This window comes from Nomascus leucogenys, chromosome 19 (genome assembly GCF_006542625.1).
Source record: "Nomascus leucogenys isolate Asia chromosome 19, Asia_NLE_v1, whole genome shotgun sequence".
In the NCBI taxonomy this organism is placed as follows: Eukaryota; Metazoa; Chordata; class Mammalia; order Primates; family Hylobatidae; genus Nomascus; species Nomascus leucogenys.
In genome coordinates, this window is record NC_044399.1 from 21,996,504 (window position 1) to 22,068,592 (window position 72,089).

The window sequence follows — 72,089 nt, forward strand, 5'->3', positions numbered from 1 at the left end:
AAAATAAATCATCAATTTATTTTCATCACTACCCATTCCCGAAGTATAATCATTCTGTCGATTTACATAAGTAACAGTCTATAAAGAAATCTGAGCCACATTTACATTTTCTTTAACACTTGGTGGGATTTGTTTCCAGTCTGTAGAATACTGCACTCCAAATGCACGTGTAAGGCCTTCTAAAATCTCCAACTGCTGTCCAAAGGCTGATCTGAAGGCAGGTCCAGAGGCAGAGTTGCCTATCTCTGGAATTTCGTATGTGCTGAAGCATAGTGCTGGCCACTCGGGTTTATTATAGAAGGGCCTCCTTATGACTTGGGACTTGGTCTATGGCCTTTTATGATCAGGTGTATCTTAGGGAGAAATGTGTACTTCTTGGTGCTCTTGATCTTGATCTTCCAGGAGATGTTCAGGTTGAAGCATTAAACAAACAATTTCCGAGAAATATGAAAATGCCCAAATGTCACAGAGCAAAGAATCTATATGTCAGCTTACAAAAGTAGTTCAACACTTTTAGAAATTTCATTAAATTCATCTTTTAGTTTGATCCACTTATATTGCTCATTGGGAGTAATTTCCCTGACATTAGAGTAAATGCATAGGTTCTTTAAATTGTCAAAACCTCACCTTCTTTTTCTGCAAAAGGGATTCAGACTTCCCACCTATTATAGTTGCTGTGGGTACCAATGTTATAATGAAATGTACATGAAAGTGTTTTGCTAATGGGAAAAATTAAATGTGAAGAGGGGTATCAGTTCCTCCACACCAATCGTAACACGATGTAAGCAAAATACATAATAAGTGTCTTTACTCCAAACAGACCAAAATTCAGAAAGAAGGTGAACAAATAAAATGGTAAAGTTACATATTTATGATGTAGTTGAAATAGTTTATAAAGGCAAATTATATCTAATTACATAAGTAAATGAATGGGAAAAATAGGTATTCAGACTATGTCTTTTGGGACAAAATAAATGAGATGATGTAATCTCAACAAAGACAGTTTTCCTGGTGAAAGGATCAGCTTGACAAGATCTATTAATCTATTCCATTAATCCAGTCCTCTATTCCTCAACATTCTATTAATATATTAATTAATCTATTCCTTTCTTAATCTATTAATCTCTTCCTCTTCATTATGATTTTCAAAGTCTGCATGCTGTAGTCCATCATCTATGATTCCAGCCAATTTTCCAAAAACCCCTGTATGAACTCCCTCACACTTAGTTTTCCAAATAGTCTGGCACATGTGAACAACCAGAATGAATATTCAGCAATCAAGCGCTCAACATTAAAAAAACACTGGCCACATGGTAGGTGTCTTAGAGTTTTAAGAGAGTATGTAGAAATGAACAAGACACACAAGACTTCTGTCCTCACTAGAGTCCAGATAGTCTATCTTACACATACACTAAAAAACCTCATCAGGATTATACTCTATTTCAAATCCTTCAACAACTCTCCGTTGCTTAAAGAACAAATGCCAATTTTCTTTCTATGACATTCCAGCTCCTCCTTTTACACTTTCAGCTTCATCTTTCACCAGTCTTCTGTATGCATCCCAATCTAGGAGCCACATTCAATTATTCACTGTTCCCCATGCCCATCATGTAATTTTATTGCTCTAGGTCTTTGCACAGGGTGCCCCTTCTGTCTGAAATGCCAGTCACCAGTCACTTCATCTCTTTCTGGCAAACACATAATCATTATTCAAAATTTCTGAATGAATAAAAAAGAAAGAAGTTGAAAAGGAGTAAAGGGAAATACATACATTCTCTTTCCAGTACATTATTCTTCAGAATTCTGGTTGTCACCTAGACAATAGGTTTTTCCACTGCTCACTCACTCATTCAATCAATGAATATATTTTAAAAACTATGAATTCCCTCAAAGATGACCATCAACACTTCTTCCCATCCTAGAACTGGTTGACCACTCCTTCCTTCCAGAGGTGGACTTTATTTCACTTCCACTCGAATCTAGGCTGGCTTTGACAAACGGAATGCAGCGAACATGACACCATGCCAGTTCTGGGCCCAACCTGTAAAAGGCTTGGCAGCTTGAGCTTCCCTCTCTTGGAACCCAGCCTCCATACACTAGGGAAGTCTATCTAAGCTAATGGAAGAAGAGGTAGACCATGTGGAGAACTGATGTGCAGCCAACAGCCGACACTGTCTGACAGTATATGAAGGAGACCATCTTGGACTTCCCAGACCCGGCTCAGCTTCCAGCTCAGTGCACGACTGCTTATCAACTCACAGAATCACGAGAAACAAGAAAACGTTGTTGTTTTAAGCTACTAAATTTGGAGGTATTTTGTTATGTAGCAACAGATAATTGAAACATTATGCCAGTCACAAAAGATAAAAGGTAGAAGTATATATTCTAGAATAACTCACTAACTAGCAGAAGATATGAGTGTATAAATATTTAATAACATATTGCAAACACAGGTATAAGTACGACAGAAACTGCCTTATTACTAACCTATTTTTTGGTGGAAAATATTAAGACATATCTTTCTTTACAGTGGTGAGAAATTAAAAACAAACAAATAAACAAGTAGTGAGATGGCCCATAGACCAGTAAAGAGGTTTAAGAATCCTATAGGTTTTCAGATCCATCTTCTTTCATTATTAAATAACCATGATAGCATGAGTCTGAAAATTCCTTGTTAATTTTCATTTGGTAATGTGAGAAGGCAAAAAGAATTGTGAGATAATTTCTCATTTTCTGTCTTGCAGTTTTTCCAGAGTCCTCCAAATTAGTTTTTTATTAAATGATTATTAATATTTCCAGTCAAGTCCTCTGGTGCCATATGGAAGTTTTTCTTTTTATTCAGTACACATGTGAAAGTCCGGACCGCACAGAGTAGGAAAAAATCATTTCTCAGCTGGCATTGTCATCTCCAGAGAATGTGTTGTTCTCAAAGCTAGTGCATCAAGTTAAGTATCATCTTTTTGCTCAGTATTGTGCTGGTCATGAAGACAGAAGAAGAGGGGAGTTAAATATTCTAGAAAAACACATCTGCAAAACTATCAGCAGATTTATCTGCCAGAAAGGGCTTTACCATGCACCTTTCCATACCATTCCATGAATGGTAAGGCACAGGATGGAATAAGAGAAGGAATTCAAAGTATGTCAAGGTTCTTTTATGGATTCTTTGTTGTTGTTGTAGCCAGGATTAAATGACCTGTTATTACTATTAAAAAAAAAAATCCAAAGAAGCAGGCTGTCAAAGACATATTTAAGTTGCAAGGTATCAACATGTTCCTTCCCTACTTGTCTCATATTGCTTTTTTTCTCTCTCTCTTTACTATTAAAAGCCTTCAAAATTTAAACTTACTACTTACTCAGAAGGAATTAAAATCTGTTTTTGCCAAACACTAAGTTTCAAAGGCTTTTAGATCTTGTGAGGGTGTTTAATAGATTTAATTAAATTAGAATTTTACACGTTAAACCATAATTTTTAAAAAGACTATGTTGAATAGGAGTGGTGAGAGAGGGCATCCCTGTCTTGTGCCAGTTTTCAAAGGGAATGCTTCCAGTTTTTGCCCATTCAGTATGATATTGGCTGTGGGTTTGTCATAGATAGCTCTTATTATTTTGAGATACGTCCCATCAATACCTAATTTATTGAGAGTTTTTAGCATGAAGGGTTGTTGAATTTTGTCAAAGGCCTTTTCTGCTTCTGTTGAGATAATCATGTGGTTTTTGTCTTTGGTTCTGTTTATATGCTGGATTACATTTATTGATTTGCATATGTTGAACCAGCCTTGCATCCCAGGGATGAAGCCCACTTGATCATGGTGGATAAGCTTTTTGATGTGCTGCTGGATTTGGTTTGCCAGTATTTTATTGAGGATTTTTGCATCAATGTTCATCAAGGATATTGGTCTAAAATTCTCTTTTTTGGTTGTGTCTCTGCCCGGCTTTGGTATCAGGATGATGCTGGCCTCATAAAATGAGTTAGGGAGGATTCCCTCTTTTTCTATTGATTGGAATAGTTTCAGAAGGAATGGTACCAGTTCCTCCTTGTACCTCTGGTAGAATTCGGCTGTGAATCCATCAGGTCCTGGACTCTTTTTTGTTGGTAAGCTATTGATTATTGCCACAATTTCAGAGCCTGTTATTGGTCTATTCAGAGATTCAACTTCTTCCTGGTTTAGTCTTGGGAGGGTGTAAGTGTCAAGGAATTTATCCATTTCTTCTAGATTTTCTAGTTTATTTGTGTAGAGGTGTTCGTAGACATCTATGCAGCCAAAAAACACATGAAAAAATGCTCATCATCACTGGCCATCAGAGAAATGCAAATCAAAACCACAATGAGATACCATCTCACACCAGTTAGAATGGTGATCATTAAAAAGTCAGGAAAGCCTGCCTGCCTGCCTGCCTGCCTGCCTGCCTGCCTGCCTGCCTGCCTGCCTGCCTGCCTGCCTTCCTTCCTTCCTTCCTTCCTTCCTTCCTTCCTTCCTTCCTTCCTTCCCTCCCTCCCTCCTTCCTTCCTTCCTCTTTCTTTCCTTTCTTCCCTCTGTTGCCCAGGCTGCAGTGAACTCGGCTCGTGGCAGACTCCCTGCCTCCGGCTCCGCTGATTCTCCTGCCTTGGCCTCTGGCCTGCCTGGGATTGCGGGCACGTGCCACCACCCCTCCCTTGTTTTTCTCCTTTGGCTGGAGGCGCAGTTTCGCTATGTTGGCCAGGCTGGTTTCCAGCTCCTAACCTCGAGTGGTCTGCCCGCCTCGGCCTCCTGAGGTGCTGGGACTGCAGACGGGGTCTCGCTCACTCGGCGCTCGGTGTTGCCCGGGCTGGAGTGCAGTGGCATGGTCTTGGCTCGCTGCAGCCTCCGCCTCCCAGCCGCATGCCTTGGCCTCCCAGGGTGCTGGGATTGCAGCTTCTGCCCGGCCGCCGCCCCATCAGGGAGGTGGGGAGCGTCTCTGCCCGGCCGCCCATCGTCTGGGAAGTGAGGAGCGCCTCTGCCAGGCTGCCGCCCCATCTGGGAAGTGAGGAGCGCCTCTGTCCCGCCTCCCCGTCTGGGAAGTGGGGGGTGCCTCTGCCCAGCTGCCCATCGTCTGGGATGTGAGGAGGGCCTCTGCCCGGCCGCCCCGTCAGGGAAGTGAGGAGCGCCTCTGCCTGGCTGCCCCATCTGGGATGTGGGGAGCGCCTCTGCCCGGCCGCCCCGTCTGGGAGGTCTACCATGGAGGCCAGACGCAGTGTGGGGGCTCGACATGGTGGCTCACACCTGTAGTCCCAGCACTCTGGGAGGCCGAGGCGGGTTGATCACTTGAGGCTGGGAGTTCGACACCAGCCTGGCCAACATGGCGAAACATATGAAAAATACAACAGACAAACCAACCAACCAACCAAGCGACAACAAAACAGGTCTACCCTGGAGTCATACTCTAATTTTTTCTATTTTCCTCCCTTTCTGATCCTTTATCCCATTTTCTTTTTCTTCCTCTTCCTTCTCCTTCTTCTTTGTCAAATAGAGGACTGAGTTATTATCATTGATCCATACAAAGTCCCTCTCTCATTTGTTTTCTTTAATTCCCACCCCCCATTTCTATTCCCCATCTTCCCATGTGCAACCTTCCTAATATGTTTGATATGCACCTTTTTGTTTGTATGTATTTTTAGAAAATGTTTATTGTTTTGTGTGCAAAAAAAAAATTAATTAAAAAAGAAAAAAAAGTCAAGAAACAACAGGTGCTGGAGAGGATGTGGAGAAATAGGAACACTTTTACACTGTTGGTGGGACTGTAAACTAGTTCAACCATTGTGGAAGTCAGTGTGGCAATTCCTCAGGGATCTAGAACTAGAAATACCATTTGATCCATCCATCCCATTACTGGGTATACACCCAAAGGACTATAAATCATGCTGCTATAAACACACATGCACACGTATGTTTATTGCGGCACTATTCACAATAGCAAAGACTTGGAACCAACCCAAATGTCCAACAACGATAGACTGGATTAAGAAAATGTGGCACATATACACCATGGAATACTATGCAGCCATAAAAAAGGGTGAGTTCATGTCCTTTGTAGGGACATGGATGAAACTGGAAATCATCATTCTCAGTAAACTATCACAATGACAAAAAACCAAACACCGCATGTTCTCACTCATAGGTGGGAATCGAACAATGAGAACTCATGGACACAGGAAGGGGAACATCACACTCCAGGGACTGTTGTGGGGTGGGGGGAGCAGGGAGGGATAGCATTAGGAGATATACCTAATGCTAAATGACGAGTTAATGGGTGCAGCACACCAACACGGCACATGGATACATATGTAACAAACCTGCACATTGTGCACATGTACCCTAAAACTTAAAGTATAATAATAATAATAAAAAGACTAATAAAGACAAGACTTTTTTCATATCGGGAAAAAGAAATCATCTCCTGTAGCACAGCTACAGGAGAATAGTGTGTCTCCATAGTATCAGTGGCTTTGCTGCATAACAAACTCTCCTAACATTTGGTAGCTTAAAGCAACAGTTCTTTAGGCCAGGCATGGTGGCTCACAGCTATAATCCCAGCACTTTGGGAGGCTGAGTCAGGGGGGCCCAGGAGTTCAAGTCTAGCCTAGGCAATATAGTAAAACCACATCTCTATTAAAAAATACAAAAATTAGCCAGGCATGGTGGTACATGCCTATAGTTCCAGGTACTAGGGAGGCCGAGGTAGGAGGATTGCTTAAGCCTGGGAGGTCAAGGCTGCAGTGAGCCGTGATTGTGCCACTGCATACCAGCCTGTGTAACAGAAAGGGATCCTGTCTCAAAAAACAAAAAAACAAAAACAGAAAACAGTTATTTAAGAGTTGAGTTATGTGGATCAGCAAGTTGAACTGGGCTCAGCTGGGCAGTCCTTCTTGCCCAGGCTTACTTTATTTATACAGTTGCATTCAGATGATGGGTTCTCGAAGGGCTAGTTGGTCTTGGATGGGCTCACGCACATCTCTGGCATTCGGTAAGTTGTTGATATGTAGTAGTGTTTCTCCCCTGTGACTGTGACTGATGGTTGGCTTTGTGTCAACTGGGGTAATACCTATATATATTTTTCATTATCCAACAGTTGTTTCATGATCGAAAGCAAAACAAAAAACACCTTTTCAAACTTTTGCTTGTATCATGTTTTCTAATTTCCCACTGGCCAAAGAAATTCATAAGGCCAGACCAATAGTCAATATTATATGGGTAGAGAAAGAGGTTTTTTTGTTCTTTTTTTAAACACAGTCTCGCTCACTCCTCACTCACTCTGTCACCAAGGCTGGAGTGCAGTGACGCAATCTCGGCTCACTGCAACCTCTGCCTCCTGGGTTCAGGTAATTCTCCTGCCCCAACCTCCAAAGTAGCTGGGGATTACAGGTGTGTGCCACCATGCCTAGGTAATTTTTGTATTTTTAGTGGAGACAGGGTTTCACCATGTTGGCCAGGCTGATCTTGAACTCCTGACCTCAAGTGATCTGCTCGCCTGGGCCTCCCAAAGTGTTGGGATTACAGGTGTGAGCCACCGTCAGAAGGAACTTCTTTGATGAGAGGAACATCAAAGAATTTGCGGTCACTTTCTATATTTGCACAAATACTTACTACTTTCCTCCATATTTTCAAATCTAATTATAAAACATAAATACCTAGCATTTGTTTTACACCCAGAATGTTTCTTATTATGTGACAAACAATTCTCTGTGTATTACCCTATGTAATTTTCACAGTGTCATTCGGTATTAAATGGTGAAACTAAATGACAGAAAGTAAGTTGCCTAATATCGGTGAAGTCAGTATCCTAAATCGTGAAGTCCAAATCTAAAGTTCATTTTCTTAACCAGGACTCTATAGGGAGGATGAATTATTTCTCTTTTTAGTAAGATACAAATTAGACACTACTAATATCACAAGAGTATTGGAGGTAACTATTTAGTTAATTCTAAGATGCATATTTTCACACTTTAATGTGTCCAAACTTAATCTTTTATATGCTGGCATGTCATCATGTAGTCAGTAGTGGTACTTTTTTGTTTCTTAATCGTACATAAAATAATGGTGCATCTTGCAATCTATACTATCTTGCATTCAATAAACATGATAGCATTATCATATGCTACTTAGTTAATTTATAGCATTGATATATTCAGCAACAAAGAGACATTTAGCAAAGTAAGCTCAGTATAAGCCCAGTGGCTTAGACATTGCTTAGTTTACACTAAATTATGAATAAAATTTATTATATGCCCAAGTATTGGCATTTCTTTGCATTTTATAATAAATGACATCATTACTGAATGAAAATATTAGTTTTAGTAATATGTTGTTATATAAAGCCAAGCAAGTTTCCAGAAAAGGCACTTTTACGAACATATCATAGGTTATCTGTCTCTTTTATACACATCAGTGGTTTATCCACTAAACATTTTGTTCATTTAAAATATTTAATGAAAACTCAATACATAAAACTAATGAACTAAAAACTGCACTATTTAGTTAGAGTTTGGAGATTATTTGGGAGGGTATGAACAACACACTACCTGCAATTCAAAGAGGAAAATGATTAGGATTGGGATATCTGAAGTTCAATTTTCATTTGAAATCTTCTTAGCTTGGACAAATGACTTTACTGTTATGCTGTGATCTCTTCATATGTAACATCTGTGGCTAATGGTATCTAACCCTTAGTTTCAATGTCTGGTAAACAATCAGCAAGTATTAACTATTTTTATTATTATTGGCAACTACCTTCTTCTTTATAAGAGCTGCTAGGAGTGTCTGAAGGTAGAGTTTATAAACTATGGAGTGACATCTTTTAAAGTTAAGATTTTTGAATCACAGTACCACAACCAAGCCAACAATATCAGTAAGATTATTAAGTGGATGCTATATACTAAGCAGATAATGACTGTGCAATGTAGAGGAAAAATAAGTAAAACATAGACATTGCCTCAAGAGGCTTACAGTAGCTTAAGTTGTAGGCACAATGTCTTTGAAGTAATGATCTGATAACCATAAAGCAGGTGATGTGGTTGGGCTCTGTGTCCCCAGCCAAATCTCATCTTGTAGTTCCCATAATTCCCGCATGTGGTGGGAAGGACCTGGTGGAAGATGTTTGAATTATGAGGGCGGGTCTTTCCTGTACTGTTCTCATGGCAGTGAATAAGTCTCATGAGATATGATGATTTGATAAGGGGAAACCCGTTTCGCTTGGCACCCATTCTGTCTTTGCTTGCTGTCATCCATGTAAGACATGACTTGCTCTTCCTTGCCTTCCTCCATGATTGTGAGGCTTCCCCAGCCACGTGGAACTGTAAGTCCAATTAAAACTCTTTCTTTGGTAAACTGCCCAGTCTCAGGTATATTTTTATCAGGAGCATGAAAATGGATTAATACAGTAAACTGGTACCAGTACAGTGGGGCGTTGCTGAAAAGATACCAGAAAATGTGGAAACGACTTTGGAACTGGGAAACAGGCAGAGGTTGGAACTGTTTAGAGGGCTCAAAAGAAGACAGGAAAATGTGGGAAAGTTTGGAACTTCCTAGAGACTTGTTGAATGGCCTCGACCAAAAGCCTGATAGCGATATGCACAATAAGGTCCACGCTGAGGTCGTCTCAGATGGAGATGAGGAACTTGTTGGGAACTGGAGCAAAGGTGGCTCTTGTTATGTTTTAGCAAAGAGACTGCTGGCATTTTATCCCTGCCCTAGAGATCTGTGGAACTTTGAACTTCAGAGAGATAATTTAGGGCATCTGGCAGAAGAAATTTCTAAGCACCAAAGCAGTCAAGAGATGACTTGGGTGCTATAAAGGCATTCAGCTTTAAAAGGGAAGCAGAGTATAAAAGTTCAGAAAATTTTCAGCCTAACCATGTGATAGAAGAAAAAAAAACCCAGGCCGGGTGCGGTGGCTCACACCTGTAATCCCAGCACTTTGGGAGGCCAAGGCAGGCAGACCACGAGGTCAGGAGATCGAGACCATCCTAGCTAACACAGTGAAACCAATCTCTACTAAAAATACAAAAAATTAGCCAGGCGTGGTGGCGGGTGCCTATAGTCCCAGCTACTTGGGAGGCTGAGGCAGGAGAATCACTTGAACCCAGGAGGTGGAGATTGCAGCAAGCCGATATTACACCACTGAACTCCAATCTGGGCAACAGAGCAAGACTCCATCTCAAAAAAAAAAACAAAAACCCATTTTCTAAGGAGAAATTCTAGCCAGCTGCAGATATTTGCATAAGCAACAAGTGGTCGAATGTTAACCCCCAGGCCAACCCAGGCCAACGGGGAAAATGTCTCCAGGGCATGACAGAGGTCTTCACAGAAGCCCCTCCCATCACAGGCCCAGAGGCCTAGGAAAAGATGGTTTTGTGGGCCAGGCCTAGTGTCCCTGTGCTATGTGCAGCATAGGGACTTCATGTCCTACATCCCAGCCACTGTAGCCATGGCTGAAAGGGGCCAACATAGAGATCAGTCTGTGGCTTCAGAGGGTGCAAGCCTCAAGCCTTGGCAGTTTCCATGTGGTATTGAGCGAGCGCACAGAAGTCAAGAATTGAGGTTTGGGAATCTCCACCTAGATTTCAGAAGACGTATGGAAATGCCTGGATGCCGCGGCAGGAGTTTGCTGCAAGGGCGGGGCCCTCATGTAGAACCTTTGCTAGGGCAGTGTGGAAGGGAAATGTGGGGTTGGAGTCCCCACATAGAGTCCCTACTGGGGCATTGCCTAGTATAGTTGTGAGAAGAGGGCTACCATCTTCCAGACACCAGAATGGTAGATCCACTGAGAGCTTGCACTGTGCACCTGGAAAAGCCATAGACCCTCAATATCAGCCCATGAAAGCAGCCAGAGGGGAAGTTATACCCTGCAAAGCCACAGGGGCAGAGCTTCTCAAGACCATGGGAACCCACCTCTTGCATCAACATGACCTGGATGTGAGACATGGAGTCAAAGGAGATCATTTTGGAGCTTTAATATTTGACTGCCCTGCTGGATTTCAGACTTGTGTAGGGCCTGCAGCCCCTTTGTTTTGGCCAATTTCTCCCATTTGGAATGGATGTATTTACCCAATACCTGTACCCCCATTGTACCTAGGAAGTAACTAACTTGCTTTTGATTTTACAGGCTCATAGGTAGAAGGGAATTGCCTTGTCTCCGATGAAACTTTGGAGTGTGGACTTTTGAGTTAATGCTGAAATGAGTTAAGACTTTGGGGGACTTTTGAGAAGGCATGATTGATTTTGAAATGTGAAGATATGAGGTTCAAGAGGGGCCAGGGGTGGAATGATGTGGTTTGGCTTTGTGTCTCTATCCAAATCTCATCTTGTAGCTCCCATAATTCCCACGTGTTATGGGAGGGACCCAGTGGGAGATGTTTGAATTATGGGGGCAAGTCATTCCTGTACTGTTCTCATGGTAGTGAATAAATCTCAGGAGGTATAATGGTTTGATAAGGGGAAACCCGTTTCTCTTGGTGCTCATTCTGTCTTTGCTTGCTGCCATCCATATAAGACGTGACTTGCTCTTCCTTGCCTTCCTCCATGATTGTGAGGCTTCCCCAGCCACGTGGAACTGTAAGTCCAATTAAACCTCTTTCTTTTGTAAATTGCCCAATCTCAGGTATGTCTCCATCAGCAGCATGAAAACGGACTAATACAGCCAGACTCACACATTCAAAATGATCACTTGGGGGCAAATTATAGTGGTAGTGGTAGTGATAGGGGTAAGGGTGTGAGAGTCAGCCCACTTGATGTCATTTTCCCTTTATCTATACATTTTCCCCTTTGCTGCACAAATTGCAATTTTGACTTTTTCTATTTGTGTTTCTTGGTAGAAAAAAAAAGGTAACATAATTGACTTCTTCCTGTTGCAACTTTCAATCTGAAAGTCAAACATTGTTTCAGGGAAAAATAATCCTCACCAGTTTTACACAATATATTCATCAGAAAGGTCCTGGCCACATCAATTAACAGCAGGGGATGAGATCAGGACTTTGGGGTTGATTCCGGAAAATGGTCCTTCATAAAATGTTATGTTGTTCTTAGTGACAATTAACTTAGCAGAGCACTTTAATGAAAGTGCAAACAAGGTCAATCTGCAGTTGGTTCTTTCTCCTCCATTAAATGACACATGGTACCTATATTTTAAAATTATGCATAGGAAGTAGCAGGCTCTTGAATGCATTCCAATTATATCACAGACCAGGTGTTAAAGCACATTGCTATTAAGCTCAAACCATGAGCTAAAATCACAGTACATAAAAGTCAGAGACTTTCCTATAGATATGTAATACATGGCATAATCTTTTTTTCTTGTATTATACAGATAAAAGCAACCATCCTTCCAAGGCAATCTGTTAGTGATAGCTGATGAAAATAGCAAATAAAAGTAAGACAACTTCTGTAAGTGTAGAGGGTATGAAACCTACAAACCCATAGTGAAAGACATTGGAAAGAGTGACCTTTGAGGAACCAGGAAGCTGAGAAAGCACCTTTCTTGGTTTAATTACTGTGCACCATGCAGGCATCTATTAGAGCAGTACTTCCCAAAAAAAGATGTGTGGTCCAGGTCATCAGAATCCCTGGAAAAGAGTGTTTTTGTTTGCGGTGGCAGGTGCCTGTTATCCCAGCTACTCGGGAGGCTGAGGCAGGAGAATCACTTGAACCCGGGAGGTGGAGGTTGCAGTGAGCCAAGATTGTGTCACTGAACTCCAGCCTGGGTGGCAGAGCGAGACTGTCTCAAAAAAAAAAAAAAAAAGAATGTTTTTGTTTTTAATGCAGGATTCTGAGTCCTACCCTAGAAGATTCTCTTTCAATATATCTGGGGGAGGCCAAGAGATCTGGATTTATATCAAATATCTTGCATAAACCTAATTCAGGGACAAGTTTAGAAACCAATATCATCACATTTCATTATAGTTGGACAATATATTTTATATACTTCCCTAGACTGAGTCTTGAAGTTCAAGACCTAAGATTTTCTACTCTTGAGACTGTCACAGTACCTAACACAGAATAGGTACTTGGTGAGTATCTGCTGAGTGAAGGAAGCTATACATAAAGCGAGTCATGTCTTTTCCCTTATGCTCTCTAAAGGCTTATTTTCTCCATTCCTTGTTTAATGTCCTCCTAAGTTTTTGGGTTAGGGATTAAATATCAGTGGCAAGTCTGAGAGAAGTGTAGGGTAGAGAGGACAAAGTACAGTAAGGAGGCCATAACTAGCAGCTAGAAGAACACAGGAAGGACCTTGGCCAAGGGTCTGCAGATTTGGTCTACTTGGAGGACGTACACTTAGAGGACCCTTAAGACAGACCCTGAGTATGCAGAGAAAGGTGATGGGCAATGTAACTGAAGAATCCACTCCCCTTTCTTTGCTTGGCTAGAGCTCTGCATGACGTGGCCTCATTTGGATAGCACCTGATTGTCAGCCCAGTGTATTCCTCCTCTCAGATGTTTAAAAAGCCTCTACAATGGAACATTATCCAAGTTCAAGTGTATTCAATCTGATTATTATATTCTTCATTCATATTTATAGCCTCCTGCTTTAAGATTCCATTTTAAGACAGAATCCTGTGTCTTACTCAAGCCACTGACTTCAGAATTTCTTTTACACTTTTCCCACCTCCAAAGGGGTTAAAGTCTCTTTGGAAAATAGATCTGAGAAAAATGATCAGTGCTCAATTTCCTGTTTTATCCATGGCTACATGCTGGATTTACATAACTGAAAACATCAATAAACTGTCAATTATGGTAAATGAATATTAGCTTTTCACTACACAATAATCCAAGACCTATAAGTTTAAGAGTATTAGGAAATCAGAAAGTTTAAGAGTATTAGGAAATCAGAGCTTGAGTTTTGGATCTTCCCCATGAGCTCATCTTCAGTTTAGGTTAAATATATGCCCAGGGATTAGGGGTAGCCTGGACAAATGGGCACATTGATATTGCAGGCAATCTCTCATCTGCAAACCAGGTATTGAGCTGGGTAGAAGTGTCTGCACATAGCCAGCCTTGTGCTTACTTTATTGTACCCTCATCTCTAGGAAAATAAGGACTTCAATAAAATAAGTACATTTTATTCATTGCTTTATGCTACTGCCCTATTTCTCAATTTCAGAGACAGTTGTTTTACGAATATGGCCTTTTTCCATTGTAACCCTTCTAAGTTAACTTCCTTCAAGTTTACCACATCCCCCTACTACAATATCAGCCAGTCCTTAATCATTATTAGCTGAATACGCAAATGAAGAAGGAAAATGTTACAGTGCAAGCAATGAATCAGTCAGTACCCAAATACTTACTAAATATCTATTAATTAAAAAACCATCTCTACCCTCATGGGACCTGGAGACTTAGAAAGAGGCAGGCAGGCACAGTGGTGGGAAGAGGCAGAAGGCAAGAAGAGATAAGTAAACAACATAAGTTTATCAAGTGATAAATGATACAAGAAAATGAATTTTGATGCCGTTACAGAGTGTGACAAGGGAGCTGGGGTACTTCTTTACATAGGATGATCAAAGAACTCCTCTTTTAACCCTAAGATGATCTGAGAAAGAATATTTCAACCAAAGGGTCAGGATGTAAAAGACCTCAAAGAATGAGTGAGCTTAACAGTATGTATTAATGAAAGACACAGTCTTTAGCCTCCAAGAGCTTATAAGCTTCTCCTCATTCCCACAAACTGGATTCCCTTTTCTACATGGCTACAGCAATTAGATTTTGCCTTGCTGCTCGGCTTACTGGATTTCTGATCCATTCTTACTAATCATCTAGAGAAACTGCATCAGATGAACAACAGTCTGATTTTCTCTGTCCCTGGTAGTGGGGAGACGGCATAACAAACGGCATTTCTAATGGCAGTTCAGGGTGGAGAGCCATTGTGAAAGGCATTTCAGTTATTTCAACGGAACTTCTTCTGTCTATCCTCCTAAGACAGGTCTGAAAATCAAAACCATGCTGGGCTTGCTATTAGCCAAAGTTGAATTTAACTGATGGGATGTTTTTCATTTATTCATTGATTCACACGTGTTTTCATCAGGCATTTATTTAGTGTACCAAACATAATTCTGGAAAGTTGAAATACACAGATAAGTGGAATATTGCTCTTTCCTTGTAGAGGTGCACAAACAAGTCTAGGGATAGATAGAAAACACAAATCACAGCAATGTTATTTGTGCTCTGAGAGGTTTGCAGCAGTTGAAGAGATTTGCACAGAAGCATAAGTATTTAATTCAGCCTGGGGAGGTTAAGACAGTTTCCTGAAGGAGGTGATGCTTGACTTGAGACTTGAAGGTTGAAGAGAAGTTCGTTAAGTGGGTAAAGATGTGGGAAGGGATAGAGATACTACAGAAAAATAATGTCATTAGGAATGCTGGTGTGAGCATGCATAGTGTGTTCAGGGAGCTGAAAGCCTATCTACAAGAAGCAAGAAAACTTGGTGAAATAGGAGGAGGCCATGGCCTCAAAGGCCAGTTTTCTGTAGCCACCATTTTTTTCACTAATTTGCTCTAACAGTTTGATGTATTTAAGACAGTCATTTCATTAATGTTCTAGTCTTGCCTGAGTTTGGCAGAAAGTCTCTTTATCATTGAGTCTAACAGTCTCTTGTCCTCTCTGCTGTCCCAAAAGACAGAATGTGCCTCCAGTTGCCAGGGAACATAGAACGTGCTCACCAGCCATTATCTCATATTCTGACTTTGCAAAGTGGTTGCCATTCTGAGAATGGAGGTGAGGAAACTGAGGCTCAAGGGTGAAACTGCCTTGCCTAAGGTCACACACCTAGGAACTGATGTGGTTATGATTCAATTTCAAACCTGGTGCTCATCCTATAACACTGGGACAAAGCTGGTTATAAATCACGCTGGCAGTCTATTGAGCCTGTGGTTTTGGCAGGTGTGAAGATGTTGAAGGAAGGTTTGTATTAAGATACTCTGTGATTTTGGCACAAGAGCTATGGAAGCATATGGGCCCCTGGAGAGGTTAGCAATATGAGCAAGAAATAACAGGATGAGATTCAACTGGAAAAATGCTAACGAATACATCTGGAGACAAACAAATGGAAACACACATGGTTAATGGGAAGTAGAGCAGCAGGGACCATGAGGGTTTGGAGAAAGTGGACATTTTATCATAAAGACATTGCCAAGAGGAAACGGGAGCAGGCGAGAAGAAATCACTTGGGCTGTGGACAAAAAGCCCTCATCGAACCAAGGAGAGAAAGAAAAGGCCTTTGGCATGCTCGATGTTTTGGATCTGCAGTGCCATTTTCACTTCGGGTCCTCATATTTTAAACAGAAGCCAACCAATGCTGGGGAATTCAGAAAAGAGAATCACACACATAATTTAATACCAGAGGGGATGAACTCAAGAGGAACAAACAAACAAGCAAATAAGATCATCTTACATCTCTACAATTCTGAAAAAGGCAGCAGCAAAAAAGGGCTGAAGTGAAAATGCTCAAAAATGGAGGAGTGGGCAGGTAACATGGCTCATAGCAGTATAACTTACAGCACTAGCTACCCGCAGTTACTTGATCTTCTGCTAAAGTCCTCTCATTGGGAACACTGTCTCCTAAAATGTGGAGGCTCCAAGCCTGAAGTCCAGAACTAACACTGTGAAGACTGATTTCATGCTGTCAGAGGACAGGGGCCCTGGACCTCAGAGGGCAGCCTGTTGCATTGCTCTCAGTCTTATTTGATAATCACTCATGAATGATATCTATGGATACCTTGTGGTGGTTATTCTAGATGTAAAACAACAGACCTTAATTCCTGAGCTAAATTCATGGGGCAGGAAAATGACACCATTTCTCAGTTTTCACGCCATTTTTTTCTCATTTTTGTCATCAGACACTGGGTGGATTATAAATGACCTGAGTGTGCTGTCTTAGTAATTCCTCAACCAAATGTTGTTTCCCAATAACCCTCTATCTTCGAAAGTATCTCTCCCATTATCTTTTTCCTAACTGTTTGAAACAGATGGTACTTTATACTTTAAATTCATGTCCAAGTCATTTCAACTAACACTGCCCTGTGATTTGGGACTCTCTACCATAGCGGAAAAAGCACATTCAAACTGTGAAGTGTGCAAAAATGTGTTTGATTTTGTAGAGGAACAGAAGGTTCTAGAAATTTTGGTGCATTGTGGCATGTGCCTCTGAGTAAACGAGGGTAATGTTCTTGGTGGAAATTCCCTGAGTGAACCCTACCAGTACTATGTTAAAATATGAGATTCCCAAATGGAATGCTGGCATAGACCAATGTATCCTGTAACTGACATGAAATGAATTAAATCACCACCTGCTATAAGCATTCAGCATCTTCTCATTCATTTGAGGCTCTCAAAGGCAAGTGTCGCCCATTGAACATAAGAAGTACTTAATAAACATTTGCTGACTGAATAGATGAGTAACCTCAATGGTAAAGCACAGTTATTACTTTGTTAGTTTGGTACAATGAAAAGACCCAAGTTTGGACTTCAAGTCAGACAGACTACATTTAAATCTCCCCTTGTTATCTAACAAGTGTGTGATTTCAGAATAGTAACTTCAATTTTATGTCCTTGATTTTTCTCATTTTTTTAAAAAAGGAATGATTTTAGTTAACTCCTGGGACTCTTGTGAAGATTAAATGCAAAATAACGCATTAGATGACTACTCTAATTCCTGGGGTACAGGAAAGATGTACCAAAAGTTATTTTGCTCCTGCTTTGGGACCACACCAGTGACATTTTTCTGGCTAACATCTCATGCCCTTAATTCATATCCATGGCCCAGAGCCCCAGAGCAACTTTCTTGAGAAAGTTTTTCTATATGGCTTTCCTAGAGCTTTCTCCAAGCTCTTTTGGCACTTTCTATCTGTACAACTCAGTCGGACACCATGCATGTCTAACTTGTCATACCATAGTATTTATTGAATTGTTATTTCACAGATGGTGTGAATCAGTCATGTGTCCCAGGGTGAGAATTTGAGAACAGGGTTTGCAATAGGCTCATTCTATCACAATGCCAACTCCATGGGAGGTGCATGTAGATAAGCCCCACTGAACACAATATGCCACTCTTAATCCTTTTGAGTTGGAGAATCTTCATTTTAAAATAAGGATATCATATGCAATCTATCCACTTTTTAGTCTGGTTATAAGAATCAAATGAGATAACACATATGGAAAAACTTTGTAATTCTTAAAGCTTTTATGGATGAATAGAATTCTTCTCTTGTGATTATTTCATCTTATTTGTTATTTAACTACAATCTTAGGAGGCAAAAAGAAAAGATGCTTTCATACTTAGTTTTGAAGAACTAAGCTTAGTTAGGTAGGCATCAGACCAAGAAAGCATAATTACATAGGCAGTATCAAATTCCCTATATCCAAACATCTAGCTTCCTTATAACCAAACATCTTTGTGCTGTCCATGCTTCTAGTGACCATGTTATTGGAACAATACATCAAAGTATGGGGTATTTTCTTAAAGACTGTGTCAGTGCAAAAAAGAGATATATATTGCATACTCCTTCCTTCTCTTCAGCAACCAATGCATATCTCTATTAACAGACTTGTTATATTTTATTGAAAAGATCCGTGAAGGCCTCTCAGCTGTGGCCCTGATATAATATTTATGAAAACATACACAAACAAACGTTACCAAGTTAAAAAAAAAAAGTGGAAACTTGAGATTTCTCAATGCTCTGCCTAAACCCTGGAGAAATTTTTAGTAACCAAAGCTCAGATAAAGCTTTGAGGGAACAAAAATGATCGGATGAAAGGGTCCAATGTGAAGATCTAGGAAAATGATCAACTTTCTGAGTTGTAGTTTTGATTTCTGCTTGATAGCAAGAGAATAACTACAGAAAGCACCTAATTATTCAGAAATAAATATCCCCCTGTGCCATCAGTTGATCAAACAGCAGAAGCAAGATTTAATTCTCAATAGAGTCCATGCATAGAAGTAAAATAGACCTAGATTTGCATGCCAGCACCACTACTTAGTAGTGGTGGGCTTTGATAAATTTACTTCGTATTTCTAAAATTCAGATTTTTAATCTGTAAAATGAGAATGATACTAGTGGCCCTTTTATGTAGCACCTATGAGAATACATGTGAAGTCCCTAACATAGTGAATAGAATAAGGGGAAGTTCAATACATGATAGTCGTTACTATTTATATTATTATTATTTTTATTACTGTTATTATTAAATGCTGGAGATTGTTGGTACTCAGCATCCCCAAACCCTAACCCCACAAAACATATTCTCGGGCATGTGCATGTGACCACATGCACGCGCGCGCACACACACACACATGCACACACACACACTTACTTTTGAACCTCACAAGGTCTGGAAGCCTAGAAAGTAATTTTCTCAGAATTCCTGGAGTTCTGACTTAGATCCTATCAATAAAAGCCGCCTACATACAATTAGGAAGACAAGAAAGAGAAGCCAAGAAAAAGTGGGGTTTAGAGAACTTTCTAGACCTGCTCCTGTGAGTCACTGTCTCTGGTGCTGTGGGTCTTTGACATTATGTGCAGAAATTCCTATAATTCCTGCATTTCCTAATTTCCACAAAGCCAGCTACTTGAACTGACCTTGACTCTTGGCTTTCCCAGCTGTCTCAATGGTTTTGTAAGCAGCTAACTTCCTATATTAAATTCTTCCTGCTTTAAATATCCAGAGTGGCTTCTGTCCTCTAGGCCACATCTTGTCTACTATGTATTACACCCTATATAAGCACAATTGCTGTTTGACACAGCAGAGTCTACTAGGTAATTGATGGGCAGGTATGGACAATTTGCCTGTGGGCCACGCACTTGAGCCAGCACTCCCTCTCAATCACGGAATGAGAAGGCATCACTGGAAATGGAGGCTTATTTCTCCCTAGACAGAGAACAGTAAAATTATAAAGATCTGTCCTCATTAATGGAGGAGTAGAAGCAAAACAAGCACCACCACCACAATATCAACAACTTTGGCTTATGGAAGCTGTACCAACCTGCAACCAAGAGGCAGAGGAGAAGAATATTGTTCTGATTTTTACAAAATCTTTTTCCGGTAAGCTCTATTACCTATGCAAATAAAAGATAACATATTTCAAAATTAAATAATACCTCAGAAAACATAAAGTGAAGGAAATTTAGCTAATAAGTTTCTTTCCTTTTCTTCAATGCTCTGAGCAATGTAAGAAGGAAAAATCATGTTTAATTTTTACTTGTATCCCAAGCACCTAGCATGGATTCTGGTGCACACACATTTTTCGAACTGAAGGGAAGTGGAAAATCAGGATTAACCTGTAGCTTCAGGAGACAGAGAGGCCAGGGTGATCCTGTTAGTTCCAGACAGGTTCCAGAGCTAGGTTTCCTCTTGCCCCCCACCGCTTGCTTCTCCAGCCCACATTCCCCGAAGTTCACCTTTTAAAGTGCCTCTTAGCTTGTCCAGTCGCACCAGCCCTAGGCTTACTCATAAGACCAAGCCGAGTGGAACTGCCTTTCCCACACCACACCTGAGTGAGCCAGTTTTAATAAACAAACTATTCCAGATTGGCACTCATAGTTCTAATTTAGTACTTTTGATGTTCTTGGTTACCTAAAATAGAAAATAATAATTTTTAAAAGTTCCAAAAAGCTTTATTATTTAAAAGATGTGCTTTAATTTAACTGGAATGTTACGATAACATTTCCTTCCTATTATAACTGACAAACAACTAAAAGTTGTGAAGAGTGCTATAGTGTTTTTGATGAGATAAATCTTTATTCTCAGACATAATTAACTTCTTTAAGAAGATGCACTAAGTCTAAATTCAAGGACATTTATTTTAAAACTTCTGAAGGTCTGAGATTCTACATTGTTATACTCAGGCAATGAATTTTACCTCTTTAAAATATTTTAATCCTTATCCCACTCCTATCTGTGCATTTCTGGTTTAAATGGCTCTTGGATCTCTCCTTAACAAACTAGAGTCTTTGAAGCTGACCTTCCTCTGGCTAGGAGCACCCAGAGGACCAATCCCCTATGGATTCTCTAGTTTTCTATCTCCAGGAGATGAGTGAGGTAATCAGGTTATCAGCAAGGTTCTGTCTGTCAAGGTGACTCATGAATGCCCCTGGTCTATGGTTAATTACTACGCTTCCGGTGTCTCTGCCTTCATCTGCTTTTCTGAATACTTTCTGTGGCACAGACGCCCAGACCCCACTCTTTGGCCCTCACTTTTGAAGCACAGCACATGTGGAATGTCCGTTCTCCACAGAGGGTGACAGGGCAGCTATAGCCACAAGCCCAGTTTCTATAATCTAAGAAAAACATACCTTGCAACTAAGTGATTACCTAAAAGGGGAATTGTGAGGCTACGATTTTGAGATGAGAGATTATTCAATGATTGTGGCAGCCAGAGCTACTAATAAATCCCCACCACCAGCAAAAAAAAAGCTTGTGGATAGATCACTGGTTTTATATAATTGCACTGAATTCTGAATGAAACAGTTATCATACTGAAACAGAAGGTTAGTGTGGCATTCTTCTGTCTCAGTGACAAAGGGATTGAAGGCATCAGTCAAGAGAGGAATGCAGGGTAGATAATAGATGCAGCCCAACTGCAGCTGTAGACGTCAGGATTACTGAAACGAGGCCATTCTTCATGCAGATGCAAGCACACTGTAAACATAAGCATTAATACTTTTTGGATTCAGGGGAGAGCTGGTATTTCGCATTTCCAGCATTGCCATAATTCATCACTGCCTGCTGCCTGATCCTCTAGCACTTTTGTGTATGAAGTATAACAATTAGAACTAATGATTTTGGTGTTCACAGCTTCAGATTGTTCACAATTTCTTCAATTTCTTCACAATTTCTTGAGGTGAGAAGTAGCCCACTCTCAACAAGTAGAGTATACATTAAACTTTATTTAGGAAAGGATTCCCACGTTTTCTTTTTCTAAAAATATACTATAGATTATTTAAGTCAGGAACCAAGGGTACAATGCTGCCCTTGGTGCAAGAAGTTAAAAACTCATGCATCACCTCAGACCCCTCCACTGAATTTAGAGTTCTCTACAAGAAATTTGGGAAATTCCCTGTAATTTTTCCAGTTTGGCCTGATTCCCTCATAGAAATCATGGCTAAAATCTCCTTATGTTTTACACCCACTGAACCCCAAGGAGGCTACAAGGATAGCCTAGAATCTGAAAGGTAGCCTTTGCATTTTGACACCCCAAAGATTTGTCCATGAGCTGGGGCCATACGGGGATTCTGCAAGGTGCAAATTCTTGTCCCATCATCAAGACTAGTCCTGTAAGTCCTAATGCCCATGTGGGAACTGATCCTATTTTCCTGTGGATTTTAGTGAAGGAGAGATGACCAAAGAAACTTGACAATTGCTAGGACAGATTGAAACAGCTTTGAGCACACCAGAGTGTGTTGCCACTGCTTCTGTATTATAACAAAAATGACAATATATCCTACGTTTTACATTGTAATATACACTCTACAGAGGATATTTGCTATTGGTGAAAGCTGCATAGATCATTCAACTTCAAACTGTTTATATTACTTCAAACTGACAACTTCATTTTCTGTAGGCATCAAAAAAAAAAAAAAACCCTTCAACCTCCTGATAAAAACGCAATTTTTACTTATAGTACCATTCATACCACTTCTGACAATATAGCCAGATGTGATATTAGTCACAAGACCTATCTCTTCCTATATTTCAAGTTATTGTTTCTGAATTCTGTGGCTCCCTCCATCTCTCCTTATTACTGGTGGAAGTCATAAACTAACTGCAATGTGTTGTGTGTTCTGGTGGTGGTAACCAGATTGGCAGGGGTAGTCACTAAGAAATCAAAAATCATGTAATATTCAAAGAAGCAACAATTTGATCATTGGCATCTGGAATTAAATTGTACTGTAAAGGGAGAAATAAGTGAGGATCTCAAATGTTTAAAGCCACATTTAATGTTAAGGTCATATGTGAATCCTGGTAGAGAGTGCCTGGACATGCAAGGGGAGGGATCATGGCTCCATGGCCACAAGATGTTTCCTGGAACCAGTGATTCTGTCTTGGGTTTTATTAGGACACTCTGGTGCATTATTCATGGAATAGGGTGGCCCTGTGATTTGAGTGCTCACTATGGGTAGGGCAGGAAGTTGGAGGAGGAGGGTTACAATATGAATATTTTATTGCATGTAAATTATACCTCTAAGGTTACTTTTTTTAAAGAAAAAAATAAATACTGCCAGGTAATAGAGTTTATATCTCACTGCAAACAAGAAGAGTAAATCCTGGGGGTTTGGGTCAAGATGGTTGGCTAGAAGTAGCCCATGTGCTCTGCTCTCATGCGGATGAATGGAGCTGGGGGCCATTATCCTCAACCAACTAATGCAGGAACAGAAAACCAAATACTGTATGTTCTCACTTATAAGCGGGAGCTAAACATTGAGTACATATGCACACAAAGAAGGTAACAACAGACACCAGGATCTACTTGAGGGTAGAGGAGGAAGGAGGGTGAAGATCAAAAAACTTCCTATTGCGATACTATATATATTACCTGGGTGACAAAATAATTTGTACACCAAACTTCCACAACATGTAATTTATCTATATAACAAACCTGCACATGTACCCCTGAAATTGAAATAAAAATTAAATAATAAATAAAAATAAAGGGTAAAGACTTAAAGTCAAAGATGGAGAAGGGAGAGTAGAGTAGAACAAAGGAAGAGTGAAATCCCAAGGTGAGGGTTGTTGTGGACAGTTCACTTTTCTGTGTTCTCTGTACCCTGGGTGAGCAGCCCAGCCATGTATAAAGGGACAGTCCCACATAGTGCAGCAGCACCGTGAAGTGTACAAACAATATCATCTTAGAATTTTTCAAACTGAACTAGGTTCATACCCCGGCTATGATGCTTCTTGGTTTTGTGATCATAGACAATTTGATTGTAAGCCTATTGAACCTCAGTTTTCTCAATAGTGAAACTGATGCAGGGCAGGCAAGCCCCAAAATTAGGGCTTAGCCCAGGAGGGTTCTTGGCTTCACCCAGGAAAGAATTTAAATGTGAGCTGGTGGTGTTAGCAACTGTTAATTTGAAGGGGCAGTGTGCGGCAGCAGCAGAACTCACAGGCAGTGTGCCCAGAGTAGCAGCTCAGGGGCAGTACTACTGTCATATTTATACTCTTTCAATTTCATGCAAATTTAGGAGTGAGTTATTCAGAAATTTCTATAAAAGGGCTGGTAGCTTCTTGGTGTTGCCATGGAAAGGGGCAGTAACTTCCAGATGTTGCCATGGCAATGGTAAACAGTCATGGGGCTGGCGGGCATATTTTATGGAGGGATGCTGCTTTCCCCGCCTCTTCCCTGTTTCAACCAGTCTTCAATCTGGTCTGAAGTCTCACCTACATCAAAATGAGAATGATAACAGTCTTTAGGTTTGTTGTGAGGCTTATTCTAAGAAACACATGTAAATTACTTATGTACTCAATATCCGTAAGTACTAATTTTATCCTCATACTCAACCTATGGATGGCAGATAGAAGACCAGACTCAGAGGGTCAGAAGCCCTGTGGCCAGGGTGAACAAATCTAAGAAGCAGAGAACAGAATAAGTGACTGCGAGGAGTCTCCAACCCCTGACCACTTTCTTATTTCCTCAGATCTGCCCTATGATTGTAAGGCAATCAGAAACAAAGACATGATGATATTGGAAAACGGTGGGGTGGGTGTCAGGGAGAAACATATCTTCTGTTACCAGTGCCTTAACTCAGAAAAATGCCAACAGATTCTAGGACAATTAACATTAAACTGAACTCAGATGTAAACATAATCAGACAATGCATTCTGAAAATAGCCACGTCTGCTGGGTGCCAAAGCCAGGTGGATTCTTAGAACATACTGAGCAATATTTTGGATGTCTTGCCTGCTCTCTTGGGCTCTGCTCCCCAGCGTGTGCTGTATATGGCATAAGTTACAAGGCCCAAGGCGACAGTATCCATGTTAACCCCTCTTGGGATGCTCTTAGAGTTACGGCAAAAGTTCTGTCTTCCTTCCTCTATGTTGTCAGCATTAGTTATAGCTGTTTACCTGATATCAGTTTAGTCTTCCTGAAGTAAACAGGAAGTCATTTTTTCCCCAGTATATTCAACCATGAATAAAAGCAAGTCACACATGTAGTTTCAGAGAACAGGTTCAACTAATGTCCTTTTTTTTTTTCCTTTTTTCAGAACATGGCTGCAAGGGAAAAAAGGATATAAACTATAACAATTCAAAATGTTCATAAACGTGGCTGGAGTTCCAAGTACTCAGATTTTCTATAGCCTGAATTATCAGCAAACCATGGTGACTGTGGCAAACTAAAACAAAGCAAAGGGAGAATTTTTGTTTTTTGTCTTGGAAACTCAGAGACTCTATCTCCGAGTTTTTCCTGGGACCAAGAAGAAACTTTGTAAATTAGGACACGTTTAAAAAGGTCCTTAGGAATGAAGCCCCCGGATGTGATCCAGGAAGAAGCACAGACCAGCCCTGCTGCAAACCTTGTCTTGTGGGAGGTTCTGAGCACTCTGTCCTCAGGAATGGTCAAATGCCTCTGGTGGGAGATACGAGGATAGAGTCTGAGACAGAAGAGCTGAAAACACAGGGCATTAAATAGCATTTACAGGTTTATAATCTTATTATAAATGCAATAGGAGAGAATTATAGGAAATTTTATTATAGAAAAATATAACAAAGAAAATAAAGGCCAGGAGTAAACATGGCACCCAACATTAAATACTAATATTCTCATCTGCTTTTTTCTAAAAATACATATACATGCTTGCATATGTAGTTTTAAAAGTAGGATTATAATGTGAATATTTTGTACACTGTTGTTTTTCACTTTCCATATACAATAGAAACTCTTCCAATCTAGAGCATTCAAAGTCAGTAACCAGCCAATTAATTTTAAAAGGCTGTAAAACAGAGTTATTTAAATAAACACTTATTGCTTAAACATTGTGTTTTCACTTAAGATATATAAATGTGCATTCATTAACTATGCTTATGATATATATAACTATGCTTACTTAAGATATATAAATGTGCATTCATTAACTATGCTTATGATGCAAGGTCAATGCCTTTTTTTGTTGTTATTTCTTTCTGTCTTTTGTTTTTGTTTTTGTTTTAAGACAGGGTCTCACTGTGTCAGCCAGGCTGGAGTACAGCGGCACAGTCATAGTTCGTTGCAACATCAAGTTCCTGGACTCAAGCGATCCTCCCACCTCAGCATCCTGAGTACCTGGGACCACAGGTGCACACCACCATGCTGGCTATTTAAAAATTTTTTTTTTTCTGTAGAGACAGGACCTCTCTATGTTACCCATGCTGGTCTCAAGCTCCTGGACTCAAGGGATCCTCCTGCCCTGGCCTCCCAAACTGTTGGGATTACAGGCATAAGCCACCAAGCTCAGCCAGTCCCTTTTGTTGTGCTCTGGTTCTCTGACGAGAGTTCCACAAAGTTCTCTTCTGAAAGCCACATTTATGATACATGGTCTACAATTTCATTTTATGATGTCTTTAAATGAGAGGGAGATTGCAAAGACTACACAAAGGACATCAGAGCTCATAATCCTAGGATTTTACAATCTTTTTCTTACCTTTTTTGGTTGTCTTACCAGAGTTTGACAACAATTATTTAGCACCTCAGCTTCTTAGAAAAACAATCTGAAACTTTTTTTGCAATTAATGACTTAGCGATTTAACTGATATTTATCCAATATCAGGTTCATTGAGCCATGCAATTACAGTGGCAAGGGCAACCAGCCTAAACATATTTATTGAGACATAGTAAGGACATTACAAAGAGTGGGAGCAGTTTGCACCAGAACAGGGTAGAGGAGCCTGCAGTCCATGAGACCAAGAGCACTGTGGACGCTGCTCTGTATGTTTACAGATGGAGTGCCCAACTATGTTATTCTGGTGAGTTGGTTACATGAGGGCTGGTTTAGGCATAGTCTATAATTTTCAGCTTAATCATGTTTCAACATTGAAATTGATCCCAGACACTTGAACTAAATGTAAATGTTATAGAGGTATTGGAAGAGACAAGCCATTCCGCACTTATATTTAAAGTATCTCTGAGTGGTACAATTTGGTTTTAATGATAATGAAACTTAGTAGTATTCAGGTAGGAGACAGGACTTGACTCCAAAGGTGGGGCTTGGACACTGGACCAGATTGAGGACTAGCTAAACAGGGATAAGGGAGGAGGAAGTTTTCCAATCAGACACAACCACCGGTGTGCCATGTCAATTTATCATTGCCATGGCAACACCCGGGAGTTACCACCCCTTTCCATGGCAATAGGCCGATGACCTAAAGGTTACTTACTACCCCTTCCCTAGAAATTTCTGCATAAACCACTCCTTAATCTGCATGTTATTAAAAGTAGGTATAAATGTCACTGCTACTCTCTGCTTATGGGGTAGCCCTGCTCTGGCGGAGTAGTCACAAAGCTGTAGTAACACTGCCTCTTCAATAAAGCTGTTTTCTTCTACCTCAAGCTCTCCCTTGAATTCTTTCCCATAAAGATGGGCTTCACAGCTATGTTTAACTCACATGCAGGAATGTGTCTTTGTGGCAACAGAAGACTTTGTTTTCCCTTAAATGAACCCATTTATTAACCCAAACCAAGAAGCTCATCTTTCGGCTTCTACCACATTTGTGTATTAACAATCAACTTATGTGGATGGATTTTGCACAAAAATTCAGCAAGAAATTGATGTCATCTTGGATAAAGTTGAGCTTAGGAGTTTGTTGTTTCTGTAAATGTTCCCGGATATTTCCATTTTTTACTGCCAACATATCTTCTCACAAGAGTCGGCAGTGTTCTAAGTAATTTGCCCGGCCAAAGTGCTAACAAGTAATTAACAATGCATTCATTAGTAAGGCAGTTAATGCACTAATGATCCTTAATCACAAAATGGAATGTTTGCTATGAATATTTTATTCCACACCCTTTTCCACACATTATTTATTGTCAATTAGTTACTGTGGAGCAGTGATCATTATCTGTGGATAAAAAGAAATTGCACCAAAACACTAAAAAACTACATTATCGATAATCCTACAATTTAATACATATATTTTTTTAATTCTATGTGTCAGGAACCTTTCTCATATGATTCTTTTTCTCACAGTGCATGCTATTTCACCTAGGATATAAATGCCTCATGTTTTTATATGGACAAGCCCAGTTCTTGCATTTATCTATTTAAAACAGAACAGCTCTAGGGCACCTTAGCCTTGGGCTATGCGTCTCCTAACCATTAAAGAAGTCAAACTCTGTGATTGGGCTTACTAGAAATACTGCAGAAACTCTGCTTAACTAGCACAGTTTAAAAATGTGTCTGTGGTTATAAACATATATATACACACACATATAATAGATATATATACATATATAGTGCATAGTTATACATATATGCTTTTGGATAACTTTTAAAGTAAATTCCCTTCTTTGCTAGTCATCTTTGTAAATGGGTATACCATCCATAGAAGAAGAATCCACAGAGGTATTCTAGATGCCTTGCTCTTTTATATGCCATATTTCATAAGTCATCATATTAGAATTTTACCTTAGAAATGTCTCTTACATCTCTATCCTGTGCTCCAACCCCAGTGCTTTTGTTCTGGAACCATCATTTCTCATGAAGATGTGTTAACATATTCAAGTTCCCTTAAGGAAAATATTTCATTGCAGCCTCTCCTCTCAACAATCTATATTTTTATCATCCCTATTTGATATTCTTTTCTGACTAACATAGGAATTAGAACAGTTTGTGATTGGGGATGATAGTGAGAGTAGGGAGACAGCTCATAAAACAGGAAGTCACGTCTCAAGCCCAATTCTTTGAGGAAAGCTGGTGTGACATGGCCAATGTAGTGCAAAAACATAGATGTGAAACCAGCTCTATACATGTTCATCTGTTTTTTAAGAAACCATCAATAAAGCAAGTTCCAGCTTCAGAAAATCCTATGTGGAGAGACTTAGAAGAGACCTCACCCATCATTCAGTCTAACCATGAAGGCAATTGTACTTTTTTAGGGCTGAGTTGTTTTCCTTGTCCTCTAATTTATATGCTGAAGTCCTAACCCCTAGTACTTCAGAATGTGACTATGTTTGGAGATACGTAGGGGCTTTAAAGAGATCATGTTAAAATGAAGCTATTGTGGTGGGCCCTAATCCAATCTGACTGACATCCTTTTAAGAAGTGGAAATTTGGATATACAAAGAGACACACCAAGTACACACACTCACAGAAGAGACACCATGTGAGGATAAAGCAAGAAGGCAGCCATCTGCAAGCCAAGGAGAGAGGCCAAAGAGGGAACCAAATCTGCCGACACCTAGATCTCAAACTCCCAGCCTCCAGAATTGTGAGAAAACAAATTTCTGTTGTTTAAGCCTTCCAGTCTATAGTACTTTGTGATGACAGCCCTAGCAAACTAATACACATTTTTCCTTGCTCTTGGGAAGGAATGCTATTCTTTTGTATATTTCAGCACACCCTACTTTTTCAGGCAAAACAATATGGGAAAGAATAATTTTCAAACTGGAAAGCATTTAGGACTGTGTAAATCTCACAGGAAACCATGATAACAAGAGATTTGCAGCAATTAAACTTTAAAAAGCCTCACAAGATCTCCCAAATTGAATGTGCACATTTCAATGAAGCCAAGTACTAACAAACATATCCCCTGAAGCAACACCACTAGAATAACACCTTCTCTCCTCCCTTATGATTCTAATTGTTTATTTGATAACCTCTTATCCCAACTATTCCCAGTGTGGAATCTGATAGTGATTGGGTTGAAGCTCTAACGTACCATATTGAAGATGTGAATCTAAATGTAAAAAATAAATCCAATAGTTCAAAATTACTTATATCATTGACAAGTTTAACACAAAATTTAGTAAGACAGTATTCAGACAGAAAACATGTTTTACCCCAAGCCATTTGTTCAAGATTCTGAGCTCAACTCTGAATTACTATTTTCCTAAATACTTGGCTAAGGAATGGATTGTCCTCTGACCTGTGTCATCGCCCTCATTGTCCTCTCATTCCTGCAACCACAGGTTCAGAGAAGAAAAGAAATATGTCTTCTTTTGATGCCTATTCTGATCCCTGGCTCTGGACAGTGTATAATTCAAGGTTCTCACTAGGGCTTAGTGGGCTGATAAGCCTTCAACAGAATGCACTGCACATCAGTCTACAAGATTCATTGCTGACTAAAGCATCAAAGTTGGACTACTCATCTGTGGGCCTTTCTGATTTTTCCCTTTCAACTTTGAAATTAATTTTCAATTCCATATAATATTTGAAGGCATTTAAACTGAAGGTTTTTTGACTCCTTATGGCTATAGGTTTGCTTTGTTTGGATGGTACTACAGTATATTATTTTTTAAATGCATATTTATAAGTTTAAATGTTTATATGTGGATATGTGTACTCTCATTTGCCACCTTTTTCATGGTCCTCACTACCCTCTGTCCTCTTCAGAAGGTATTTTTGAAATAACTCTCAAGGAATTTGAGTTTATGTGGCCCCTAAGAGAGATTTTGAGATCCTATATCTCCAATTCAATTGGAGGACCCAAAGATAAAAGTATTGTCTGTAAATACAAAAATTCCAGTTAGCAAAGTAGCTCCAAAATGATAATAAAACCTAAAGGGGCCTAGGGCAAGCATCTTAGTTGCTTCTATACCACCTGGTCACCAAAAGTTGGGTGGTTTGCTAAACTTTGACTTATATTCTCTCAGTAGCAAACTGACACCAATGGGATTTCCACAAAGCCTCTAAAATGCAAATACATACTCCACAAAAAGAAATAAATTAATTTATGAGATTGGGGATCTATACCATTTCCCAGAAAGAAGAATCTACATATCACCTTTTTCTAATACAGGTCAGAGAAATGCTGATTGAGAATCGAAGACACCAGGAATAAAATTTCAGGGGAGGGCTGACAGTGAACAAGAAGGTAAGAGTTACAGTTCTTGAGTGCACAGGCAGGGAACAAGACACAAATGATCTAATTCTATACTAGACTGGCAGTTAAACTGTGTGTGTGGCAGATAAACCAACCCTATATTATATCTTGGGTTTAGGCACTTATATCCTTTATATATATACACACACATACATACATACACACACATATATATCTATATATATTTTGCTGATTAAACAAATATATACATAAATCAATTTAATTTTTATGTCTGGGATTTTCCATATAAATGGATTAATATACCAGAAAATAACACTTGGTAAAATTAGATGTTTTTATTCAGAAAATATGCTCAACATGTTCTCAGCTAGAAAATAGGCAAAAACATTCTGACCTGCTTAGTATAATTGAGAGAATATAAGGGAGCTACTTTGCATTATACAGACTTAGAGGATTTACAATTTTATTTTTGCCATCTTGGTTTATGAAAAGCAGACTGAATAACATGCTAGAGATTGATTAATAAGAGAACATGGGACTAATCTTAAGGAGGCATTGGGTGAGATTATAACACTTAAGCTACTGTATAACTACAGAGTAACATTTTTAATAATCCTGAACAATATCTGTCTGTGACACCTTAAGATGAGTAAAATCAGCCTCTTTGTTGATATCATTAAATAGGGAAATGGTGCTGCACATGCCCCAAACTACCAGTGACCAAATAATCAAAGAAGAGACGGAAGGCTATCTCTCCTGGAAGCTTCTGTGTTCCAACCTCATGCGGCAAGCAGATGTGCTGGCCCTGGCTGCATGGCCACAGTCTGCTCTTTACTCCCTGAGATGGCATCTGTCCCCTGCTCCTGTGAACCAGCAAGCAGAACTCCAACCTTCTCCTCACTTAATGAGATGGCATCTCTCCCCTGCCCCTGTGAACCAGGAAGTAGAACTCTGATCTTCTCCTCACTTCCTGAGATGGCATCTGTCCCCTGCCCCTGTGAACCAGGAAGCAGAACTCCACCTTCAACAGTCTTCTCAGTGAATCCAGTCACACCAGTCACATTCTGAGTTCTGTAGCAAAGATCCATGAAGTCTTGGGCAGGGCTCTGCTACATGATCTGTACTCTTGTCTCAGTATCAAACACTCCTTCTAGGCTGTACACTGGTGCTGGCGGAAGTTTCTCTTTCCATTTCTCATACATTCTTGTTTCTAGCATCTAAATTGCTATCTGGTTCTTCTATTCTCCAGTCTGGAATTTCCCTGAATTACTGGTTTTCCTCTTTTCTGTATGTGGAGCAATTCATCTCTGTAAATTCTGAACAGCATTCCCTCCTTACCTCATAGGACTGAGTGAAACTAACACCCTCCGAGTAGTTGTTACCACTCTCCTTAGAAGCATGTTTCATGACTATAGTTCACTACTTGTGCCCCTCTTATAGGATATCACCTGCCATTTCAAAATATTTATCAAAATGTTTTTGAAAATTCTCACAATGCTCTTCCTAAGAGGAACCAAGGTGAATAGACCAATATAGTTTAAAGTATAGGCATCCTACACAATGAGAGTAGATACAGCAACTGAGAGCGAGAAGCAAAGATGACCCCATAATTGAGATGCTCACATCAACATGCCTTATAGTCCCTGCAGAATTATGCATTTGGTTAAAAAATAGTGCAAGCTCAGAAACCATGGCCCTGCTTGGAATTGGAATACAGCGAACATGCCTATGGAATGGAATAAGTAGAGCTAATATACATATATAAAAGTGAAAAAGAGGCAGGACCCATCCTGAGAACCACCGGCCCAGGACAAGCAAGGAATTAAAGAGCCAGCTCTGCTCCATCACCCAGTGCTCCAGAGAATGAAGAGGTCTCCACAAATCAAGATTTCCTACGATGTTTACTGTCTGAAGCCCAACTTCACACTTCACTGCCATGAATGCCAGTCCTCAGTAGCAGAGAACTTCTGTTTGGCTCTCCTACTTTTCAGCTCTTCATAACCAAGCATTAACCACAGCCTTTGAACCATACTAACCAGTGTCTTCAAAAGGGCAATTTCATATTCTCCCCCTTTACTGATGAGAGCAGAGGAAATGCTACTCAGGGGAAGGAGGGAGATCCTTCAGCATCAGGACTGACTCCCAAAGGCTGCCACAAATTTATTCCTGCAACCCCCTCACACAGTCACAGAGCCCTATAGCAATGGTGTTGCCATGGCAACCAAGAGGCAGCCAAGAGGAGAATGGATCTTATCACCCCACAAGTGGTGCTTCAAGTCTTCCATCTCATCACTCTTTCCATATGACAAACTGCGTCATTAAGAGACCCCAGATAGTCATTAATTACTAAGTGTGTCTCCTCTACTCTGAGTTTGGTCATGTGAGTATCACCTAGAGGACACAGGAAAAGCAAGTTTCAGCTGCATTGTGGAAAAAAATAAAAATGAGATTAGGATGCTGGGGAGGATTCCAGGGAGAGAAGACCAAGGAGGGAGAATCCTGGAGGTCATCTTACTCAATGCCCTTATCACAGCCCTCTGTGTGAGCAAGGAGATGAAAAATCATGCAGTGTAACTTCTGATTGCCCTTTTCAAATTCCCAGAACAAGCACTATGAATCAGCAATGTCCCTTGGAGTGTGGGAGAAAGACTCCCAAGACAGCAGCTTAAGGCTGGCCAAGGTCTCAGGAAATCTATTTATGCCCTGGGTCAGCCAAGGCAGGGTTGGAATGAGAAAACTGGGATATCTAAGCCCTTTGGGGGCAAGTTATTTTAATAAGAAACCCATTTTGTAGAATTTAATGAATTCTAGGTTTTGTCACATGCTTTTTTTCCTTTCTATTTTTTCCCTTACTGTTTTCATAAAAAAAAAAAAAAGCTTTTTTATTTTTAGAGGACAAATGGAAAAGTCTCTCTTTCCATGATTCAGCCAGAAAAGCTTGAAGGATTATGGTGTTTTACAAGGCCAGACGTGATGCATCAGGGATAGAAAGCTTGGTGAGGTGGGGGCTTGGGGAGGGATGCCTACTGCCTCACATCCTTTCAGGCTAAGGAAAGAATGTATTTGGCATCCAAAGTGCATGACAAATTTGTGTAACTTCACATACATCCTAGTGGTAGGGACAAGAGATGATGTATAATAGTGAGACATAGAGTCAGCAAGGTAGGCAAAACCTGGTCATGAGCATTTTTATCTAGCTAAATAAAGGATTTAGATTTTGTTTTAAAAGTTGTGCATAGACACTGATCAGATCTAGTTTTGGCCAGATTATCCAGCAAGGCTAGGAAGGAAATTGCAGCTGGGAGTTGTGTTCATGAGGTCCTTAAGGGAGAGAAAAAGACATGATGTTCTAGAAAAGAGTTTGCACAAATACGTTGTTGAGAACAGAGTTGCCTATGCAGTGTTGTCTGAGAGGATGGAATTTTCCCCTTGTAGGTGACAACAGAGCCATTTCTTCACTGTGAAAGATGAAGTTTCAAGTGCACCCCAGGGAGAAGGGTGAATGAGACCCATTGGTGGTAGAGTCACAGGAATGAGCTGGTAGGGGCAGAAGAACAACAAATGAGGGAGAAATCTGCTCATTTCCTTATTTCTTGCCCCAAAGCAAAGCAACAGAATCTGGTCCAAAGGGCTGATACAGATGGTGGAATAGCACAGCATATGCTCTGCAAGTACTTCCAAGAACCACCTATATCTTGGCACTTAAATACTTCACAACAGAGAAAATGTGCTGATAATTTATATATTCAATATGTGTTCATGTGTGTACATGCCCAACATTCACACACACACAGCCAACGCTCAGCAAACTCTGCGTCACTAAAACTTAGCTTACGGGCCCTGCTTCCATTGCGTATGCTTTCTCTATTCCTAGTATCATCATACTCTCTTCTTTCTTCAGTCTTTAGCCCTGTTCTTAGGATTGTGTTCTTACATCAGTTTCTAACTCCTTCAGCAAACTCCAGGGTTCTTAGGGAGCCCAATTGCTAATCCCCATCATGTAGAATAAAACGCTCTTTCCTCTTTTTAGAAGAATTTCATGCATAACTAAGTGTGGGAAGGAGAGTCTTTTACTGACCTTGACCTCGTAGAATATAGTCCGCTACCTAGTAGTTTTAATACTTAGTTTCTGTATACCTGAAACCAGGCATGGGCACGTGGAGGTACACTGGCATATACACACCCCACCAATACCAAGATCTCTGAGTTAAAATAGACTGACAGAAATGCCTCCTTGTATTCTCCCTCTGCTTCAGTCTTTAGTCCCCAGTGCCTCCGGTAAGTAGGACAATGGCCATCATTTCACCACAGCAAAGCAAACAAAGGAAGTGACACTAAGGATACCCTAGATGGGGATTTCCTGTCTTCAAGTTTTAGACTTCTGATTCGGATTACTTTCAGAGCCAGTGTTACTCAATGGACTGGAAAACAAACTCATTCTCTAGTTATTTTCAGGAGGCATCTGTATCCTATCTCCAATATCCATGTGACTCTAAGCAGTTCACCTCTTCTCACTATAACCTCTTCTATAAAACATCCCCAATGTCATTGTCTGCTCCAAATTTACACTTATTGTAATAAAGTAGACTAGGCAGTGAGTTCACAAACCTCTGGGTGTCTCAATCCTTTGTTAGCAAATTCTTGCCAGCATAGCTGTATGAATGACAACTCCCAACTCCTCCTCACACACTGATGTGCAACACAACACACAGATACCCAGGCCTACACATTCCCATTGTCCCCAAGACATCCAGAACTGTGCCCAGTCCCACACAGATGCATCTGCACACAAAAATGCACACCCTGGGTGCAAACATAGTCTCCACATATATTTATGCAAGTGTTTTATAACAGCAAAACCTTGCTAATTCACAAGCCTCTTTGGCTGGGGGATTACTGGATTGTGCAGATTAGAATTAAAACAAATGATTACAAAGTCAAGGATAGCCCATTGCCAAACACATTCTGTTCTTTTGCTTAGTGTTGTAGTTTTGCCTTAATTTATGGTAATCCTACCCACGCTGCAAGCTAATGTATGGCTGGTTCATAAATGGAGTGCAATCTACTACTCCATTTTGGCTGGGAAGGAAGAGAAGACCGCCAGGTTTTTAAACAAGTCTTAAAAAAAAAACAAAAATTACAGTTCTGCCACATATTAATGTGAGAATAGATGAGATTCCTCACTGTTCATATATATGGTGTATGTGGACAAATATATATACTCATAATGAAGTCCCAGTTCTGTGAAAACTCTTAGAACAGATGTTGAGTTTAATTTCTGTCATAATATAGGATAGTTTTGTTTAATAAGAAGGAATTTACAGGCTTCAGTAGCTTCATGTCCAAGGGCTATATCTCTGCACCAACTGTCATTTACTCCATCATGTCTCTCCCCTTCATTTCACGTTGGATTTCAGACCCATATTCAGTCCTTCATCCTTCCACTCTGTCTTGTGGTTTCTTCTTCCATGACAGGAACTGATGAAACTCTTTAATTGTGTCTATCACTCCACATATTACACACAGAATTCAATAAAAACTCAAAGTACATTTTCACCAGAACCTCATGCCAACCAACCTTTCCTTCAGTTTCCAGCCAGCCTTGCTTGTACTTCAATCTAAGAACATACCATAAATATTCTACTTTCCTCAATTTCCTGATTCATCTCCATTGAGTTCAAATATACATGAATTTTTCTTAGCCTGAATTTTTTCCTTGACTAGAAACAGGTCATAATTTATCTTTCCCATGCATAGAATTTCTGATAAGTAATATGTATTTCTTCCCACTAGAAAAAAAATCCCTGTTGTACCTGAATCCCACCCATCTTATGGAATAGTATTGTTTAAAAACTTTGGATTGAGATGTAATGTATCTACAGCATGGTACACAGATCATAAGTGTTCAGCTATTTGAATTTTCAGGATATGAATACACTCATTTAAGTAACCCTCTAGCTCAAAAGAAAGAATATTACTAGAACCACTGAAATCCCCCTGCTGGCCTCACGGTCACTATCCTCTATTCCAGGAGTTGATAGAAAACTAACCTGTCATCTATTACCACCAATTAATTTTGTCTTTTTGGGAACTTTATATAAGTGAAATAATGGGATATTTATTTTTTCATATCTTGTTTCTTTCACTCAATGCTGTATTTGAAAGTCAATCATATTATTGTATGCAATTGTAGTTCATTCATTCTCATTGCTGCATAGCATTCCATTGTATAAATAAACCACATTTTTTTCTCCCTGTTGGTGGATAGTTGGGTAATTATTTTTTATGGTATTATTAATAGTTCTGCTACGTACCTTGTTATGCAGGTATTTTTGGTGAATATGTATAAATTTTTATAGGAAAATACCAGAAATGGAATTGCTAAGTCATAGGATGTACAGTGTATGTATGTTCAACTGGAGTACATGCACCCAACAGTAGTTTAAAGTCAATGGCTCTCAGAATGTAAGCTCTCATCATCACTGTCTGAGTGTCCCAAGGTCCTACACACACACCAACACACAGTGTTTAGGGTCATTTTTTTTAAAAAAGCAATGTTGATGATAGTGTAGTAGCATAAACACATTATTACATTTTGATTCACATTTCCCTGGCTGAGCACAATTTTATATATTTATTCATTATTTGACATCCTCTATTGTGAAGTGCCTAAGGATTTAAAATTAAGCACCTTTTCATTTGTTTATTGGCTATTTGGATATCCTCCTTCAAGGAGTTACTGTTCAAGTTTTTGCATATTTTCCTACAGAATCATCTGTCTTTGTGTATGTGTGATTGGTAGGAGTTCTTTATATTTTCTGATTAGGAGCCCTTGTTGGATAGGCATACTGTGAATAACTTCTCCCAATTGAGGGTTGCCTTTTTTCTCTGTTAGTGCCTTCTTTTGATGATATGAAATGAGATGTCAATCATAATGCAATTCGTTTATCATTTTAACTTTTATGATTAATGCTTTTTCTGTCCTATTTAAGAAACTGCTATTGCCTCAATCCAAGGCAGGACATTTTTAAGTTTTTTTATATCCTGTACTTAATTTGATCTTCAGGACATACCTGTGAAGTAGGCAGAAGAGGTATCATTTTGTCCATGTTACAGAAGAAGAACATAGACTCAGAGAGGAGAGTGAGTAGGACAGTTCTCAAAGCAAGTCGTCTGACTCCATCTTCTGAATATCCTGGAAACCAAAGTATACTCCAATCTCTTATGATTCCTAAACTTGGGTCACTATTCATGCCAGAACTAAACCTCTCCATGGCATGGGCTGAAAGGACGTTGCTTGGGAATTGTAAAGCCAAGAAGAATGTCATGGTTATGGGCATTTACAGCAAGTGATTCACATTAAAATATGATGGTATTCCCATCACTTAAACCTGAGGCCTCTTCTCTGCAAGAGTAGATGTAGAAGTTTTTAAGAAAAAGCCAAAGTCCACTTCTCTTTTAACCATTGAATGAGGCAGAGAGGAGTGAGATCCCTCCTGTTCTCATTATAGCTATTTATTTATTTTAATAAGGAGATGAGGTGGGAAAGAGAGGGAAATGAGTGAGAGTTACAGAGAGGAGACTGAAATAAGAAAGAGTAGTACAGAAGGAGTGAAAGAGGAGGAAGAGATTAAGAAATGTGAGAGACAGTGAGTCAGAGACAAAGATGAGTGAAAATGAAGACAGCAGAGATGAAATAAGAAAGATTGAGAGAGGAAGGGGAGAGGAAGGGAAGAGGAAAAGAGAAAAAAAATGGTTAAAGAAAACTAAAGAGAAAGAGGCTTGCCATCTATAAGCACTGTGATCTTGACCATACTGTTTTATCTCTTTAGTTTTCACCTCTTTAAAATGGAGATAATAACGCATACCCACTGTGGCTGCTGGTGGAATGAAAAAGAGATAATGCAGGTAAATGTATTTGCTCAATCACCCCTCTGTGATGGTGGCTTAAATAAAACATTTGCTAGACAAAACTATTTTAAAAAGTTTCAAGAATGGCCAAATCATGAAGTCAATGATGGATGGTATGTTTACATCTACAGCCTACCAAATAGAATTCTTCATTTTGCCATTAACAAAATTGATTTGATGACTCCTTGTAGATATAAAACCATGGCTACATCTGGAGGTATCTGGACTCACTCCATGCTTAGCTTTAGGGATGATGAACAACTTTAAATTAAGTGCCAAAGCTCAATAAGCCACTGAGTTTCATTAACACTCTTACTAATGATCAGATTACATGTTAAACAGAGATAATTACTTTCTTGATGACAAATAGGAAGATGTCATTCACCAGGTATAAAAAATAATACCCCCAGAAAAAAAGACATAAAAAGGGACCAAAGTGTAGCAGTTTTCCTTTATCAGACTCTTTGACAAATTTTCAGCTAAGTAAGTTTTGGCACATGCACACACAAACACAAACAAAACATCTTATTATTCTAGGAGAAATGCCTTCTTTTACAAGGTGTTTGAATTCTGGAATTTAGGAAACTTCTTGGGAAATGAATAGAGTGGACTCTCTATGGCTTGATCACAATTTCTGTTTTCATAAGACTAACACCTTCTCTCCAGCCCAATTTGTTTTTTTCACTTTCCTGGGCTCCCTATGTATTTGTCTTTTCTATAGTTGCTATGTGTCTCCAGAATTGTTTCATTCATTTAATCACTGAAAAATTATGTATTATTTAATAAATAATCCTGAGCACCCTCTTGGGATTAGAAATATAAAGTTGGAGGAGGGATGGAAAGCTATGGCAGATCTCTTTCTTGGCTCTCAGAGCCTAGCTCAGGTGTCCATTCCTGAAACTGATAAAAAGGTAGAAAAGCTTATTCAAAGAGAAAGCAAGGCCCCTTGTTGATATTTTGCAGCTCTACACCTAATGGGGAATAGGAGGTGTTTTTTAAAAGTAATTTCAGAAGCCTCAGAAACCATATCTTGACCTCCATAAGCATTGTTGCCTGGGGCAACAAAAGTTCTCAGACTCAGTTCTCCTCCACGCTCAGGGAAATAATAATGCCCTATTATTCTGACGTACAGAACAACAAAGATATTTCTTTGCATTTACTTTTTCTGATGCTTACAAAATCTTCCCTCTCTCCCTGCTAGTTCTATTTTCAGATGATAGGAAAAGGGACTTTTTAAAAAATGCATCTCTTTAAAAGGTCAAGGGACAACCTGAAAAACTGAAAGTCACTTGGAGACATCTAAAGTCTGCTTCTATACATGAAAGTGCATTTAAAAGAGTTTATAAAAGGAATTTTAAAAAATTAGTATACACAGCTATTAGGAAAACATTCCATACCTTTAATATTGATGTACCACTTGAAAAGGGAGACTTTTAGATGTGCTCATGGAATACACTAGGGAAAGATGAAGAGCTGCATACACTGATCCCTACAGCCAAACTTAGAAGGGTCATTGGGGTCCTAACCTCAATAATCCAGGCCAGAAAATGTCAGATGGGATCATCCCAGGAAAAAGTTGTGTTCTATTTGGTGTCTAGGGAAATGCTTTCTGAGGGTGCCTAGGGAGTAGTGTAACTTTAAAGGGGGCCCACAGACCTATGGGGAAGCCTATAAAGGTGAGAGAGGGATGGAGAGCTGTGGTGGATAGCTTTCCCCATCCAAGTTCCCAGGAGGTCCTCTGCCCAGAGAGAAGCCAGGTGGAGGGTTTGACTTCACAGCCAGGCTGTCCTTAATCTTGGCTATAGCCTTACCCCACGCAGTGCCACCTACAGTCCTCTCCCCCAATGCAGTCCTGGCTCCCTGCTCACCTCTGTGCAGGCAGCACCAGAACACAGTACTGGCTCCATTCTATTCTCCCCAAAAATTCCCCAAAATGACTCTGATTTGCAAAGGTCTGTGAGATTGAGATTGAAATTACCCTAGAAACATCTCGAAGGTGAGAGAAGAGGAATGAAAAGAACCTAAGTGGAAATTTGGGAAACTGAAGCACAGTGTTTGCTTAGGTATTGCTTGTCTATTTGCCTTGAGGTGTTTCGAAAGCACAGTGCTCTCATTCTCAAAGCTATCGGGGGCCCATACACACAACTGCACTCTTCTTGTGTATAAACGCACAACATACTATTTTTCACACCAGACAAAAGCATCACATTATAAAACTTTTTAACGTTGCTTGTTTCTACAAAAGCATGTGATAAGTGAGTTTGCTATAACTTAACTCCTTTTTATATACCTACTGATAATTTATTTTTATCTACCACTGCTTTTTCCTTTTTAAGCAAAGATTATGCCTCTCAATATGGAATTGTAATCTCTTCTTCTAGTTCCACAATGAAGGACACACCATATTGTCTTAAAGGGGAACTAACATCACTTTATCTAACACATGAAAATAAAGATCAAGTTCACAATAGAGATTAAAGGACTCAGGAAGTTCTTGGAGGGAAGTTCTTGAAAGGTTTGCAAAGCCAAGCTTGGAGGCACAGAGGGTATTTCTGTGGCACTCTAAAGCTGCATTCAACTGACCACTACCTTCCAACCCTGGAGGCTATACCCCTGAAGTAATCACATGCTACCACAACTTTCTTTCTGAGATGTTGACAGTCAAAACAACCTCCCTTTTCTCTACTATAGAGCTTCTGCTTTCCAAAGAAAAATTTCCCTGATAATTAATTCTCATTTCTTCTCTGTACCAAAACAGAAACACTACTATCTTGTTTATTAAGTTTTCACCAGGAAGGGAGGATACGAGAATCTTCCTGGAAATGTAGGCTGGGGGGTGTCAACAGGTGCAATCTAGAAAGTAAACATAGGTTAATGAACCACAAATAGTGTTTGGAGCTAAGAATGTCCTTGGGACATTTTAAACCATATCTAAGGATTACGCTTACTGGAAGCTCTACTGGCCTGCTATCAACACAGCTGATATCATGTAGGTCATACTGCAGGGTTAATTTCACTTCTGCCAATTAAAGATCCCCAGCCCCAAACTCCAGAACCTCAGCATCATTACATCACACTTGTTTCTTCTCTGGCCCCTAATGTTAGGCCCCATGCTAGCGACCTCTCTGCTTTGTTCCATTTTGAGCACCAGTTGTATAAGTAGATACTTGCCTGGTGACTTCTATCAGAATCTCTGTGTATAATTCTGAAAGAGATAGGAGCTCCCTTACCTGGGCCCACTTGCCATGCTAGCCTTCCTTTATCATAGAGTATGATGTATCTTAGTGTGATTTGTCCTTTTCTTTGTGCTTCTCTAGTAAAAGTCTGTTTGGGAGTTCCCCAGGTAAGAAATGGTGTTTACTCATTTCTGTCCTTGGCCCCCAGATTGTTTCTCAGATATAGTAGTCTATTATGAATCATTTTATATATTAACTTTTAATTTATTTGACCCTACATAGCCGTCAGGTTTTGAACTAATTGACAGAAGAAATTAGATCTCACTCAATTCAATATTAATCTTCAACTTTGTGCTCAAAATTAAGCACACTCCTATCTTATTTAGCAAAACAAAATTATAAAAGCACGTACTTTAAAATCCACTTAGAAAATATCTATGGCCAGAAATATTTGCGAAAATTAGAAACTCACGTGTTACTTCATTCATCACTTTATTTATTTCATACATATTGAGCCCCTGCTATGGAGCCCCAGACACTGTGCATGTTATTATTTTATTTAATGTACTCACTCCTGAACCTTTCAATAATACAGTGCACTTTTTGAATACAAAATAAAGTTTTATAAGGGAAGAAAACTCCTGGACCTTTTAAACACCTGGTTATCAATGGCAGATATATCAATTTAATATAAAATTGAGGTATGAAAAACAAACTCCATTATGGCATCTCATCTTTCATTCCTTTTCTCACCAATTCCCTTGTGGCCGACTCAAGTATTCCTGATATGAATGGCGCTGGACTGGTCACAGCTCATAAGTGAAGCCTCTCCTATCCAGATTTCACTGTCATTAGAATTTACTCTATTGTCAACAAAGCAATACTGCCGATGGTTGGAGAAAAACAACTGCCACGGTATCCAAGTGTGGGAGAAAGCTTTGTTTGAGCTTGGCTCACTTTTCTGAAGAAAGGATAAAAGGCTGCAGAGTTCAAGCGCGCAGGATGTGCCTCAATTCCTGCAAGATGGGGTGCAGAACTCAAGTGCCTAGCCTGTTAAGAAGGCTCTCCTAGAACAGCCTCCCAGGAAAGCAGCCCACTGGTGAAAAAAGACAGCATAATACCTCTGAGTGGCCATTCCATGACACGCCAGGCTCAGAGAAACAGTTTCACAGGTGGCTAGTACAGTCAGGCACTGCCTGTTAACATTGTGGTCAATGACAGACTACATATATGATGGTAGTACCATAAGATTATAATAGAACTGAAAAATTCTTATCACTTGGTGATGTAGTAGCCATCATGAGGTCGTAATACAATGTATTACTCACATGTTTGTGGTTTTCTGGTGTAAACAAACCTACTGTACTGCTAGTCATATAGAAGCATAGTACATAGAATTATGTACAGTACATAATACTTGATAATGTTAAGAAATGACTGTGTTACTGGATTATGTATTTACTATACTACACTTTTTATTGTTATTTTATAGTGTATTGGGTCTCTTTATTTAAAAAAAGAATAGTTAGCTAAAAAACTGCCTCAGGCAGGTCCTTTAGGAGGTACTCCAGAAGAAGGCGTAATTACCTGAGGAGATGACATCTCCATATGTGTTATGGCCCCTTGAAGACCTTTCAGTGGACAAGATACGGAGGTGGAAGACAGTGATATTGATAATCCTGACTCCGTGTAGGCCGAGGCTAATGTGTGTTGTTTGTGTTTGAGTTTTTAACAAAAATTTTAAAAAGTTAAAAAAAATTTTAAAAATAGAAAAAAGCTTATAGAATAAGGACACAAAAATATTTTTGTACAGCTGCACAATGTGTGTTTTAAGCTAAATGTTATTACAAGAGTCAAATTTTTAAAAAAAGTTTAAAGATTATAAAGTTACAGCAAGCTAAAGTTAATTTATTATTGACAAGTTCTTATAAATGTAGTGTGCCTTATGTCTACAATGTTTATAAAGTGATAGCGTATAGTGTACAGTAATGTCCTGGGCCTCCATATTCACTCACCACTCACCAACTCTCCCAGAGCAACTTCCACCCTATACAGGTGTACCATTTTTTGTCTTTTATACTATGTTTGTATTGTATCATTTCTATGTTTAGATACACAAACACTTACAATCGTGTTATAATTGCCTACAGTATTTAGTACAGAAACATGCTGTACAGGTTTTTAGCCTAGGAGCAAAACTGTCTTCTGCATCCTAGGTATGTAGTAAGCTACGGCATCTAAGTCTGTGTAAGTACACTCTGCCATGTTCACACAACAATGTAATCGCCTAATGATGCATTTCTCAGAACATATCCCCGTTGTTAAGCAACACATGACTGTATCTCATTGATTGCGTCAAATTAGAGCTGGCTAACCAGAACTGACAGTGATTCATTCAAAATAAAGTATCAGGAAAAATCAAAGCTTGGGCTTCTTTTTCCTGCCTCTAAGCAATACAGACTTGCCTATCATTTTTAATATATGAGAAATGGATATAAAAGTAACCTTATCAATAATCAGTGAAAGGATGAAAGATACCACTCCTTAAAGTTTAGAAGTCGTCAATGCTTCCCCACCCCCCACCATCTAAATGGTTCAGTTTTAAAACCTGCACCTTTTCTTGGTATAAGGCACTCCACAGTCCCCACCCTCTTCCCCAAATTGGATATGAAGCAAACAAGTCATCTCCCTGGAATGTATCTCCTCTCCATTCTTTATAATTTTCTCTGTTCTGCTTAACATGCAAAGCCAGTCTCAACACATACCTTCCTATAGTTACTATGCTGACCACAGTATTCACTGAGGACTCACTTTTCTAAATTGTGTAAGCCACTCTTAAACTACCAGGGAAGCTATTGCCCAGCACTAGGTCCTGTAGATATGCTGTCCTCTCTAAGAAGGCACAAGTCTTTCGAAAGTAGAATCTTCTATTTATTCCATTTGGCATAACAAAATTCTGAAACCCAGACATCTTAAAACAACATAAATTCATTCTCTCTTCTTCCTGGAAGTTAGAAGACCAAGATCAAGGTATCCACAGAGCCAGGCTCTCTCTGAAGGGTCTACAGAAGGATCTGTTCCATGCCTTTCTCTTAGTTTCTGGTATTGCTGGCAACGCCTGGCATTACTTGCTTACAACTGCATAACTCCAATTTCTGCCTCCATCTTCACATGGCCAACTTCCCTCTGTGTCTGTATCTTTCTAAGCCCTCTCTTTTTCTTATAAGAACACCAGTCATATTGGATTTAGGGCCCATCCTATCCAGTCTGTCCTCATCTTACCTTAACCAATTACATCTGCAAAGACCCTATTTCCAAATAGAGTCACTTTCTGAGGTTCTAAATACACAAACATTGGGTGAGGGGCGAGCAGTATTCAACGCAGTACAGAGCTATACCTCATCCTGCTTTGATGCTTAGTGTCTCCCTTCCACTAGGAGAATTCAAGGACTCAACTCCAACGATGACACTATTTGTGGAGCACACGTTGTATAAGGTGATGTGCTGGACTCTGCAGTAGACCCTTTATGTACTAACTCTGACACAGAAGGGCAGTGAAAGTACCCTTCCTAGAAGCCTTGATTGTGCTAAGAAAAAGCCAATGACCTTGTTACGGTAATTGCTTTTGACCTGCTCTTCTGGGAGGCCTCTGGTAAGGTACAATGGAGTTTTAGTGGAAGAGATGAGGAATAATTAAGGCAGGGAGGGTGGGGAGAGGAAACAATCATGGAGAAGTCTCATCTTCAAGCATGGGAAATGTCAAGCCGGATTCACTCTGTGTAAAGGTCAGCCCTAACATGCCAACCTTTTAAATTTTTATTTGAAGGACTGTGTTTAAAATACCATGCTACAAATTTGCTAAAAAAAAAACCATTCACTCTGAGAGAACCATGTATATAGCCACAGAAGACAGAGACACCACATTAGGGCACAAAACTAAATAGGAACAATGGAAATTCCCTGAAGTTTTAGGGAAGCAAGTGAAAGAGCACAGGAACTTTTTTAAACATGTAGGAGAAAACTTTGGTGAAGGAAAGCAAGCAAAAACAAATGAAACTTCACTTATCTTGGAGCCAAGAAACTTGTTTTCCTGTTTTAGTTTGCTATTTGCTGGCTTTGTGACATTCAGCAGATAAAGACATTTCACTTTTCTCTACTATGGAGTAACGCATGGCTTACACACTGTAAATGATTGCTTTGTGCAACAAAATGAATCAAATGTTTTCAGAAATCATTAATTGTTCCACAAATACTTGTGATTTTTTTGATACTTTCAGATAAGTAGTTATGTATTATCTTAATGATTACCAACATTGCAACCAAATGTTGTCTGCCATTTTGAAATAATACAAATCTGTTCTTGAGAAAGGTCCTAAGGGATCAGCCCAAACTGGTTGCCTAGGAGAGGCATTTCACAAAAGGTTAGGCAAAATTGAAAACCACCATCAGACATTTAAAAGTAAGGTTTGAAAAGCTAACCTAGTCATTGAACAGACATACTCATTGAATACCTACTATGTGTAGGTGTTGCCTAGGATCGAAGGAAAAGCAGAGCTGAAAAAATCAATATCCCTGAGCCTAAAAAGATCAGAATACGGCCATACACGATTACAAAATGTCAAGGTAATACATGAAGAATACAGAGGTAAGGAAAAATAAGAGATGGTTGATTTTAGAGTTAAAAGAGATCCCTATGAGTATAATAGTTAAGGAATCATCGTAGAGGAAAAGGTGGTAAGCTAGATAGTAAAAGATATCTTGGTGATAATTTTGATTCCATGTAATAGAACAAATACTTAAACACTTGGATGGAATAGAGGTTGGAAAGTATGAGGATGTGGAAGGAGGGAAAGAGAGAAAAATGCTTTAGTTTTAATCCTAAAGGCATTACCAGTTTAAGTACTTCTCTGTGACTGAGGTTATTATCCACAATATCAGGGTGGACCCTCATGTCAGACTGAAACCAAATGGATTTTAGCACATTTGCCAGACCTAGAAGAAAACTTAATGAGAGATGTTATTATCTTTATGGTCTGTTCATTCTAAATAGGAAGGAAGATAGGAGTGAAGACTGAACCCATTTGCCTTTGAGGGATCAGGACACTTGGACAGCATTCTCACTCTTTGTGGCCAAATGAATTAATTCATCTATTTCTTATAATCTTCTTAGTGGTAAAGTATCTGCATGTGTAAAAAAATTATTGTTTTATATATTTACACACACACATATACTCAAATGAATGTATGTAGATATATGACTACACTAGTATCTGTGGGAAAAAGAGAAAAAAATCCTTTATGAGAGATGAAGTATAAAAAATCAGAATGGAATTCAGAGTTGCAAAGTGGATGCTTTTTTAGAAGATTGAACGGAAGAAAATGATCAGACTGAAATTAGCTGGATTGGAACAATGCTTTCTAAAAAGTGACCTATTCTGAGATGGGAAGATCATACCCTTTCAAGAAGAGACAATCAGCTTTTGTGTGTTATGTCATTGTAAAAGCCACTTAGAGAAACGCAGCCCAGCACTTCCTTTTGAGAGGAGATGGTAAGACGACAAAACGATGAACTTAATGGACTATCAGATATTTTTAAATAGCATTTTTCATTTTAAATGTGGATCCAAAACCAATGCTTATAGAATGAGGGCTGAAAGCTTTAGTTCAAACCAGCAAGGCCTTCTCCAGTATCTGCACCGAAAGCTCTCTGACAAGAATACACTTGATTTTCAACCAGCAAGAGACTAGTTATTCCATTTAGGGAAATGACATCCTGATGACCTAAAATTACCCTTGCAGTTTCTGCAGACTGTAGCTTCAGCAATGTGTCTATTCCAGGTTGCACAAAAAAAGAGTTTCGCTACGGCTTTTGGAGAACCCTTCCTGGGGAGTATCATGCTTTTCCCAGCTCCTTTGCTAAAGGTGACACGAATGTCTATCAACATGGCACTTACCAGCCACCAGGGTTTGTAATTCATTCATTCAGGAAAAGTTAGTGAATGTTTACCACGTGCCAGACTCTGGGTTAGATGCTGGTTATACAGATTAAAAATATAGTGTCTGTCCTCAACGGCTTACCACCCTTTGGGAAGGAGAGTCAAGTAAACAGACAAGTAGAATACAGCAGAGCGATGGCCAGCTAACTGGATTCCTGAAAATGTGTTTGACTTTATCCTATCCTCTCTTTCCTCATTCATTTCCTAACACTGCAGTCTGGCCCAGGCACCTGCCTGATACTGATCTTCTTCCAGGACTACACAATCTTCCAATCCGATGGCCAGTTTAACCTGCACCACCTCCATTTTCCAACAGTATCTGTCACTTTGCATCACCCACTAATTTTCTCAATTATCTCTTTTATTGGTTCCCAGGACTGTGCAATATCTTGAATTTTCTCCTTATAATTTTGAAAAAAGAATTCTTTCTAAATTTCCTCATGTAGAGGCATTTCCATTATTTAGCCCCTGAATGTTAAGACTACATAGAATTTTGTTCAGTTCTTTCTATATGTGCTTTCTTTATATAATTGCATCTCTTAGACTCCCAAACAAAACAGAACCTCCAAATCACTCCCATATATATTCCATTGTCAGTTTTGTCCGTGAGATTTTGGAAATGCCTCCAAGCTTCCATTCAGGATGGTAAACAGAGCTTATATATTTAACTACACCATAGTAAATTTCCATTTATATTCACAGTGTTATGTAAAAACATATACATTTTTAAAAACCGCATCAGTGTTACCAAACAGGGAAGGATGCCATTCACATATTCAATATTGTGAGGGTGTTTTTCCAAGATTTATTATAGGTCTTGGATTACTAGATTGAAAAATAACCTATGATTCAATGCATGGGAAGGCAGTCCCCCAGATCTCCAAAACACTTGTGGCAGAATTGGAGAAATGGGTAAGACCTGGGAAATCAAGAGAGTCCAAATCTCACAATTTGAATGACTTCAGCATGGACACCAGGAAAATCCTTGAGAGTCCCAGGCTTGGACTCTTACTCTGGGGCTCTTTGACCATAGACAGTCTCACCAGTAATGCCAAGTAACCCTCATGGGGACATTTTCTCAATAAGCCACTGACATTGGCCTGTCTACTCTGTCCTATTTCCTGTACTTTTACTTTGCCAGATAAGGATACCAGTCCTTGTAAGTGAGGAGTAGGAAGTGAGCTAAAGTTACAGGCATTCATGGAGCGGGAAGATTTGATTCTTCTGACATGGGTTTATTTCTCTGTTTGTGGATGTTTGTCGCTTGCATCTGTCATAGCAGCCAACATTTACCAGGGCCTCAGTTATTGTCTATTGGGCAATGCAAATGTCCATGTTGTGAGACTCTTACAGGAAGGCTTCCTCCAAACCAGGCACACCAACAGGGCAGGCTCTGTGTGCCTCTGTCCACTGTCTGCTCCAATTACATTTCTAAAAGATCAAACTTGACCCCAATGCCCCACCCCTTCTCCTCCAGCTCCTGCTGCCTGCACTGATGGACCTACTGCCTGGTTGGCATATCACTTGGTTTACAGCAACTGGAAAGAGGAATATAATGTAACAAACCTTGCTGCTATTGACAAGATAGTTGTTTCTTTGTTTTTACTCCCTCAAGTTGGTTGTAACACTGAAGTTAGCTGGGCTACTGCCTCTTCTTCCTGACTGAAATGACTTTGCCCATTGCTACGGTTTGAATGTGTGTGCCACCACCCCCAAATTAACATGCTGAAGCCTAGTCACCAATGTGAGGCTATTAGAAGGCAGGGCCTTTGGGAGGTGATTAGATCTTGAGGGTGGAACCTTCATAAATGGGATTATGACCTTATAAAATAGGCCCAGAGAGCTGCCTTTTCCCTTTTATCATATGGGGACACAGTGAGAGGATGCCATCTATAAATCAGAAAGCAGAGTCTCACCAGATACTGAATTTGCCAGTGCCCTGATCATGGACCCTCCAGCCTTCAGAATTGTGAGAAATTTCTTTTGTTTATAAGCTACTTATATAAGCTATATGGTATTTTATGGTAGCAGCCCAAATGGACTAAGACACTTATCAACAAACCCTCTTCAAAAAGTCCTACTTTAAATAGTATGCACCCAGTGCCATGGTGTATCAGTCAATTATTACCATAATCATTTTGTGTGACAAACAATCTCAAGATCTTAACGGATTACAACAGCAACTACTTATTTTCCTTGCTTCTGTGAGTCAGGTATGGCTTTACTAGGATAGGGTGGGCTTGGCTGCAGGTCAGATTAGCATTGTTCCAACCATTTTTTCTTTTGCAGGCAACAGACACCTGAGCCATGTACTTCTCTTGACGGATCGCAGGAGCACAAGATGGTAAGCCGAAACACAGAATACAACAACGCAAAGCCCATCCTTGAAACTAGGACACTGTCCATCAGCTACAAGCCCTATGATTAAGTCCATCAAAGGTGAAGTAGATGGAACTCCATATAGACAAAAATAAAGGTGACAGGTAAGAACAGGAAATGGTTGAAGTGGATGAGATAAAATTCTTTTTTTTTTTTATTATACTTTAGGTTTTAGGGTACATGTGCACAATGTGCAGGTTTGTTACATATGTATCCATGTGCCATGTTGATTTCCTGCACCCATTAACTCGTCATTTAGCATTAGGTATATCTCCTAATGCTGTCCCTCCCCCCTCCCCCCACCCCACAACAGTCCCCGGAATGTGATATTCCCCTTCCTGTGTCCATGAGTTCTCATTGTTCAATTCCCACCTATGAGTGAGAACATGCGGTGTTTGGTTTTTTGTCCTTGTGATAGTTTACTGAGAATGATGTTTTCCAGTTTCACCCATGTCCCTACAAAGGACACGAACTCATCATTTTTTATGGCTGCATAGTATTCCATGGTGTATATGTGCCACATTTTCTTAATCCAGTCTATCATTTTTGGACCTTTGGGTTGGTTCCAAGTCTTTGCTATTGTGAATAGTGCCGCAATAAACATATGTGTGCATGTGTCTTTATAGCAGCATGATTTATAGTCCTTTGGGCATATACCCAGTAATGGGATGGCTGGGTCAAATGGTATTTCTAGTTCTAGATCCCTGAGGAATCGCCACACTGACTTCCACAATGGTTGAACTAGTTTACAGTCCCACCAACAGTGTAAAAGTGTTCCTATTTCTCCACATCCTCTCCAGCACCTGTTGTTTCCTGCTTTTTTAATGATGGCCATTCTAACTGGTGTGAGATGGTATCTCACTGTGGTTTTGATTTGCATTTCTCTGATGGCCAGTGATGATGAGCATTTCTTCATGTGTTTTTTGGCTGCATAAATGTCTTCTTTTGAGAAGTGTCTGTTCATGTCCTTTGCCCACTTTTTCATGGGGTTGTTTTTTTCTTGTAAATTTGTTTGAGTTCATTGTAGATTCTGGATATTAGCCCTTTTGTCAGATGAGTAGGTTGCATAAATTTTCTCCCATTCTGTAGGTTGCCTGTTCACTCTGATGGTAGTTTCTTTTGCTGTGCAGAAGCTCTTTAGTTTAATTAGATCCCATTTGTCAATTTTGGCTTTTGTTGCCATTGCTTTCGGTGTTTTAGACATGAAGTCCTTGCCCACGCCTATGTCCTGAATGGTATTGCCTAGGTTTTCTTGTAGGATTTTAATGGTTTTAGGTCTAACATTTAAGTCTTTAATCCATCTTGAATTAATTTTTGTATAAGGTGTAAGGAAGGGATCCAATTTCAGCTTTCTACATATGGCTAGCCAGTTTTCCCAGCACCATTTATTAAATAGGGAATCCTTTCCCCATTTCTTGTTTTTGTCAGGTTTGTCAAAGATCAGATAGTTGTAGATATGCGGCATCATTTCTGAGGGCTCTGTTCTTTGACAAAATTCAACAACCCTTCATGCTAAAAACTCTCAATAAATTAGGTATTGATGGGACGTATCTCAAAATAATAAGAGCTATATATGACAAACCCACAGCCAATATCATACTGTATGGGCAAAAACTGGAAGCATTCCCTCTGAAAACTGGCACACGACAGGGATGCCCTCTCTCACCGCTCCTATTCAACATAGTGCTGGAAGTTCTGGCCAGAGCAATCAGGCAGGAGAAGGAAATAAAGGGTATTCAATTAGGAAAAGAGGAAGTCAAACTGTCCCTGTTTGCAGATGACATGATTGTATATCTAGAAAATCCCATTGTCTTAGCCCCAAATCTCCTTAAGCTGATTAGCAACTTCAGCAAAGTCTCAGGATACAAAATTAATGTACAAAAATCACAAGCATTCTTGTACACCAATCACAGACAAACAGAGAGCCAAATCATGAGTGAACTCCCATTCACAATTGCTTCAAAGAGAATCAAATACCTAGGAATCCAACTTACAAGGGATGTGAAGGACCTCTTCAAGGAGAACTACAAATCACTGCTCAGTGAAATAAAAGAGGATACAAACAAATGGAAGAACATTCCATGCTCATGGGTTGGAAGAATCAATATCGTGAAAATGGCCATACTGCCCAAAGTAATTTATAGATTCAATGCCATCCCCTTCAAGCTACCAATGACTTTCTTCACAGAATTGGGAAAAACTACTTTAAAGTTCATATGGAACCAAAAAAGAGCCCACATCGCCAAGTCAATCCTAAGCCAAAAGAACAAAGCTGGAAGCATCACGCTACCTGACTTCAAACTATACTACAAGGCTACAGTAACCAAAACAGCATGGTACTGGTACCACAACAGAGATATAGATTGATGAGATAAAATTCTAACCTTATGAATAATTTCAGGAATATAACAAGTGTCTTTCCAAGTTATGGTTGGCTATGTATGATAGATTTATTTATTTATTCCAATTATTCCCTCCCTCCAAGCTATGAGATTATACATTTACCCCCTTTATAGTATGGCTTCTTAGTTACTGGATCTTGAGTTAGTCTAGCCTGCAATTTGATACTGTAAATAAGACATTTTATACTGATTCTTTTCTTATCTATGCTGATGCAAATTTCTCCTAATATGTATCTTGGTGTGATACACACACACACATTACTTGACACCCATATATCTATGTATATATGTATAGGTCTGCATATATATTTGTGCAAACATAAATTTGTAAGGGAGGGGAATTAAATGCATAAGGCTTAAATTGCCATCTTGAACCAGAAGACCTTTGGGTGTAATTTTTCCATGTTTGTTTAAGTGTGTTTCTCCCAAAGAGACTGTATATCATCTTGGTATTCTAAACACATAATATTGTTCCTGGACTAGTCATATAAATAAATAAATATATATATGTATATATGTGTGTGTGTGTGTGTGTGTGTATGTGTGTGTCTGTGTGTATATATATATATATATATATATATATATACACTCAGCAAATGTTCAAATTAAATTATTAATCAAATTAATGATTTGGCTATTCTTTCCAAACATTTTACAATGATAAAAACTTAAATCCTGTACTAAAATCTTGCATCTTTTCATCCCATTCATTCTGTGACCCAACAGCTTAATCCTGCCTTGCTGACCTTGTATATTCTCTAGCTCCATGATGCCTCCTTTGAGGTGGGGTGAAATATGTAGCAAATAACTCAGGGGTAAAGGCACAATTGTCTGTTAACAGAATTTAAGATATGTGAGTTTTTATCAGAGATGGTACATAACAAAAGTTAGTATCAGTAAACTGTGGTTCTGACTTTTCTGCTACTGTTGGACTTTTTAAAGCCCTTCACCTCTCTAACCTCAGATTTCCCAAAACAAAATGGAAACACATTTTTAGAAGCTACTTTTCCTCCCCACCTTACCTGGCTATATCAAATGAAATGTTTGAGAATATGCTATGTGAAAAAACTGTTACAAAAATATGATCTGCAAGTATTAAAAGAGAAATTTAATAAATCCAGAGACTATTGTTTAGAAAGTAATTATGACTTGTGTCTCTCAGGGCAAGGAGAAGAGAACAGAAGGATACGGAGAAGCTATTTATAGTCCACCCTCGCCTAGATGAAATGACTTTAAACACAGTATACAATTGCAGAATAAGAAGCACCCCTCAAGATATAAAATGCTCCCCATATTACCTCCCCCATCATCCACATCCAAGAATCCAGGATGGGGGCAGGTAAAGGGGAAAGAAGATCAACAGCTTCAGAAGGGGGTCTCTATGGGAGGGAATTTTCAGAGTCTGTCAGCCTCACTCAACCTTCAGGGTTCCGGCTAATGCATTTTGACAGGGAAGAGAGTTGATTCTGAATAAATGAATCCTTTCATGTAGAGAACTTCTGGGGAGCAGTGCAGAGTGAGAAAAACCAACACCCATGACTTCCTCATGTGGAATTCTGGGCCGATGCTCCATCTGACTCCAGGTAATCACGGGGCATTTCTTTCAATGCCATCCATATTTCTGGACTGGAAAAAAAAAGTTTCAAAGACTAAACCCCATGCTGAGGAGCTGATTTCTTATAACAATAGCTAATGATGAGTGTTCTTGAAACCCCTTTTTAATCAAAGGACAGGGATTGTCAGAGCAGATATCACTGTATTAAGGCCAAACTAAAAGCCTGGTCAGGGCTTCTATACTATAGATAAAACCACTAATAAAGGCAGCTCTAAGATATTTCTGTGAAAGATTCAGAAAGAACACTAATTAACCCAGACAGGGAATCTTCCAAAGATGTATTCCTTCTGTTGAAGAATATCCTGTATTGGCATTTTTGTGAATCATTCTTGACATTTTGCCAGTTCTGCTGTCAGCTTTCAAGGGATACAGAAATAGTGAGTAGATTTTTAAAAGCAAAAATCTATAAAACAATGTCGGATTACAACACTACTGGCTGGCTTAAAAACAAAACACAGAGATGATCATTAAAAAACAAAACTTCTAGCAAAGTCTCCTGTGGTAAAATAGCTTCATCTGGTTGGTATGAGACCATGCCTGAAAGAGCCAACTTAGATTGAATTATAGTGTTCTCTGGATTACAAGTGTCAAAGTGTTTTGGGTTATTGTTTAGTGAACATGTCTGGGTGAGCAGACAGTCATACACATATACACACATTCATTCAGCGAATATTTATTAAACAGCTATTCTGTGCCAGACACTGCTAATAAACTCTTATGAGAGCTACTGTTATCACTTTTTATAAAATACTAGTAATTGTTCTAAAAAGAGGAATTGCTAAATGTTTATTTTATGCTTCAAGTAACTGAACATTTTTATACATAAGTAGTATGCACAACCTCATTATTAAAAAATTAAAGTAGAATATTGACTATTAAAGTGGAAGTAAAGTATCTATTCATCAGTCTCTGACTTCCATAGCCCAACCACCAGTTCCTGTGGAAATATTATTCATGGAACATGATTTAAAGAGTATTACCCTCAAACAATCTTGCCACCCAGAATTTGCTAATGGCATTCAAAAGTGATGTAACACAAGTCACATTTCGCACTGTACTCTTTCTCTTTATTCACATAGTACCCATACTACTCTAGAAAATAGTATTTTAGCTCCCTCACTTTAGCCCCTAAAATGACTGAGAATAAGAGAAGATCAAAGTTTTCCTCCTTTCCTTTCTCGTTTCCTTTCCTTTCCTTTCTTCCTGCCGCCCTCCCTCCCTTTTTCTCTTTGTTTCTTTCCTTTTTTTCTTCTTTCCTTCTTTCTTGTTATTGTTTTTAAATTATATGCATAGGCCAATATAACACAGACCAAGTTTGCAGGTTGTCAGGAAAATAAGAAAGAGAACATTTTGACTAAGAACTCCAAATTGAACCAGACTAGAGGACATAGTGCATTTCTTTGTAACTTGGAAAGTTGGGTCATGGAGAAGCTACTGTGTAAAACAGGCATATAACATTTTGGCATTAAAGAAGACTCTTGCTCAGCCAATGACACATGGACTGCCTGGATATCCCCAAATTCTGGTTTCACATTTGTTTTTATGAAACAAAACAAATGAACAAAGAACAGCCCCATATTCACCTGCTACATGCTACAAAACATGGGCCTGAGAGAATTTATGAGCAAAGGCAGGATGTTTACTTTAAATATGTTTGTATAGCATTTGGAATCCTCAGAGAATGGGTTCTGAATAAACGAAACACCACTACTAATAATATTTCACAAAGCTCAGTGAGAGAGTGGCTGTGGACCCTGGCCATCCCCTGGGCATACCTGCCTCTTATCAAACTCACATCACAGTCTGATGGGGTGTCCCTCTCTTGCCCTTGCCATTCAATAACTCCTGCAAGTGCAGAAGACAATAGGGGTTTTAGGGAAGGCTTAGGATTCTCTGCCCATCTCCACTGCTCCTGCACTCAGCCCCATGGTCACCTCCCGCAACTGGCATTGTGCAGACCATCATGGAAGAAAAATGGTCCCTGGGCAGAGTCTGTCAGCAGGAGTTTTGGCTGAGGAAGAGAGCCAGTTCTTGACCAGCATCGTATTTATTTCTCTACCTTAGTAATAGCCAGTGAATACTGGAAATGACTGGCTGAATAAATTGCTTTTGGAACAAATGCGCTCCCTCCCACTGGTCTCCTTCTCTTTTTTTGGTTTCTGGCTCTCTCCCCTCCCTCCTCATCTCCTCCTGTCCCTCTGCAAGCATGAAAATCTCTCCCCTCTTTCAGATGATACAAAGCTACTGACAAAGCTCAGGAAAACATATGTATATATGTAATACGTAATGTTTTCCTAACAATTCAGGATGTCGCCTCCAGCTTTCCAGGTCATGAAGTAGGTGTGGTCTAGGTCAGAAAAGCCATCCATCTTCACATTCATGCAGCCAGGCCAGCATGTAGGGGCCACTGGCAAACATCACTGACCCCAAAACACTGTCTGTCTCTTGAGACTTATCCCCAAGCATTAGCCTGAAGCCCCTTGGCTGGTAAAACATGATCCCAAGAGGAGAAGATAGTTCAGATTCCTGACTGGGTGCATTCCATAGAATGAAGTCATTAACATTGTTGCGACTTCCAGCTTCCCTCTCACTCCAGCCTGGGTTCTTCTCCCTGAAACTTGCCCTGGATTTCTGTGAACAGCTTTGTTATCAGCTGCACAGATCCTGTAACCCAACCTTCAGTGAGTGTGTCTGTCTCTGGTAGTGGTTAAAATTACACAAAGACACACCTTTATTGGGAGTTACTGCTGTGAACTTCCTTTATACTAGGGACATAATACAACTTAAAAAGCAAGTGTCTGCCAAATTAATGAGCATAGCTGCACTGCTTTCTGACATCAACAACAAATTCTCCGGCTCTCTAGACACCATCTAGATATCCTACGATTCAATTCTGTTCTGACACTATCTACCTAGAGTTAGCATCAGAGCCCATGAGTTAAGAGCTCAGTCCCACAAGACTATGCCTACTTTAGACACCAGTCCTAAGTCCCAAGCTGTCACCTGTACTTCTGACTGACTGGATAGAAATTCGAGGGTTTTCCTTATCCCCTTTTAAGTTTTGCTACTTTTCTAGGACAGTTCATAGAACTCAGGAAAATACTTCATTATGTATTGTAAAGGATACATCTCAGGAATAGCCAAATAAAAGAGATAGAGATACACAATGCAATGTATCATGGGAGAGCATGTGCAGAACTCCCATGATCACTCGGGGCATGCCGCACTCCCAACAACTCAGAAGCTCTCCAAACCTCACTGTTTAGGGTTTTTATGCAGGTCTCATTGCATAGGCATAATTGATTAAATTATTGGCCATTGGTGATTGGTCTCAACTTTTAGACTCTATCCCCTCCCCAGGGGTCACTGCTTGAGGCTGAAAGTTCCAACTTCTAGTCATGCCTTGATCTTCCTGGTGAGCAGTTGCCATTCTAAAGCTGTCTGGAGCCCCAAGACACCAATCGCATCATTAGCATACAAAAGACACTCATCCCCTGGAGATTCCAAGGACTTTAGGAGCTGTGTGCCAGCAATCAGGGACAAAGATCCTCATATATTTCTTATTATGCCACGGGAAATAATACAGTTTACAAAGCAGGGTGTCTGCTAAATTAATCTTAATTAATGAACACAGAGATCCATGATTAGAGGTGTTGCCATGTGTGTCCCCACACTGTCCACCCACATGTACTAATGTCCCTTAGCAAACAGCCTCCTGGGTTAGTTTGCTAAGGGTAATAGCCAAATACTGCATGTTCTCACTTATAAATGGGAGCTAAATGAACTTATGAACACCAAGAAGAAAACAACAGACACTGGGGTCTGCTTGAGGGGGCAGGGTAGGAGGAGGGAGAGGAGCAGAAAAGGTTAACTACTGGGTACTGGGCTTAATGCCTGCATGATGAAATAATATGTACAACAAACTCCCATAACACGTGTTTGCCTATGTAACAAACCTTCACATGTACCCCTTAACTTAAAATAAACATTAAAAAAAACAGGCAGGAGAAGGAAATAAAGGGTATTCAATTAGGAAAAGAGGAAGTCAAATTGTCCCTGGTTGCAGATGACATGATTGTATATCTAGAAAACCCCATCGTCTCAGCCCAAAATCTCCTTAAGCTGATAGGCAACTTTAGCAAATTCTCAGGATACAAAACCAATGTGCAAAAATCACAAGCATTCTTATACACCAATAACAGACAAACTGAGAGCCAAATCATGAGTGAACTCCCATTCACAATTGCTTCAAAGAGAATCAAATACCTAGGAATCCAACTTACAAGGGACCTGAAGGACCTCTTCAAGGAGAACTACAAACCACTGCTCAATGAAATAAAAGAGGATACAAACAAATGGAAGAACATTCCATGCTCATGGGTAGGAAGAATCAATATTGTGAAAATGGCCATATTGCCCAAGGTAATTTACACATTCAATGTCATCCCCATCAAGTTACCAACGACTTCTTCACAGAATTGGAAAAAACTACTTTAAAGTTCATATGGAACCAAAAAAGAGCCCTCATTGCCAAGACAATCCTAAGCCAAAAGAACAAAGCTGGAGGCATCATTCTACCTGACTTCAAACTATACTACAAGGCTACAGTAACCAAAACAGCATGGTACTGGTACCAAAACAGAGATATAGATCAATGGAACAGAACAGAGCCCTCAGAAATAATGCCACATATCTACAACCATCTGATCTTTGACAAACCTGACAAAAACAAGAAATGGGGAAACGATTCCCTATTTAATAAATGGTGCTGGGAAAACTGGCTAGCCATATGTAGAAAGCTGGAACTGGATCCCTTCCTTACACCTTATACAAAAATTAATTCAAGATGGATTACAGACTTACATGTTAGACCTAAAACCATAAAAACCCTAGAAGAAAACCTAGGCAATACCATTCAGGACATAGGCATGGGCAAGGACTTCATGTCTAAAACACCAAAAGCAATGGCAACAAAAGCCAAAATTGTCAAATGGGATCTAATTAAACTAAAGAGCTTCTGCACAGCAAAAGAAACTACCACAGAGTGAACAGGCAACCTACAGAATGGGGGAAAATTTTTGCAACCTACTCATCTGACAAAAGGGCTAATATCCAGAATCTACAATGAACTCAAACAAATTTACAAGAAAAAAAAAAAAACCCATCAAAAAGTGGGCGAAGGATATGAATTATTCTTTAAAGGTTGGATCAAAGGAGCTTGTAAAGCCCAGGTTATTAGCGCATGTGTACAGTATGTGTGTAAGGGAACAAGTGGATGGTTCAGATGCAAAAGTCTAGGAATGGGACCTGGACCCCTTGTTGCCATTACTCCTGCCTAAGGATGAGCACGAATGACAATCTATAGGGTGTTGTTCTGTATAGAACCATATAATTATGTAAGTTTGAGAGAGGGTGGCATGACATAAACAAAAAGTGACAAATGTTAAAGACATCAAAGTCATCTCTTAACCTTATAGTTATTATCAGCCACTTACCCCTCTTATTATCCATTTGAGCACGAGATACTCAAATATAACCCATAGATTGAAATGTTCATGAATGCACTATTAGAATAGATCATAGGGTCCTTTGTATTTCTACCATTTCTTGTACAAATTTCTATCCCCTCTGTAATATAACCATCTGCTTATGTTTTAGTGTTTCTTATTAGGTTGTGAATAATTTGAGGGCAGGGCACGTGTCTCAATTACCTATGCAAAACAGATAGCTAGAACAGTGCCTGATACCAGATAGATGCTCAATAAATAATCATTGAACGACTGAATGGAATGGAAGGATGAAAAATGTAGCATTCACTGAACTCATTCTTCATGATTGGAAGATTACGTTTGGTCCAGAATGTTTTATTGATCCTGGAAGTTCTCTGTTTTTTAAGGAAAGTGTCAGCAGCAAAGGAAACCATAATTACTGAGGATGCTAAAAACCTTGGTTCCTCCAAAGAATGCTTAATCAACCACCATTATGTTTTCCTGGTAGGTGAGCAAGTTTAAGACGTTTCCTGGTTCCAATAGGAAAATTGACTTGAAAACTGAGAGGAAGATGGCTCCACTAATTGCTTTGTCATCCCTGCTAGTTGGTGACTTTGAATGAAATAACATTTTAATTTCTTGAACACCTACTCCCTTTAGATACTTGCTAAGCACTTTATATATAAGAACCAATTTAATTTTCTCCTAAACACTGCCAAATAAATATAATTATGCCTGTTTTGTAAGATGATGGAATTGAGGTACAGAGAGATTTGAATAAGTTGCTCACAATCATACAGCTAGTAAGTGATGGACCCAGATTTTTTATTTTCATTTTGTTAGAGACAAGTTCTCACTCTGTTATCCAGGCTGGAGTAAAGTGGTGTAATTGTGGGTCAGTATAGCCTCAAGCTCCTGAACTCAAGCGATCCTTCTGCCTCAGGCTTCTGAGTGTATGGGACTACAGTTGTGGACCACCACACCAGGATCATTGTTTTCTGTTTTTTGTAGAGATGGAGGTCTCGCTAAGTTTGCCAGGCAGGTCTCGAACTCCTAAACTCAAGTGATGCCCCCACCTCGTCCTCCCAAAGTGGTAGGATTACAGATGTGTGCCACTGCACTGGGCCTCAGATTTTTTTTTTAATGGCCCACATTTACCAAACCCTTTTCTCGGGGATTAGACAAAAAGTTTTGAATGTCAGTGTAAACACATTGCCTGCTAATGATCTATGATCTTATTTTAAATGGAAAATATTTTCTTTTGACCTAGATAATTAAATGCAAAGTATTTGCTGTGATAAAAGTCTTGGAATCCACAATAAAAATATTCGTACCTACCAGTTATGACTGAGCACAGGATGACTAATGGGTTACAATCAGAGTTTGGAAGGTGGGTCATTATGATGTCATCTGGCATGTGATAATATAGATCAGGCCTGCACTCTCATGATTTGGAGATAGCCTGGTAGAAATGACAACCACGATGTTAATACTAACATATGTGTTACATGGCTTGTTTGTTCTTTCACTTAATATTTTCAGAGCACCTACCTATTACGGGCACTGTGTAAGTTGCTAAGGATACGGACATTAATGTTTTATTCATTCAATCTCCTCAGTGTTTCTTTAATAATTTCTTTGCATCCTACACCCACTGTTTCTAACATGGCCTGGGTCCTAAGTTATTCTTTCCCACATAAAATTCTCCTGAATTGCCTCTCAACCTCCTGATTGGTCTCTCAACCTCTAGTCTGTGTCCTTTCCAATTTAATTTCTGACTAATGTCAAGAGTTATTGGAAGCTCTTTGGTTAATATTCTTAACCTGTAACATAGGACACAGGTTTCTCTTAATGGCACCCTTATCTCCAAGACCCTCCTGAAACCTTTGTTAGCTAGTTTAGTCAACTCCCTCTTTGCTTATATACCCATTCCTCTCTGATACTATGTGAAGCTGGATTTAAACTGTTAGTTAATTGACAGTTTCCTAACTACCTTATGAACTTTTCAAGAATAGGGATTTGAATACATACATTTTGTCTCCATAGCACTTCTCACAAAACTGGGACAACTAACTGTTTATCAAACATCTGCTGGCTAAATAAGGACATGATCTTCACCTTTTGGGATTGTTAATTTAAAATGGTTCCATAAGAGCAATGCAAAGACAGAGATATTTGGCAGCACTGCAGCTGGTGATTTATATGGCTTTTCACAAGGTGTTATTTTGGGTGAGTGATCATTTTAACGATCTTGTTTCAAATGGTGACATTCTACGTTCATCAGGACATTCTAGCCTTTTGCACAAAGACTCAGATGTACAAACATGCAGGATTCATAGCAATTAACTCCTACCCTCATTCTTTAATCTGTTCTCTTTCCTGCCTTTGTTGCTGTCCCTTACCCCTCCCTGCTTTCTCTTTGTCATCCTTTTTTCTTGTCCTGGATAGGATTACTTGACTATTTGATTACTACAATAGAGTTTTCTAAAGATTCACCATCAGAATGATTTAACAGACATTTAAACATATTATTAAGGAAGTAGGATGTTGCTTGAAGGTCATAGTTTGGATTTGAAGTTTAAAGGTTTTCATAATGTTTAGCAAAGGTATCATAAATGCCATCTCTCCAAAACTAGTATTCCCATAGTCAGTGACAATTGGATTTATTCAGGACTTAGATTTATTTAGCTTTGCCATGTAATATTTGTCAAAAAAGATTGCAGTTTCCAGCAAGTTCTTGTTTTGCACACTTGCTTCTTTGGCTAACCTTGGCAGACACCTGAGACCTGTGAGGATAGCCTGTGTGAGGTGCTGCATGTCCTCACGTTCCTTCTCAGATAGAGTGGAGGCACCCACCAGACCATAGCTTCCCATTTTCTCAAAGGCAAACATCTACATCACAGGTGTGATCTGGGGTTTAAAGTGGGAGAAGTTTGGTGGGGCAAAGTTGATTTATCAGTCTAAACTCAACTAAATAGTAGACTAAACTCTCTCCATGGAAGGGCCATTTGAACAAATTATCAATCGTAAGTGAGGTCATGAACTAAAACTTCCCACTAAATTAGGTTTGCTCTATACACAACATATTCCAAAGGCTAGTGTCTGTATTATGTCCTACAGGTATCAAGGTATGGATGCTTAAATCAGCTGCAGGAAGTAAGAAAGAAGAAAAAAGGAGTGATGAAGATAAAAAAAAAAAATCAACCCTGGTCCTTCCACCAAGACCCATTAATTTCCATATCATCATCTGCATAAGAGGGAAGATTCCTACATGACCAGGTTACTGCAAGGATGTGAATTTTGAATATTAAAATATTATATACAATTGGAAAAAAACAATGTTTTTACAATCCATCATATTTACAAAAACAAATACACCAAGACATACAATAAATTAGTCTTGATGAGATTTGTAATGAGGCATTAAAGATAAGCTAAGTAAACTGTTAGAAACTTAGAAAAATATATTGTAGCATAACATATCTAATCTTAGCTCATATTTTATGCAAATAATTAGACAATAAATATTTAAAATAAACAAGAAATTTAAATCTTAAAAGAAACTAGACAAAGCAAATTTAATATTTTTGATTACCTAGCAAAGTTCAAAGCCATTATACTCTGAGTAGAAATTACAGTAGCTGGAAAGAAAATACTTTTTTTTCCTTGTTACTCAAATCTATTGATTCTGTTTTAATCACCAGTGAAAATTAAAGATTTTAGTATAAATAAAGTCATATTTAGCTTTTTAAAATTCCAGGGCAGTGTGGAGTTTAATATACTCTCTGCCTTCTGGAGAAAACTGCTCATTACAGGAGCTATTAGAAGAAAAAACAATTACTCCTATTGTTTCAGTTGTGCACCCACAGATATCATTTCACATAACAGTCACAACTGTTGATAAGATTCCTAAATAGATCACAGAGGATCACTTGTGAACAAATATTCTCATCTCTTTACAAAGGTCAAAGATATTTTCTTTTTGTAACTGGATGGACTTGCATAAGGTAATGAGCTTCATCCAGTGATAGCAAATGGTTGCAATTATAATTTGTGTTAGGGCAGTGTCTGCCCCAAATGGCATGGGTCTACACTGGACACACTGACACTAGATGAGTAAGACTACTCTGAGATGGAATGAGAGCACTCTGTATGTTGCTGGAAGAGAACAAACAGATAGCATAGGGAGTATGACCACAACCCCTCTCCCAGCAAGTCACTACTTTCAGGAAAGTCTCTGTTCCTGATGCCTTACCTTCCAAACCCCACTGTATACATGGACATCCCTTTCCTTTGCCCACACAAAGGGTGACATTAGCTTCATACTATGTCTCTAGCACAAAGACAATACTACCAATAACAACAGAGACCTAGCATCTTGCTACAACATAACCCCTGTTCTCTACAGATAAAACTTGGGGTTGTGAGAACTTTAAAACATGTGTGTCCTGTGTGCGGGTTTGAGAATGGCTCGGGCATCTCCTTTCTGTGCATGCCTTCCTGACCCCATGGGCAGCTTCAAATCTCCATCATTCACATTCAAACCCACTGAAAACTTCTAAAGGTTTAGAAGTTATTTTCAGCACCCTGAGGTACAAACCTCTCTAATCAACAAATCTGGACTTACATCTGAGGATAGCAGACATCCTCAAGAGATTTTACAATGTTTTGCTCCCAACTGAGCTGAAGATATAAGAATATGACAATCTTTTCAATTTCTGTCTCTCTGTGCTTGTATGTATTTTCAATACAACTTCTTCACTTCCATTGCAGATTATAACGAAAGACAAAATATATGCTGCAGTTGGGGTGGAGAAATTGAAGGAGAGAAACACAGGTGAATCTAGAAATGTGAGAAAATGTCTAAACAGAACACTAATTTTTGTAGGCCTAGGGTTTCTGCTAAATCAGACAAGGTAACATGTGCATATGGGAAAAGAAAATGATCTTAAGAGAAGAACATGAATGGTCTTGTCCTTGGACTAGACATTCAGAGAGGGGCCCTGTGCCAGAGATCTCCAAGCCCACCCCCAGATCTGGTGATTTGCTAGAAGGATTTGTAGGATTCAACCATCATTATAATCACAGCTAAGATGTATTACAGTGAAAGGATAGTGTATTAGTCCATTTTCATGCTGTTGATTAAGATATACCTGGGTAATTTACAAAAGACAGTTTATTGGACTTACAGTTCCACATGGCTGGAGGGGCCTCACAATCACGGTGGCAGGTGAAAGGGAAAGAGGAGCAAGTCATGTCTTACATGGATGGCAGCAGGCAATGAAAAAGCTTGTGCAGGGAAACTCCCGTTTTTAATACCATCAGATCTCATGAGACTCATTTACTATCACCTATCACAAGAACAGCACAGGAAAGACCCGCTCCCATAATTCAATCAAGTCCTACCTGGTTCCTCCCATGACAGTTGCGAATTGTGGGAGTTACAACTCAAGATGAGATTTGGGTGGCAACACAGCCAAACCATATCAGATATGAAGCAAGCACAGCAATGGGAAAAGACACTTGTGCTAAAAGCACTAGCTTCAAACAGTCTATGCCAGTGGAAGTCACACAGGACTTAATTCACCAGCAATGAGCTGTGGCAACACAAAAAGAAGTGTTGTCTATCAGGGAAGTACATTACAGGCTCAGTGTCCAAGCTTTATACCGCGGGATGTTCACATAGACACCTTCTGCATAGCACATTTAAAAATGCCAGGTGCACAGAAACAAAGCAGGTATACAGTATAAAGAAATTGTTTATACGGTTTCTGCACAGTGAGCCACTCTGACCATTCAGGAAATGTTTAATATCAGTGTGAGCAACTATTTACCAGTCAAGTTCCCAGACACCAGTCAGTCAAAGATGGACCTTATAAGAAGGCCTTTCTAAGGAGGGGCAGTCTCAGGCCAGCTGCATTCACTCTTTTCTGCTCAGCCCCCTAGCTCCTGAGCTGCTTTTTTCCCATACTGTGTGCAGAGCTTTAAGGAGACCTCATCTTTACATAGTTTACTATTCACATATCAAAAATATTCACATTTACTATTCAGATATATTCAGATTTGGAAAATACATTTCCCATTCTTTATTCAATTGCTTTAAGGAAAGCAGGATTAGGGAATCATGAAAGAGTTCGTGTTCATAACTGAAGCTTCTCTTAAGATAATTTTGGCACTTCTGAGATTTCAGGTATAATTTGAAAGCTTTTGAGACTTTTTGTTTTAACTTTGGGAAAATTTACTAAAACTCTCAGTTCAACCTAGGATTCCAGGGGGCCCCAACGAGTTTTAACAATTTGGACTCAGCTTTCCAGACTTCCTGTTTTATATGGTTTGAGTTCTTCCCATGATAATCTATGGCAGAGCACAGAAGATTCCATGTAGCCACCTTGACTGGGCACCCTTATTTTTTCCACTCACATTTTGGACTCCAGGGGTCAGAAGATAATGCATTCAGGGACAAGGCTCTAGTGTAATCAGCACAAATTCCAGTTTCTTCTCCCAAAGAGGAATTGAACAGTTTTGGCCATATTCCTCCCTTCTCACCTGGCATGTATCTGTCTAAATGCCATTTTCTCTTTTTCTAAACTAACAGGTTATGGTTAAAGACTTTTTTGAGAACTGGTCGCTGATTCCTGACTACAAGATTCCTACTTCCTCTGAACGTCCTGCCTCTCTTCTCTGTGCCTCAAGTAGGACGTACAAGATAAGTCACTTTATGGGATCACCATTTTGGTATATGCATTCAATTCCTACATAAATGTGAAATTCTGCATGACAGAACCTCTTCAGATATGCAACAACATTGCCCTCTGAGAAAACTACATTATACCTATCATTTAAGTGAGAGAAAGAGAAAAACAAAGTCAAAATAGGCTTGAGCAAGCAGGCACTAGGAAAAGGTGGGCGGAAACTACCCACTCATCCACAGATTAGAGCTTGGAGTTGGGAAATAGAAGAATGAGGTACAGATTAATGTAGCAAGAGACGTCTTTTCTGGGGGAAGCTGGAAATCCAACTTTGTAAGCAAAAATTGAGATCAATACTAACAAAATTATTTAAGGAGTCAGACAGGAAAAATTATATTTCATTATTTCCCAACTAATCTATGAAACAGTCTTGTTTCATGTCAGTCAAAGAAAAAAAAGAAGAATACTCATTTCCAAATAAGTTTGAGAAATATTGCATACTACATTCCATTCTTACAGATCTGTAAGAATGGAATGTAGTATGCAATACTGTAAGGAATTATCATTTTAAAAGCATCCAGAAGACATGTAGTAAAGGTCAAATTTATTTGATTAGAAATGCACCATTTTATTTTTTAAAAAACTTCTGTACTTTGTTTTTTATTAGCACAGATTTAGGTTCTATGGAACATAGTTTGGGAAACAGTGTTATCCATGCATTCTTAAAATCAATGTTTTATTATCCTTGGTCTCTTTGAAACGTCAGTCTATCAGCTGATTTCTGCCCCTACAATTTCATGAGTCCTGCCTCAGACTCATAGTTATTGCCTAATATGTTGTTTAATGAGTTAAATAGTGACCTAATATCATCAGTGTAGTTGCATAAAAAAGTCAGGCTGTATACTTGGACAATCTGAGTATAAAATGGGGAAATTCCAATCCTAATAAAGAAAAAAATAGGTTTATTTCATAATAAAGGCTATCTGCGGGCTAGAAAGACTTATATTGTCAAAACCACTCACAAGTGATTAAGTGAGAGAATATTGGGTCTACTTTCTCAGATGCTGCTGGGTCCCGGGTTTTAAAACCACAGTCTGACTCAGGATCCTTTCCCCAGCTTTGCAATTCATTTGCTGTGAAACCAAGTGTAAGTTACTTGATTTTATTATCTTTGGTTTTCTGATCTATAAATGAGGGTAGCAGTGCACACCCATAACAGGCATGGGGAGGAAATTAACACAAATGACTTCAGCCTCTTTGCAAATACGAAATCCTGGTGATCTGTGCTAAAAAGACTAACTCTGTCTTCATGCTCCATTTCCCTTTCTCACTCCCTCAGGGAGACTTATGCTTGTCTCAGGGCAGTGGAAAAAAAAGTCACCACACAGAAAGGTCAGTGTGTGTGGCCAACCAAACGTGATATCCAGCTAGAAGTCCAGCTTATTCTGAGCATTAAGTAGAAACAAGGTTTCTCAGATGGCTGTTCCCTTGTCTGATCTCTCGAATAGCTGTTCACTTTTCTACAGATTTCAATTAGGTTTCAAAGTTTGTCTGCAGTGATGATAATTTCTGTCATTTCAACACCTATGTGACATGAGTAGAACCAGCATTAGATTCAAACAGATTATTATTTGTTTTTCAGATAATAAAAAGTGAACCCAAAGGAATTAAAGGAATTGATCAGTAACACAGAGTACTAGCCTGAACTTGGCTTCTGAAAAAGAGACAATATGTAATGTACCTCACCCTAAGTTGTCTTACAGTAGCCTCATTCAGGATCAGGGCTTAACCATCAGGGCACATGGGTGAGGGGAAGAGAAATCATTGCTCCTCCAGCATCCAAAAATATATTCAATTCCCCATTCTTCATGGCCGTGTGGAAGAAAGGTAGGTCCCACAACCCTAAGCTGTCAAACTTGGAACCAAATGGAAGTCTTTTGAAAGCTTTAGTGGAATCACAGAATCTCACATCTGAAAAGGAGCTCAAAGGTTATCTGTGCCGCTTTCAGGCCAGTGCATTCTGTATGATACCTTGTTGCTTACTCAGTCTTTGTTCTGCTCTGTCAACATTTTCTCCATCTCACCATCAACCACCAGAGTTGTCTCACAGCTGTGCATGCCTAACCCTCTCTATAGGCAGAGTGGTTTATAAAAAGTATGAGTTATTTCACTCAGGATAATGAACCCCAGCTCCAACCATGCTGCTGTGAAAGACATGATTTCATTATTTTTTATGGCTTCATAGTATTCCACGGTGAATATAAATGTCACATTTTCTTTATCCAATTAATTATTGATGGACACTTAGGTTAAGTCTATGACTTTGCTTTTATAAACAGGGCTGTGATAAACATACAAGGACAGGTGTCTTTTTGATGAAATTTTTTATTTTCCTTTGGGTGTGTAGCCAATAGTAGGATTGCTAGGTCAAATGATTTTTCTATTTTCAGTTCTTTAAGAAATGGGTACACATGGACGTGAAGATGGAAGTAATAAACATTGAGGACTCTAAAAGGAGGGAGAGAGGACAGGGTGTGAGGGTGGAAAAACTACCTATGAGGTATCATATTCATTGTTTGGGAGGTAGATTCGTGAGAAGCCCAAACTTCACCATTATGCAATACACCCATGTAACAGAGAAAAAAAGCCTAGAATAATTTTTTTAAGTATGAGTTTTATTTTTCTGTCTCTGTATTTCCAGGAACCAGTTGAAATCTGTTCCAGAAGATGTGTCAACAAATAATTTGACAGCATCTCTTTTCTCCCAAACTAGAGCAATTAAATAGCCTTTTATTCTTTTTCCTACTTTCACCTAATTGTTTCCCTTAGTACAGCCTTTTTTTTAATCCACAAAGCAAACAAAATGATTTTATAAATTGCAAAGCAGAATATGTTGAAACCTATATATTTCGTAGAATATAGTAATATAAAATTTAAGCTCGTTACAATTATCTGCAAGTGATAGACTTTCCACCTGATATTACCTTTTTTTCTTGGAGTCCTCCCACCTTCTCCCATCACTTGTGATGATCAAATCAGGGAGGTCGCCTTTTTGCAGATAGAACACACTACCCTTAAGCCAATCAATGGGCCTTACATTTATGGTTCCTTCTGCCTGAAATTCTCTTTCCCTGCATTATGACACAGCTGGATCCTTCCACCATTCAGATCTTTGGTTTAATGTGTTTATGCCTAGTGTTCCACTATTGGAACACTAAACTTGTGGGAGTTATTTATATTATTTATTTATTTTACTAGTAGTAAAATTTACTACTAGTATAACTTACTAGTTGTAAAATATATTATTTATATTACTACTGCTCAAAGTCATCGCCAAGGTCTTATTTTTCACCAACAAAAAATTTCAACCTCCGGCATAAATGTGTTAATGTTCATTTCCCTAGAGGAGTCTTCCCTGACCACTGCAGCTTACATGACTGTCCACAAATGCCTTATCACACTCTGTTATCTTAGCTTGCTTTATTTCAGTGAAGTAAACTTATTTTTGCATGAGTTTACCTGTTTATTGTATATTTTTCACAATCAGAGAAAAACCTGGTAAGAACAGGATCTTGCCTGCTCATTCACCAACCTCTCAATCCAGACCTTAAAAACAACTCTCAGGGTATAGTGAGTGGATTATCATTTACTCTCTTCTGAAATAATGACTAAAGGAATGAATAATCCATTCAATGCTCAAATCCCTCTCAAACATACTTGTTGATATCTTAACCAAGTGCTATCCTATTTTTCCATAAGTAGAAGCAGTGATAAAGAATTCAGTAGTTTTCCATTTTTTTACACAAGTTTTCCCTCATTTAGTGTATGTTTTCCTTCCAATGTGTTCTTCGTATTGATGAATATCCCCACCCATTGTAAAGACACAAAGCAAGTCTACTCCCTTTCTCACATCATGTTTCTTTGATTATTGCCTTTTGAATCTCTTGTACAGGATCTTTTATGCAGGCTAAGAACACAAGGCCAGCCGGGCGCGGTGGCTCACGCTTGTAATCCCAGCACTTTGGGAGGCCGAGGCGGGCAGATCACGAGGTCAGGAGATCGAGACCACCATGAAACCCCGTCTCTACTAAAAATACAAAAAATTAGCCGGGCGTGGTGGCGGGTGCCTGTAGTGCCAGCTACTCGGAGAGGCTGAGACAGGAGAATGGCGTGAACCCGGGGGGCAGAGCTTGCAGTGAGCCGAGATTGCGCCACTGCACTCCAGCCTGGGCAACAGAGCGAGACTCCGTCTCAAAAAAAAAAAAAAAAAAAAAAAAGAATACAAGGCCGATCCTCCATTTTATATTTTGTACTTTTAAATTTCCCTTTTTCCTTATGAATATATTCATATATATAATACATATACATGTCTCATACATTTTTTATCACATCTATAATTTTGCTAGTACACAGTGGATAATATGTGTGTGTATGTTTGTGTGTGTGTGCATGTGTATATTTGACGCCACCTGTTTTAGTCTGTTGTCACACTGCTGACAAAGACATACCTGAGACTGGGTGATTTATAAAGAAAAAGAGCACAGTTCCACATGGCTGGGGAGGCCTCACAATCATGGCAGAAGGTGAAAGGCACATCTTACTTGGCAGCAGACAAGAGAACTTGTGCAGGGGAACTCCCCTTTATGAAACCATCAGATCTCATGAGACTTATTCACTATCACGAGAATAGCACATGAAGGCCTGCCCCCATGATTCAATTACCTCCCACTGGGTCCCTCCCATAACACATGGGAAATGTAGGAAATACAATTCAAGGTGAGAGTTGGGTGGGGACACAGCCATAATATGGCTGTGAAAAGTTTATGTCACATAAACTTTTGGGGCAGCTACATCATACCAATAATTTACACTGTTTACAAACCAAAAACAAAACCCCAAAAAATCCCCAGACCATTTTTACAGAACTACAGCAAGTCATGTGTGGTGGCCAGGCTCCAGTGCAGGCCCAAGGATCCCTTCTTGCTTCAAGCCATCCTGTAGCTTCCTGCTACATTGCATGGTGATTGGGTTGGTCTATGTGACGTAGAACACAACACAAGTAAAAGTTTATCACTTCGGAGGCTAGGTTATAAGTGATATCTGCTATGCTCCCTCTTGACTCCTTTACTTTGGAAGAAGTCAGCTGCTATGCCATGAGGACATACCATTTTAATGGAAAAGCCCAAACAGTGAGAAACAGGACCTCTCATCACCAAGAGCCATGTGAATGAGTCATCTGAGCAACAAAATCTTTAGCCCCCCTTAAGCCTTGAATATAACCTTAGAAAGCAGAACCACCAAACTACTCTACTCTCAGAAGCTGTGTGAGAATATAAATCTTCATGTTTTAAGCTTCTAGTTTTAGACTAAACTTGTTATACAGTGATGGATAACGAATAAATCATGCCTCCCCCATCCCGTATTCATATAATTAGATTTTTCAGATCTAAATTTTTATTTT